The sequence below is a fragment of the Phacochoerus africanus genome, chromosome 12, assembly GCF_016906955.1.
Source record: "Phacochoerus africanus isolate WHEZ1 chromosome 12, ROS_Pafr_v1, whole genome shotgun sequence".
Classification (NCBI taxonomy): Eukaryota; Metazoa; Chordata; class Mammalia; order Artiodactyla; family Suidae; genus Phacochoerus; species Phacochoerus africanus.
In genome coordinates, this window is record NC_062555.1 from 53,679,071 (window position 1) to 53,750,523 (window position 71,453).

Genomic DNA, 71,453 nt, shown 5'->3' on the forward strand with positions numbered 1-71,453 from the left:
ATTAACATACCTAACAGGAGCTACTGACTATTACACATCTATTACTTTCTTTCTTTCTTTCTTTTTTTTTTGGTCTTTTTAAGGCCTCACCCTCAGCACACGGAGGTTCCCAGGCTAGGGATCCAATCAGAGTTGTAGCTGCCGGCCTACACCACAGCCACAGCAATGCCAGATCTGAGCCACACCTGCCACTTACACCACAGCTCACCACAACACTAGATCCTTAACCCACTGAGCAAGACCAGGGATCGAACCAGAGTCCTCATGGATGCTAGTGGGGTTCGTTAACTGCTGAGCAACAACAGGAACTCCCAGGTTTTAACATCTGATGCAGCATTAACACACCTAACAGGAGCTACTGGCCATTACACATCTATTACTTCTTTATTACTTTTTTTATTCTGATAATGTCTGATCTAAAGCAATTTCACTGTCTAATGATTGAACAGTTATAAGAGGATACCTTGAACCCATAAGGTTGCAGCTACTAGCGGCCATCAGACACTGCTTTGAGAATGACTAGTGGCATCTGACATAGCTCAGAAAACTCAAGTTCTCAACAACGCAGGAAATGCGTCTGAAATCCCTAACAGCCAGAGCACATGGACCAGGCATGGCCACTTTGGTTAGTAAAATTTAAGCCATGTATAAGCCAGAGTTGCTGCCTCATACCTCAATACATGCAAATTTTTCCTTTCATTTCCACTTTTTTTTTTGTCTTTTTGCCTTTTCTAGGGCCACTCCTGCAGCATATGGAGATTCCCAGGCTAGGGGTCAGTCGGAGCTGTAGCCTCCCAGCCTATGCCAAGGCCACAGCAACGTGGGATCCGAGCCGCATCTGCGACCTACACCACAGCTCACGGCAATGCCAGATCCTTAACCTGTTGAGCAAGGTCAGGGATTGAACCCGCAACCTCATGGTTCCTAGTCGGATTCGTTAACCACTGCGCCACGACAGGAACTCCTCATTTCCACTTTTGATTGTTAAGTCTTTCAATAGAAAGCATTGATGATCAAACTCTGTCCCTCAATGCTGAGGTGAGTCAGTTGCTTGCCCCTGGTGATAGGCCTCCTTTATAACTGTCTAGTTAATCCACGTAGGAGAGGTGGGGGGGGATGATGAAGTATCCTGAAGAAGCTCAGAGGTATGTTAATGAGCAAATGCTTTATAAGCCATACCTTTTCACCATTTATACCCAATAGTGACACAAGTATTGTACGTGTGCTTTTAGCAGGAGACCTAAAGCAAGCAGTGCTATGTCATGAGTAGCTACTCTGGGATAATTCCACTAGAAAATTTTCTTTTCCTTCTGCACATCAGGGCAAAAGTGTGGCTAACACAATAGCTTTCATAGATACAGACTTCAATAGACAGAACTAGAATTTCGCATCTACTGAAAGAAAATCTTTTTCTCTAAAATTACCCCCATCTCCACTGAACATGACCAAACCAAGTCTAATTTGTTTCCAGAATAAGTCTGCTCCACTGAACACACAGGCTCCTCCACATTAACCCTGGTGTAAGTCCTCAGGAGTCTCAGACTAAATGCGCGAAAGGCTTCTCAAGCCCAGGAAAAGCCGTGTCAAGGGTCTGCCATCAGATTCTGCCTTAGTGGGTTTCTCCTTTCCGGAAGTCCCCAAAATTGCAAGATCAACACACATGCCAGGAGGCAGCCTTTCCTATTCACCTGATACACCTGCTCAGAACCCGAGAGTCTCCAATTTCTGGAGGGACCAAGCAGAGAGAAAAGAAAAATATTTCAATTTTATTTACAGAGGTGTCATTTGCCCAATTGCTCTGGGTCATAAGTAGCTTGAGGGGAAGCCCTCCCCTATTCCTGGAAAACACAGATCAAAACCAGTAATATTCCAGATGAAATAAACCAAACATTATAGCCATAGTCACCAGTTTACTCAATAACTAAGCCTTTTACTATCTGCTTTTTGAGGCCAACAGCAGTAGGATTTTATAATTTTTTACCAAATTCAGCGGTATTGTCTAAAGTTTATCAGAAACCTGTGCTTGTACCTTCTTGAAGATGAAGCACTCTTGGAGTTCCTGTTGCAGTGCAGCGGAAATGAATCCGACTAGGAACCATGAGGTTGCAGGTTCGATCCGCGGCCTTGCTCACTCAGTGGGTTAGGGATCCAGTGTTGCCATGAGCTGTGGTGTGGGCCACAGACACGGTTCGGATCTGGCGTTGCTGTAGCTGTGGTGTAGGCCGGCGGCTGTAGCTTTGATTGAACTCCTAGCCTGGGATCCTCCATATGCCACGGATGCGGCCCTAAAAAGCAGAAAAAAAAAAAAAAAAGATGAAGCATGCTTGCAAAAGCATCAGAGTACAACAATGACAGAAAGACTTAAAAGCCACGGTTAAACATCTGATTAAAAGCAAAAAAAATAATAAAATAAAAAGAAACTTGGTTACAATAACCACAATTAGGACTGATAACGTTATATATCAGGAGCCGGGTGGGCAAAAGAATAAAAGAAAAGAAAAAAAAAATTGCGAGAGGGAGAAACCAATCAAATCCAGTCTTGTCTCAGCCCATTCCCAACAAAATCCATTTGCCCAACCAAATTTCCTTCTTTTCCACAAATCTTACGCAACTTTCTGTCTCCATATTATTTTGTCCCTTATTTCCTTTTCCATTCAGAAGCGGCTACCTCTAGCATAAAAATGACTCTTTCCTTTAAGAAAATATAATGCCATTCCTCATAACTTCTGTTTAAAATACACATCCTACTTGCCCTAAGCAAACAATGAATTGCCTTCTACACCAGCACTCTGGAGATGTAAACATAAACACCAATAATTTCTAAAAACATCTGCTTTCTTACAGAGAATATCTCAGGGTGGCACCAAACATATTCATTAACAGTCCTAAATACCTTTGGTTTCTTTGTGTAGTAACTGATGTCTCAGCTTCTTATTTTATTTGGGAACGAGCCAGATGTTCAATAAATTTCCATCACTTAACTGAGCACAACTCTAAAATTTATCAAATATCTAGAGAGAGCATCCTCAAGCAGACTTTTTTTGTCTTCTTAGGGCCACACTGGTGGCATATGGAAGTTCCCAGGCTAGGGGTTGAAATGGAGCTGTGGCTGCTGACCTACACCATAGCCACAGCAATGCCAGATCCGAGCCATGTCTGCAACCTACACTGTAGCTCACCGAAAATCCAGATCCTTCACCCGCTGAGCAAAGGCAGGAATCGAACCTTCATCCTCATGGATACTAGTCAGATTTGGTACCGTTAAGCCACAAAAGAATCTCCATACATTCTTTTTTTTTTTCTTTTTGTCATTTTATGGCTGCACCCTCAGCATATGGAGGTTCCCAGGCTAGGGGGCGAATTGGAGCTACAGCTGCCAGCCTCCACCACAGCCACAGCAATGCCAGATCTGAGCCTCATCTGCAATCTACACTTCAGCTCAGGGCAACCCCCATCCCTAACCCACTGAGCGAGGCCAGGGATCAAACTTGAATCCTTATGGATACTAGTCAGGTTTGTTACTGCTGAGCCACAATGGGAACCCCCATACATTCTTAAAACATATTATTCCTAGAGAATAATATGTTTTATGCAAAAGTTCTTATCTCATTTACATTTAATTCATTTATGAAACACTTTTACCACTCAAGTCATTCTCTTTCTGACAAAACTGCAACAGATATAATGTCTTATTTGATCTTGAGTAAACCTAGGCACAACAGAAATCTTATATTTAACATCGATGACTCTAAAAACATGTCTTTACTGATCAAACTATCATAGCTTAAGGAGGTCCTGTTGTGGCTCAGTGGGGTAAGAACCTGGACATAGTGTCCGTGAGGATGCAGGTTTGATTCCTGGCCTTGCTCAGTGGGTTAAGGATCCGCCATTGCCACAAGCTGTGGCATAGGTTATGGATGTGGCTCAGATCTGGTGTTGCTGTGGCCATGGCGTAGGCCAGCAACTATAGCTCTCATTCAACCCCTAGCCCATGCTGCAGGTGCAGCGGTAAAACTAAAAAGAAAAGAAAAGAAAATGCATTAAAAAATATTATCTTGGAGTTCCCGTTGTTCTGCAGTGGAAACGAATCCGACTAGGAACCATGAGGTTTCGGGTTTGATTCCTGACTCACTGGGTTAAGGATCAGGCGTTCCCATGAGCTGTGGTGTAGGTCACAGATGAGGCTCGGATCTGGCGTTGCTGTGGCTGTGACATAGGCCAGCGGCAACAGCTCTGATTAGACCCCTAGCCTGGGAACCTCCATATGCCGAGGGTGTGGCCCTAAAAAAAGACACACACAAAAAATTATCTAGCTTAAGTCACCTTCAAATACCAGATATTAATTTAATGTTGATTATTTCCTGGATCACATGAACTTGGAATTGACTCTGGCCAGTGACCGTCTGTATTTTTAACAATTTACATAAGTTCTTAAATTTTAATGCTAATTAAGTAGAGCTCAGTTACAAATTTTGATAATACCACCCAGAAGTAAAGATATTGTGCACATAAACATACAGACCAGAGATCTCATAGCTTCATCTTCTAAGCTTAGTTATGAATCAGATAAAATATAAATATCAATATAAACATCACCCCTTTTTTTTTAAATGTTTAGGGCCACACTCGTAGCATATGGAGTTCCCAGGCTAGGGGTCCCATCGGAGCTTCAGCATCCAGCCTACACCACAGCCACAGTAATGCGGGATCCGAGCTGCATCTGTGACCTACACCACAGCTCACAGCAATGCCGGATCCTTAACCCACTGAGTGAGGTCAGGGATCGAACCCACATCCTCACGGATACTAGTTAGGTTCTTAACCCACTGAGCCACAATGGGAACTCCCATCACTAGTTTATAAATAACAGTTGGAATAATTTTCTTTAATCATGGGCTCATAATTATAGGTTGATTTGTCGATCTTTCCTGGACAAGATTGAGAGGGGCTCGAAGTGTACGCTGGGGGACTTACTCAGATGCTGGCATTGGTGTCTCAATATCCCAGATGCTATGTTTCTTCTTCCCCAAAATGATTTCTCAGAGTAGGAGGTTTGGGCCCGTGCAAGCAGAAAAGAGAGAGGTCCTTACAAGGTGAAGATGACCTTGGCAGCTGCTAGGCCGGTCTTTCTCTTGTCTTCCACTCCAGCCTCAGAGATCCAACTGCCGAGATGGCAGGACAGGTATTTTCAGGGCACATTCCCACAGCAGGGATCCCAGGCCATCTGGCCCCTGGAGGTGTCCTGCAACCCTCTGCTCTCCTGAAGAAGGCAGGCCATCGTAGAGAGAAACTGCAAAGCATCCACCAAGCTGAGGTGCCCTTTGAGGCTGGCTGCCCATGAGTCGATCCCGGACAAGCCCCCGAAATTTGTTGCCAAAACACAGCCTCTGTCCATTTGTGTTGAATAGAAACGTGGAGGGTTCTAGGTGAAGGAGAAAAAAAAAGCTTCATTGCTTTGTCAGGCATGGAAGGCTACAGCAGGCTAATGCCCTAGACTGGGCCCTCCTTTGGGAGAAAACAGAAGTAGTTTTATAGTTTTAGCATAAAAAGTAGGGCTGCAGAAAAGGATCAGGGTAGATGCAAGCTTGTATTCTTCTTCAAAGTTGGTGTTTAGTGGCCCCGGGACTGGTTCTAGTGGTCCCAGAATTACATCTTTCATTGGTTGGGAGTGTTAGTTCTGCAGAAGAACTCGAAGATACCATTAGGTATATTCCTTAAGGACAACGAGCACTCTGTCCCCTCAACCAACCACACTCAGAGCCCTGCCTGGGGGATGCTGCAGGAAGCAGGTCTGAGGGGAGCCCCAGACTTGGTGGGAAGAGGGGAGACCCTCCTGGAGGCCTGCAAGGAGACACCTTAACCAAGGAACTTCCATCATTTAGAAATAACCAGGGAGTTCCCATTGTGGCTCAGTGGTAACGAACCCAATTAGAATCCATGAGGATGCCGGTCCGATCCCTAGACTCAATCAGCGGGTTAAGAATCCAGCATTGTCATGAGCTGTGGTGTAGGTCGCAGACGTAGCTCAGATCCTGCTGGCAGGTGAAACTCTGATTCGACCCCTGGCCTAGGAACTTTCATGTGCCACAGGTGTGGCGCTTAAAAAAAAAAAAAAAGAAATCACCAATTTACTCCTTCTGAAGTCAAACACACCATGCCAACACCATGACTTGAATTTCTTGAGACTTTTCTTTGGCTTCACCCACAGCACATGAAAGTTCCCAGGACACAGACTGAACCCATGCCACCGCAGTGACTTGCCTGTGCCACGGCAGCAGCAACACTGGATCCTTAACCCACTGTATTACTTAACCCACTGAGTCACCAGGGAACTCCTTGTGCTTGTGGCCTTTTTTCTTGCCAAAAAAGCTATGGCTTTTATCGAAGATTATAAAAGTCCACCGATGAAAATGAATGATGGTTATTCCAATGATTGTAGCATTAAGGAATTCACGGAATAATAATGTACTCCCTATATTTCCAATTTCTCCTTCCAATTCAAATTCTGTTCTCCTACAGCACTTGCCACTGTATTACTCAGTTTCAGGGTCACAGACCCTTCTGGGGAGCTGATCAAAGCTATGACGAGAAATGCACGAGTAGATACAATTTTGCACATCATTTCAGAATGTTCATAGATTTCCCTCCTCTCAAAACAAAAACAAAAACAAAAACAAAAAAAAAACACAAAGAACCTGAGACCTTGACTTAGCTCTTAGTATTACAGTAATTCTCTTTCATTGATTGGAATTTTGACCAGTTCACGGGGTCCCAATACTGAGCACAGTGCCTGCAAACTAATAGCTGCTCAGAAAGATTTATTGTTAACCTGACTTTTTTAGGCAAGAATGGTGAAATGAGAGAAACAATATTTAAAAATAGGGAGAACGCATATTTATGTTGTGTAAGAAAAAAAACTTGATTGGCCTTTAAGTAGTTTCCATTTTTACTGGGATTTGCATAACTTGAAAATTGCAGTGTGAAAAAATGAACCAGTTTTTTTTTTATATAGACATGGATCTGGAGCCTCACCTTGAGAGAGTTAGATGGATCTAAAAAAATGCGTAGTGGAGTTTCCGTTGTGGCGCAGTGGTTAACAAATCCGACTAGGAACCATGAGGTTGCGGGTTCGATCCCTGCCCTTGCTCAGTGAGTTGAGGATCCGGTGTTGCCGTGAGCTGTGGTGTAGGTCGAAGACGAGGCTTGGATCCCGTGTTGCTGTGGCTCTGGCGTAGGCTGATGGCTACAGCTCTGATTCGACCCCTAGGCTGGGAACCTCCATATGCCATGGGTGTGGCCCTAGAAATGGCAAAAAGACAAAAAAAGAAAGAAAGAAAAAGAAAAATGTGTAGTTGCATGAATAAGCCTAGATAGGGACCTAGGGGAAAACAGAGAGGGCCCCCAAAAGATCAGGATGTAGCCTAAAACCTGCCTTAGGGATCTAGCTCCTTTCTAGAATCTGCCCACCAGGATGACTCTGGCTGCAAGGGTAGCAACAACGAGTGGCTCCAGGGACAGACTCTGTTGTCCTCCCACCTGAGCTGCCAAGGCCCCATCTTTCCTTTCCAGGTTCTGAACCTATTGCCTCTGCACTCCTGGCTCTGGATCCGAATTTCTGCCCCCCAGCGTCCCCCATAGAAGCCTTCAGTAGAGGATTCTGACGTTCACCTCCGGCCCTAAGCCCTGCTAGCAGACGGTCTAGGGCCGCAAAGCCAGGCCTGCAGAAGGTGTGGAAGGAACACTCCCGTCATCTGTTGGGGAAGCAAGGGCTGGTCCAGGGACTCCTAGCTCTGGCCTGGACTGAGCAGGAGGGGGAAGGAAGATGGAGGCGTCGGAAGGTGTCATCCTAGTGGAGTGCTTTCAGTTCCTGCTGATCGGTGAAGGGGAAGGGATAATATCTCAGGCATCTTTGTGGCCTCAGCCTTGGTCCAGCAGACAGTGAACCTTCAGTCAAGCCTCATGTGTGGGAGGACAAGGCAGACAGGGATAAGACCCCACTTGGGGAGGGGCAGGGAGATGCAGGAGAGCAAGCCCATCCTATTTCCAGGGAAGCAGAAAAAGACAGCTCCGCTCTTCAGTCATTTGACAACTACTTAGTGGTGAGTGCCCACTTTTTTTTTTTTTTGGTCTTTTTGCCTTTTCTAGGGCCAATCCCATGGCATAAGGAGGTTCCCAGGTTAGGGTCCAATCGGAGCTGTAGTCGCCGGCCTATGCCAGAGTCACAGCAACGCAGGATCCGAGCCATGTCTGCGACCTACACCATAGCTCACGGCAGTGCCAGATTCTTAACCCACTGAGTGAGGCCAGGGATCAAACCTGAAACCTCATGGTCCCTAGTCAGATTTGTTAACCACTGAGCCACAATGGGAGAGTGCCCACATCTTGAATGTGGACTTAGGGGGCAAAAGGTCTGGGTTTAAATCCTAGTCCTTCACTTTCTGCCTTGGTGACTTTAGACAAGTTACTTGCCCTCTCTGTGCCTCAACTTCCTCACCTCTAAAATGGGGATGATAATAGTACCTACTTCATCAGGTCGTTATGAGGACTGAGTGAATGAATGTATGCAAAGCTTTTAGATGTGTACCTGGCACACAGGAAATGATGGGAGGTGCACCTGTCGTCACTATGGTGACCCCACGGCCATGGCCCAGGAGGAGAGCAGAAACAAAACAAACACGGTACAAACCACCAGCTAAACTCAGCTGCCAGGGCATGCGTCCCTGCTTCCTCTTCCGCCTCCATCCCTGTGCCAGAATGCCCCTCCTCTCCCACCCTCGCCCTCAGATCTTGTTCTCCTCTTCCTCATTCTCACATCTTTGTCTTCTTTGCTTTGGTTTATGCACCTGTTCCAAGCTCTTCAGGTTCTGAAAAACAAAGCCCTTCTTCCCTTCAAGTAAATGCTCTTCTTCTTTTGCCCCTTCTACAACACTCTTCTTTTTCTTCTTCTTCTTTTTGTTTTTTTTTTTTTCCTTTTTGGCCCTGCCTGTGGTTTAGGGATCAAACCCCCACCATAGCAGTGACAATGCCAGATCCTTAACCCACTGTACCACAGGGAACTCCAATACTTCTTTGTTTTTTCTTTTTTTTCTTTTTATGGCCATGCCTCTGGCTAGGGGCTGAATCAGAGCTGCAGTTGCTGGCCCACACCACAGCTATAGCAACACCAGATCCAAGCCTCATCTGCAATCTATGCTACAGCTTGTGGAAACACCAGATCCTTAACCCCCAAGCAAGTCCAGGGTTCGAATCGCATCCTCATGGATACTAGTCAGGTTCTTTTTTTTTTTTTTTTTTTGTCTTTTTGCTATTTCTTTGGGCCGCTTCCCGCGGCATATGGAGGTTCCCAGGCTAGGGGTCCAATCGGAGCTGTAGCCACCGGCCTACGCCAGAGCCACAGCAACGCGGGATCTGAGCTGCGTCTGCGACCTACACCACAGCTCACGGCAACGCCGGATCATTAACCCACTGAGCAGGGGCAGGGACCAAACCCGCAACCTCATGGTTCCTAGTGGGATTCGTTAACCACTGCGCCACGACAGGAACTCCCTAGTCAAGTTCTTAACCCCCTGAGCCACAATGGGAATTTCTCCAACACTTCTTTTTGTTTTCTTTTTTTGCTTTTTAGGGCCATATCTGCAGCATATGGAAGTTCCCAGGCTAGGGATTGAATCAGACCTGCTGCAGCTGCCAGCCTATACCACAGCCACAGCAACATAGGCTCCAAGCCTCATCTACAAATTACACCCCAGCTCTCAGCGACACTGGATCCTTAACCCACCGAGGGAGGCCAGGGATCGAACCCACATCCTCATGGATACTGGTCGGGTTCATTACCACTGAGCCACAATGGGAACTCCCTCGTCCAACACTTCTTAAAAGAAGCCTCTACACCTATTGAATCTCCACTTGCCAACCCACACTCCTTCCTCATCCCCCTACACCCTGTCTTCCACCTGTACTTAGGTACCGCCCAAGCCACCACCCAAAGCCACAAGATCTCTTAAATCCAGTGATAGATTTGCAGTCCTTATCTTACCTGTTTTCTGTAGCACTTGACAATATCAATTCCTTCAACCGTCTTACAATCCTTTGTCCCTGATTCCAGAACACCACTGTCCTGCCACTCCTACCACACTCCAGGGAAGGAGCTGGGAATGCAAAGATCCTCAGTCTCCTGGCTTTTGGGTGGGGGTGGGGGGGTTGCAGAGGAGCGGTTATGTGTATGGAGTAACTGCAACTCAGTAGCATAGGTTCCATAATAAGGACCAAAGTGGGTTGGCAGGGCTGGTTCCTTCTGGAGGCTCAGAGGAAAATCCATTTCCTTGCCTTTTCCAGCTTCTGGAAGCTGCCCGCATTCCTTGGCTTGAGGCCTCATATCACTCTGCTTTTTTTTTTCCTTTTTTTTGCCACCCCTTGGCTTATGAAGCTCCCGGGCAAGGGATCAGATCCCAACATCAGATGTGACCTACACTGCAGCTGTGACAATGCCAGATCCTTTAAACCCACTGTGCTTCCTGGCACTGCAGAGACACCTCTGATTCCATTGCACCACAGCGGGAATTTCATCTGCTTCTTTCTTTGTTACAACTCTTCAGATTCTACGGCTTCCCTCTTTTCTACACAAGGTTCCTGGTGTTACATGGGTCCATCCAGATAATCCAGGAAAATCTCATCCAAAAAGTCCTTAACATAACCAGCCTACACCACCAGATACAAAGCTGGTGTGTCAGGTAAAGTAACGTATTCACAGGTGATTAGGATGTGGACATTTTGGGGACCATTATCCCTCCTATCAAAGATGGGGTTCCCCGTGGAGTAGCCAGACACCTCTTCAGAGAGAAGACTCTTGGGGCAGCATCTTATGGGTTTAGTTCTTATTTGCCAGAAGTGGGGGAAGAGGTGGTGTAAACAAAGAAAGCGTGCCTGTCAAGAAATTAAGTGGAGAAAGGAGAGCCTGGACATCTATAAGCAGCCAGCATTGTGAGGAAGACTAGGAAAACTAGGAAAAGGGTACCTTCTTGAGATTAGAGAGGAAAAGTAGAAGCTGGATCCTGAAAAGTGTTTTTTTTTTTTTTTGGTCTTTCTGACATTTCTAGGGCTGCTCCCACAGCATATGGAGGTTCCCAGACCAGGGGTCCAATAGGAGCTGTAGCCGCCGGCCTATGCCAGAGCCACAGCAACGCGGGATCCAAGCTGCACCTGCAACCTACACTACAGCTCATGGCAACGCCGGATCCTTAACCCACTGAGCAAGGCCAGGGATCGAACCCGCAACCTCAAGGTTCCTAGTCGGATTCGTTAACCACTGAGCCACGACGGGAATTCCCTGAAAAGTGTTTTTGTTTTTAACCATGGTGAGTCTGAAATTTACCTGAAAGGTGTTTACTTGACCAATGCCATTGCTTTAGGCTGTGCTATTGCTTCTTTAAAACTTTTCTTTATGGTAGCTCCCCTTTCATCCTAAAGAATAATGCCCACAAAATGCCAGGTTTTATCCGTTAGTTCTATCTTGTCGGGGTGTGTTAAAATGAACATGTAAGTATAAGAATAAAATGTTCTCCCCCATACCCCCAACATCACCCACATACAGCCACGCAGGAGTACGGAACGCTGAGAAATAAAGCCAGAGGCCATGGAAACCACCTAAAGGGTTTGAGCAGGGAAAGAACACAATCAGGTTTGCCTTAGATCAATGTCATTTCCACAGCATTAATCAATCACTTTGGACAGAATGGAAACCAGCGAAAATCACAGCAAAAAGACCGAAAAGGAGGATATTACACAACACTTGAGGGAAGAGGTGAAAAATGAACAGAGACAGGGACCTCGGGAAGGGAGGGGAGAGTTGGATATGAGCAATATTCAAGAGGCAGAACTGACAGATAATCGCGAAGGCTGGAAAGGAAGGAGCTGGGGATAAGGGCCAGGGTTCCAGGATGTGCAACGCAGCAGATAATCCTCCATTTGTTAAGATCTTAAACACAGGGGGAGGTGATGGGAGGGTAGCAGGCAGAGTTGGAAGGAATAGAATTGCCCTGGTCTGGAACATGCTCCCTTTGAAGTGTCTGCAGAACACGCATGAAAGCACTAGAATGGCCTGTGTCTAGGGCAGCCTCTAGAGCCACACTGTCTAGGAGAAAGAGGCTGTGAACTACCTATGTCATTTTATTTTATTATTAATTTTTTTTTTTTGCTGTTTAGAGCTGTACTTGAGGCATATGGAAGTTCCCAGGCTAGGGTTGAATCCGAGCAGCAGCTGCCGGCCTACACCACAGCCACAGCAACATGGGATTCGAGCCACATTTTCGACCTACACCACAGCTCATGGCAACACCGAATCCTTAACCCACTGATCGAGGCCAGGGATCAAACCTGTGTCCTCATGGATACTAGTTGGGTTCGTTACAGCTGAGCCATGACGGGAACTCCTCTATGTCATTTTAAAAGGTCAAATGGCCACTTTTTTTAAAAAAAAGGAAAAAGAAACAGGTGGGGCATTCCCGTCATGGCTGAGTGTTAACAAATCCGACTAGGAACCATGAGGTTGCAGGTTCGATCCCTGGCCTCGCTCAGTGGATTAAGGGTCCGTCGTTGCCGTGAGCTGTGGTATAAGTCACAGACAAAGCTCGGATCCCGAGTTGCTGTGGCTCTGGTGTAGCCGGCAGCTACAGCTCTGATTAGACCCCTAGACTGGGAACCTCCATATGCCGCAGGAGCAGCCCTAGAAAAGGCAAAAAGACAAAAAGACAAAAAAAAAGAAAAAAGAAAAGAAACAGGTGAAATTATTAATATATTTTAGATAAATCAACATATCCAAAATATTCTATTTCAAGAACCATTATTAAAAAAAATCATTGCGCTATTTTACATTCTTTTTTTTTTTGGTATGTTGTTGCTGTTTTTGGTAGCATGCAAAAGTTCCCAGATCAGGAAGTGAAGCTGAGCCACAACTCTAACCAGAGCCACAGCAGTGACAGCTCGAATCCTTAACTCAATAAGCCACGAGGGAACTCCTTTTTCTGTTTTAAGCCTTCAAACTCCACAGTGCATTTTTTTGCAATGAGAGCACATCTCAGTTCACACATTCCAAGCACTCAAAAGGCACCACGGAGAATGGCTCCCCTATTTCTTGGACAGGACAGCTCTAGGAGCACTGCCAGGGGCAGGCCGGGCTGATCAGACATTACAGGGGGATGGCAGAGTAGAAGGACCCTCAGCAGATATCGAAGGAGATCAGATTTGCTACAACTGGATTTTACGAGGAAGTGCACAGATGGGTCTCGGAGAAAGTTCAGGAAGGAGCCTGACTAAAGTTGGGCCAAGCAAAGAATCTTTGTCACAATTCCACCCCTTACACCTGACAGGTATAATCTTTGGATTGGCACAGGTGCATTTTTTTTTTTTTAAGGGCTGCGTATATATGGAGGTTCCCAGGCTAAAGGTCAAATCAGAACTGTAGCCGCCAGCCTACGTCACAGCCACAGCAACGCCACCAGATCTTTTTTTTTTTGCTTTTTAGGGCCGAACTCGCTTAATATGGAGATTCCCAGACAAGGGGACAAATCGGAGCTACAGCTGCAAGCCATAACCACAGCAATGCAGGATCTGAGCCATGTCTGAGACCAACATCACAGCTCATGGCCATGTTAACACTGGATCCTTAACCCACTGAGCGAGGCCAGGGATTGAACCTGTGTCCTCCCAGATGATAGTCAAATTAATTTCTGCTGAGCCACGACAGGAACTTCAGTGCATTCTTTTTTTTTTTGGCTTTTTAGGGCCACACCCTCGGCATGTGGAGGTCCCCAGGCTAGGGGTCTAACTAGAGCTACAGCTGCCAGCCTACACCACAGCCCCAGGAACACCAGATCCGAGCTTCATCTGCAACCTACACCACAGCACACGGCAACACTGGATCCTTAACCCACTGAGCAAGGCCAGGGATTGAAAACACAACCTCAGGGTTCCTAGTCAGATTCGTTTCCACTGCGCCACGAAACTCCAAATTCATATTTTTAACAAGGTAATGAAACACAGGAGAACCAGAATTTTGGCGAGATGGTACCCCACAGGCTACCACAGGCCCCTGGGGAAGACTCATGGAGAGAGAAAGCTGATGGGGGCTACACAGAGAGAAGCTTGTGTTTTGGGCTAAGGAAGGAAGGGATGAGAGGTCTAGTGGATTACATGACCCCAAGATTGTAGCCTGGCTCCAGGCTATTCAAGGCATGAAGACTTAGACCAGAGTCTACAACCTCAGCTCAGGAGAATCTGACTCCAGTTGTCCTGGAGCTGCTGTAGAGCCCCAACCCCAGGGGTTGGGGGCGGAAGGAGTGGGTTCAGAGGATGCTCACCTCCCACACAAAGCAGGGATCAGCTTCTAGCTTGCCCAGCCCCTGTCCAATTGCCAGACCCCCTTTTACCAATGGCCTTCAGTCTAGAATATCTGGCGGGCATCTGAAATTTAACATTTCCAAAGCTGAACTCACCCTAAAACTTATCGGCCTGCTCAAAGTTCCTGTTTCAACTAGTAGCCTCACAACTAGAAGTCTGGGGGTCATCTTACACTTCTTCCTCCAACCACACATTAAAGCACCTGAAATCTCTTCCTTTGTCTGCCTTCCTGCAGCTTCAGTTCAGATACCCTCCGGGCTTGACTAGTACCGCTTCCTTCTAACTAGAGCTGTGGCCCCGCTTTCCCCTCTGGAAGAGGGGCCCCCTTAATGTGGCACACTCTTCTTTCACAAGCTAAACTTGTAAAAAAAACAAATCCGACACACTCTGCTGACTACGGCACAAACACCAGACTCCTCTGCCCGAAACACGCATCGTCACCAAGGGCCCTTACACACCTCCGTTGAGCCACCTCCCACCAGCCACCCCCCCCCCATCTTTCTTTCTAGTTGTGATATTTTTTGCCAAAAAATAAACAAACACACAATACCAAAACGCTACAGAATTGATTTTAAAAGGGAGGGGATGAGAGGAATTAAGATACCTGCAGCCTCCTTCCCCCACTCTGGAGGTCTGGGGTGTTGGCTGGGTTTGTGTATACATGCCTTTCCACAAGGCGATTCAGAGGCAAATCTAGGTTTGTCAGCCACAGGGTTGCCACTCTTACAAAAGCCCAAAGCATGACATTAAAGACTCCAGGCTATTCTGTTTTTTCCTAACTTACTATAGGGATACGCAGAAAGGACATAGAAAGAGGAGCCTGCAGCAACCCGGTCACGGCTGCATCCTCACCTAGATCAAAACCCTGGGGAACTGTTAAGCAGAAATTTCAAGAATGAAAAGGGCATCTGCGTGTCCTGCCAACCTGACAACATAACCTAAAGCACTTCTGTCCCCACACAGATTTGGAAAATGATGAACAACCTCCAGAAAAGTTTGGTCGGCATTCCTCCCCACGCCTCGGTTTTAAGGGAAGCCCTAAAAGACGTCGTAGGAAAGCACCTTGCTTTATTTTATTCAGCATTGCACTAGAAAATTGAAAATCTGAAAAAAGTAATTTCACAAGCTGAGGCGCTCCTGTGAGTGTGAATTCAAACACATCCACTATGAGGCTGCCATGTTTACGTGGACCTGCGGAGGGCAAACAATGTAACCGAGGAACCTGAAGCTGACTTCCTATCAAGCATATGAAACCTTCAAGAAACTTTGCAGGACGTGTGCATGTTCACTAAGGCTCATGTTAATTCCCTCAGCCAGGGTGAACAATAGAAGGGAGACGATGGAAGTCGTTATTAACCAAACGCGCCGTCTGAGTTTCCAAGTCCTTCATCGCAGCAGAGGGAGCCTTCCCTCTGCTCCTACTCTATTTGCAAGTTGTTTCCCAGATTACTGTCTGGCGTTGGAAAGCACTCGCTCGGGGAACAGGTACAGCGTCCGGCAGAACGCAGCGCGGTCGAGCCCGCCAGGTTTGGGGAAACATTCCCAGCCTTTCCAGCGGGTCAAGGAAAAGGAGGTGGCCCGGGCGCCAAAGGCTGCTGCCAATGCAACTCGCAACTTTTGAAATCAATCCTTTTTGCATCATGCAACGGATGCCACCGCTCCTCGGGTTTGCAACCCCCCACCCTTCCCCCGAGACCAATCATTGCCGCGCTCGGGCCTGCACATCGCCCCCGCCCCCTTCCCGGGCCGCACGCAGCCACCGAGCCGCTCAGGCCGCGGCTCACCGCCTCTTAAAGGGAGGGAGCCGGCCCTTAAAGGCCCCTCGCTCGCAGTGCACGGTGGAGCGCGGCGGCCCGGTTCCCGGCAGGGGCCCGCCGAGCCAGGCTGAGCCCCCGCGGCGCCCAGGCGCGGCCCAGGGTCCTCCCGCCCTCCGCCGCCTGGAGCGGCCTTTTTATTCAGGCGACGCTTAAGGGAGCCCGGCCGCGCCCGGTGCATTGTGGGAGCGGCGGAGTCCCGTTCGCGGGAGGAGGCGGAGGGCGCAAAGCGAACCGGTAAGCGCCTGGTTCAGGGAGGGGGGGCGAGACACCAAGCTTAAAGGGGAATATTCGTCCGCAGGCCCAGGGCGGCCGTGCGGATCCCCCCGCGGGCCGCCCGGGCGCCGCGGGAGCCGTGCACGGCCGGCGCTCTGCAGCGCTGCCTGGAGAGGGGCCGAGCCAGGGCTTGGTGGGGCCGCTTTAAAAAAGAAGCACCGCCCGCGCCGCCGCCGCCGCCGCGCGGGGCCGGGGAAGGAGGGAGGGAGGAGAGGGCGGGGGAGGAGTGGAGGGGGAGGGCGGCGGCGGCGACGCAGGGGTTAATTTTTTCGCCCGCCGACATTTTTGTGCTGCGGCGGCGGCGGCCCGCGCGCGCGGCGGGAGTGCCCAGCCCGGTCTCCCGGGCGCGGCGCGCGGCGCCTCCGGGCCCTCCCCACCCCCCACCCCCGCCCGCGGGGGCCGCCTGACCCCGGACGCCCCGACCTGGCCAGGCCGCGAGTTGGGGGACCCGCAGCGGCCGGTGGGCTGTGCGCGCCTCGCGCCCTCCCCGTGGCCTGGGCCGCACGGTTCCCGCCGCAACCACCGGGACAGAGGACGGGCGGGCATGGCCCCGCCGGCTGTCCCGCTCCGCCTCCGCCCGGCTGCGCCGCACAAAGAGCACGGGCCCGGGTTGCCTTTAAAGGCGGCAGCCGGGGATTTAAGGTGTCCCCGCGTGCTGCACTCGGCGCTCCGGCCGCCGCCTCGACGCGTGCTTCCCCGAGGGCGCCTGGCCCCTTCGTCCACCTCGCCGCGTCCCCCCCATTGCTTATTTCCTGGGCTTAGGGACCTGGGGGGAGGTAGGTACCGGGCCGCGGCTGCCCCCTCTCCCGCCCCCACTTACCCCGGCTCTGCGACCCGCCTAGCGCCCTCGTTTGAAAAAACTTAAACGTGGCCGAGAAGGAAAGGGTTAACCGTCGTCTTTAAATATTCATGGCATTGTTTTAAAGGTGTAAACTGGCGACTTTGGGGTCCGGATCGTCTGCTTATTATGCAGAACCCCCCCCACCATTAATTACTCACTTCCCCAAGTCACCCCCTCTTCTCATCCCCTCCAAAAAATGTAGAGTTTATTTTTTTAGGGTTCGGATGGGTGATGTGTGCGATTTAAGTCTCTCGTTCCATTTGGAATTTTAAAACTGCTGAGTGCCTTCTGGGCTGAAGGTGTTTTAAACTTTTTCCCCTTAAAAGTCTGGGAAGATTTAAAAGGAAGTTAGTCCTCCAAATTCCCCTCCCCGCCTTTTTTTTTTTTTGGATGGGGAGTGGAGGTAGGAAAATAACTGGATGCCTCGTGAGTTGGATTTTTTTTTTTTTTTCTTCCCCTGGTAGGAGTGAGGCATTTGGTGAGGAAAGGGCTGTTTTTGTTCCAGATCCTCCCAAGTCAAAGTGTGGCCTTTTGCTGATTCCAAAGTGGCTTCAAAATGCTCATCTCTGTACCTTGCTTAGCTCTCCTGGCACCCTCCTTTTGTACAGGTGGTTTTCTTGGAATGTGGGAAGGTTTATTCCTTTACAGTTGTAGGTTTCAAACCGAAATCATTGCTCACCCCAAACATGGTTTTGTAAGGACAGTTTGGACTACTGCCCAAACTCGGACTTTGTGAGATATATTTTAAACGAGCGATGTGCTTCCCAAGGGATCGAAAACTCTATACATGAAATTAGGTCCTTAATCACAAATTTTATAGGAGAAGCTGACCCTAAAACTTGAGGTGTCTGTAACTCTATGCCCAGTAAAGATCAGTCTGGAAGTTTGTAAGCCCTGGGAGCCCATGGAAGGTTTTCATTTAGCCCCAAAGTCTTTTTAACAGAAAGATTTGTTCCAGAAACTTCAGTGGCACCAAATGGCTACTGATTTAGTGGAGTTTATCACTTTCGGTCTGCGATGAAACAGTAATGAGCATATTTTGTCGATGATGTGTGTGTACTAGTTTGTTGGGCGGGATGTTTGCTTTCTAGGAAATAGCACTGCATTGAAACATCAGAGAAGTTTCTACTACTCTCTTGCAGAAAATGAGCTTTGCTGTGTTAAACAGCCATTCCAGTTTTCAAGTTGTGTGTAGAGAGGCTTCCTATTAGTTTTGGATCATGTCGTGTACTTCTTGCCCAGAATGAAAGCCTGTTTTTCTAAAACTGAATTTAGCATCCTAAAGAATTTCATCCAATGCATATCCATCAATGTCCTTTTCCTACAAAGTGTCTATCAGGCATTTTATTTTTCTCTGTAAGAGCAAAAGATTTTCCAGAAAAGTCACCTTAGCCAGGGTAACTAAACCATAGTGCTTCCTGGTTGATAGCTGAAGTGACTGTTTTTCTCATAATGCTGGCGGCTAGAAGAACCTTTGGGACTTTTTGCTCAAGATGGCACTGTGTCCTGTGAGCTAGTTGGCTCAGAGTTCCATCTTGCTTGCTGCCCCTCAGAGCCACAAGTATAACAGCACAGACATCGGATCTTCCGTAGGACACATCTCGCATGGTACTTTTTAAAATGACCTAGGCATCACTGTGACAAACTGTTGTTGTAGCCCCAGATCTCCATTTCCCTGCAGTCCCGGTGATTTCAGCCCTTTCCATGTTTACATTTCACTGTCTTATGTTCACTTGATTCTTGGCAAGTACTGCAGAGGACTCTTTTAATGGTGTCTTTGTGTTTCGGTGCTACCCAGGTGGATCTGTAAAGAAACCAACCTCCTAGGAGAGGGAGGGGAAGAGCCGAGCCGTCAGGTGTGTGTGCCCAAGAACCATGTCTGCACGGGAGTCCTTTAACCCGGAAAGTTATGAATTGGACAAGAGCTTCCGGTTAACTAGATTCACTGAACTGAAGGGCACCGGCTGCAAAGTGCCTCAAGATGTCCTGCAGAAATTGCTGGAATCCTTACAGGAGAACCACTTCCAAGAAGATGAGCAATTTCTTGGAGCGGTTATGCCAAGGCTTGGTATGTGAACCACTCTTTTCTTTCCTACTTCCAAAGTAGAGCATCTTGGCTGCAGTGTAGTCAATGAGTCAAAAACTGGAATTTTCTCTCTTTTTTTTGTTTTTTTTTTAGGGCTGCATCTGCAGCATATGGAGGTTCCCAGGCTAGGGGGTTGAATCTGAGCTGTAGCTGCCAGTCTACACCACAGCCACAGCAGTGTGGGATCCGAGCCATGTATTCACCCTACACCACAGTTCGTGGCAACACTAGATCCTGAACCCACTGAGTGAGGCCAGGGATCAAACCCACATCCTTATGGATACTGGTTGGGTTCATTACCACTGAGCCACGGCAGGAACTTCTTCTTTTTTTTTTTTTTTTTTCTGCAAGAAGGATTCAAAGAGCAAAGTGATGGTAACTGTTAACCTTATTGTATTGAACTTACTTGGAGGAACTCCTTGAAAAGCACCGAGAAACGTGCTCTAACCATTTTTAAACAGTTGATTATGGGATTTAGACAACTGTGCAACAGTAAAAGCATTTTGTACCGAATTGGGTTAGGAACGCTGTTGCTTATGCATTGTGGTGCAGGACTGGGGGAGCAGTGACAGGGTTGGGGGACACCTGGGGGCTCCTCTGCAGTAGGCATTGTCTGAAAGGCTCCCATGTGGTGGAGAAGAACGCTGCTCCACACAGAGAAGCCGAGAGTCATGTTTTCTCAACCCAATTTCTCTACTTTTAATCGTTTGCCTTTTCCTAAACATAGAGCTCAGAGCTCCTGGGATGTTGTCTGTTAGCTTCTGTTGTGTGCTTTGTTAAGTACATGATGCCAGATTATGGTCACTGCCTTTTGAGTGTTTGACGTGTATCCTAGGAGTCTGTGGATGTTTTGTAGTTAGGGTGGGTGACTTGATCAGCTTTCTTTCATAAGATTTTGATTTCTTTGCTTTTCTTTCATTATTTAATGGTCGTGTTCTGTCTCACAACATTAGTTTTGAAGCCAAGGTACTCCTTTTTTTTGGTTTTTTTTTGTTTGTTTCATTTTGGTGTGTGTGTGTGTGTGCGCGCGCTGTTTTAGGGCTGCAGCCTTGGCATATGGAAGTTCCCAGGCTAGGGGTCAAATCAGAGCTGTAGCCGCTGGCCTACACCATAGCCACACAGGATCTGAGCTGTGTCTGCAACCTATACCACAGATCACGGCAACACCGGATTCTCAATCCACTGAGCAAGGCTAGGGATCGAACCTGCATCCTCATGGTTCCTAGTCGGGTTTGTTAACCACTGAGCCACAAAGGGAACTGCAGGGTACTCCTTTCCTGGTGTAAAAAGTAGAGTTCCTTTGGGTAGGAGAGAAGAAAACTCACACCCTGCACTCTTGGGGCCCATGGGGCTCCCAGGAGCTCAGTTTGAAAACTGTCCTCATCCAGCTGATGTCTAAGCATGGAGAAATACCACATGAATGAGGTGGAGTTGATGTCAGCTTACTTGTCAGGAAATGAGAATATACTGAGAAAGATCTCAGATAACTTTGTCCGGAAAAATGAGCTACTGAATGGGAACAACCAAATGCAGTCAAAAGCTCCTGGATAAAGAAGTAAGTCCCCTGTGTAACTAACTCCCCCCGATGACTCACGGAGCACTTGGGCATTTGCTCCTTCCAGCAGCCCTGTGGTGCCCAGAAGGCTGGGACAAGGTTGAGGTCAGGATATGGAATCCATATTCTCTGATTCCTCTGCCCCCCATACTGCTTGTCACCTGGTTTCTAAGTCCAGACTGTCTGTGGGGAGAGGGGCTGCATGGGCTGTAACTCAGCAGTGACAAAAGGGGACAGATGTTGACAGCAAGGGGACAGGTAGGAGAAAGAGGTATAAAAACTCAAAGGTGAAGTAGTCTGGTCACAGATGGCTTTAGAGAAGTAAATAAGAGTGCCTTCCCCACAGAAGTGTGTGCTCACGGGGGACCCTGGGGTGGACAGACCCCAGCTTACCAGCAAGTGGCGGCTAAAAGGAGCATCATGAAACCTTGTACATTAAGAAGTAGGGTATCCCAGGTAGGGGTCCAATTGGAGTTACATCTGCTGGCCTGCGCCTACATCACAGCAACGTGGGATCTGAGCCACATCTGCGACCTACACCACAGCTCACGGCAGCACAGGATCCTTAACCCACTGGGTGAGGCCCAGGATTGAACCAGCAACCTCATGGTTCCTAGTCTGATTTGTTTCTACTACACCACGAGGGAAACTCCCAAGTAGGGTATATTGATGGCCAGGACTTTGCTTTAGAATCAGATCTAGTTCATCTCTTGACATAGTCGCTTACTGGTCACTAATGTAACTCTGTGCAGGTTCTTAACCTTCCTGAGCCTCAGTTTGCCCATTTGTAAAATGGGATACTAATACACACTGTTTGCAACTGTGATGAGTACCAGAAATTATCCATGTATGTATATACACTGTATTTTTCTACCCAGGTTCATAATACATATGCATGTATGTATGTATATGCACAAGTCTGGGTTTTTTTATTTTTTATTTATTATTTATTTATTTATTTTTTTTTTTTTATCTTTTTGCTATTTCTTTGGGCTGCTCCCACGGCATATGGAGGTTCCCAGGCTAGGGGTCGAATCGGAGCTGTAGCCACTGGCCTACGCCAGAGCCACAGCAACGCGGGATCCGAGCCGCGTCTGCGACCTACACCACAGCTCACAGCAACGCTGGATCCTTGACCCACTGAGCAGGGGCAGGGACCGAACCCGCAACCTCATGGTTCCTAGTCGGATTCGTTAACCACTGCGCCACGACGGGAACTCCAAGTCTGGGTTTTTTTAAAAAACATTTTCTGAAGGAATGTTGTATTTCCTAGATATTTAGGATGGGCCTTAACAGTTATTAAATATACACATCTATTAGATGTATTCTAACTAAAGAAACATTAAGATAAGTACTTTTAGGAGTTCCCGTCGTGGCTCAGTGGTTAATGAATCTGACTAGGAACCATGAGGTTGCGGGTTCAATCCCTGGCCTTGCTCAGTGGGTTAAGGATCCAGTGTTGCCATGAGCTGTGGTGTAAATTGCAGACGCAGCTCAGATCCCATGTTGCTGTGGCTCTGGCGAAGGCCAGCGGCTGTAGCTCCAATTAGACCCCTAGCCTGGGAACCTCCATATGCTGCAGGTGTGGCCCTAGAAAAAGACAAAAAAAAAAGTAGTTTTAGAACTTGGTACATGTAGTCTGATAATACTTAAAAGAGCTGTCCATACCGATGCCGTTGGCATTGGGGTTGTAGATAATTTGGGGTTTTGTTTGGTTGGTTGGTTTGGGGGTTTTCTTGCCACACTCATGGCATGCCTAAATTCCCAGGCCAGGGATCAAACACCACTGCAGTGACAGTTACGGATCCTTAATCTACTGAGCCACTGGGGAACTCCAGGAAACATTTAAAGCTAACTGTCAGCAACTCTCTTTAGAGTCTCCACTAATACTGTAGTTTATAAGAAAACAGTTTCTTTTCCAAAGTGAATGGTAATATACTTGGGATAACCAGTTGTTGGAATTAGCAATTTAGGGAGAATCACTGTGATTTAATAGTGGTTCTTGGCCTATTTCCATGAGTGCTACAGAACACGGTTAGATGTTTCCAAACACATGCACCATTGAGATGAATGAATTACCACACACTTTCTTGTCTAAAACTCCTGAAAACCGCTCACTGGTAATGTGTGTTCCATTGTCATAAATTTGTGGGGCAAGCTGAATTCTCCATTCCCTCCCTGGACCTTCCACCAAGAGTCTCTGTCTTGCCGGTCCAGTATAGTAATAGAAATCAGCCTGCCTTCACAGGGGCTGATCTTTTACTAAACTTGATTGCGTGTCTGTGTCAGTCGTAGCAGATCAGTCAGGTCTTGACAAGGTGCCTCTGGGATGGGCTGGGTTGGTTGTGCTGCTTCTCATACACAGACTCTGAAAGCCCCACGCACACTGCTGCATGTGGCTCAGGTGTGATTTACTCTTGTTCCTTTGGGAATTCTCAGTTGTGAGGTAGCATCTATCTACCTGCTTCCTTTGGAATTTCATCCTGGTTTGTCCTTGCCTTTGGCTGCTGGACTGCAAAGTTGAAATACTTGCTAAGGGCCGGAGGATACCTTCTTGAGAGGAAGCACTTTGTTCAGCTTGCCTCTGGGAGGCCAGTGTGCATTTGTAGTGTGTGTATTACAGCTAGCTTTTTTTTTTGCTTTTTTTTTTCGTCTTTTTGCCTTTTCTAGGGTCGTTCCCTCGGCATATGAAGGTTCCCAGGCTAGGGGTCCAATCAGAGCTGTAGCCACCAGCCTACACCAGAGCCACAGAAATGCCAAATCTGAGCCGCGTCTGCAGCCTACACACAGCTCACAGCAATGCCAGATCCTTAACCCACTGAGCAAGGCCAGGAATCAAACCCACAACCTCATGGTTCCTAGTTGGATTTGTTAACCACTGAGTCACGACGGGAACTCCCTACGGGTGACTTTTTAAAGAAATGTAGCCTACAACAGTCAGTCTTAACTGTTTCTCAATTGATTGCGGAAAAGAGAATTATATCTAATTAGCCCATCAGTTATCTGTATTTTTCTGTATGTTTAGAAACATTTTTTAGTAAGTTGAAATATATCCCATAGACTTATTAAGCAAACTTGTCTTTCCATGCTCCATGGTACGTTAGTAGAGGTGAGAGCCACGATGGGAATTCCGAGGTGACAAGTTTTTCACCTCGGAGTGGAATATTTGGAATTTTAAGTTTTCTTAAAATGCTTTTGGGATCCTAGCTAACAGATCACATGAGTGCCACAGAGTTTATGTACATGCTTTGTCCTTTGTTCTTTCTTCCTTTTTTTTTTGAAAAGCACTTGTTAACATTTAGTGAATTTCCCACCATGTGGTTTTAAGCCACCAGGACACAGGCCCCACCCACACCCTCTGGTGAAAAACTCGGCCTTCACGAAGACAACAGGCTGCTTTGGGAGCTTTCCCTTCCCCAGAACCCAGCAGTAGGCCGATCGTCGCACCTAGACTAGCAGCTCTAGTCTTGTTCTTCGCAGCATTTTCCTGTGTCTGCTCCCTGACCAAGGTCCACGATTTATCAAGGTTGACAGTTGGGCAGAAGCGCTGGTTCCTCTTTATTTATTTATTTTATTTATTTATTTTTGTCTTTTTGCCATTTCTTCGGCCACTCCCGTGGCATATGGAAGTTCCCAGGCTAGGGGTCTAATCCGAGCTGTAGCTGCCGGCCTACGCCAGAGCCATGGCAATGTGAGATCCGAGCAGCGTCTGTGACCTACACCACAGCTCAGGGCAACGCCAGATCCTTAACCCACTGAGCAAAGCCAGGGATTGAACCTGCAGCCTCATGGTTCCTAGTTGGATTCGTTAACCACTGTGCCATGACAGGAACTCCTGGTTCCTCTTTAAGAGGTAATGCCTCATACCAAGTTTCCCGAAGTATCTCAGGTGATATTTGTCGAAGCTGATCCTCTGGTGATGCATGCTACCCGCACTTCCCCGGCCTCCTGGGTGCTTCCGGGGTTTGTACTATTGTGGCCATGGCTCATGTGGCCCCGAAGTTTCCGGGTCTTCCTTAGTCTGGATGGCATGTCAGCAGCTGCCACAAAAAAGTTTTTTGGTTTTTTTTTTTTAATTCTCTTTTTACAAAAATGTAGAATAATAGCATTTTCTGTATAAAATATTTTACAGATTTTCTGTTGGAAAAACAATGATGGCTGAAGATACACTTATGTAACTATGGGACTTCTCGCTGTTGGGCAAGGGGATTGGTGGCGTCTCTGCAGTGCCAGGACGCAGGTTCAGTCCCCCGCCTGCACATTGGCTAAAAAATCCAACATTGCCGCAGCTGCAGCTCAGGTCTGATCCCTGGCCTAAGAACTCCATATGCCGCAGGGCAGCCCAAAGAGGAAAAGGCAACCCTAGTTCCATTTGTGCTGTTCTCATCTTTAAAGAAATTCTGTATGTGCCAGCCACATGATACAGTAACACCAAGGAAAATTTCTCTTCAAGGGCATCGTTAAAGTCTAAAACTTGTACCATGTTGAAGTTGCGTCTTCATGACTACCAAATTGTGTTCTCATTTTCTATCTTAAGCTAGTTTTGTTTCACGTTTATTTCAGTTACGCTTCTTGATAGGAAACACATTGCTTTGTTGGCAGTGAGCAGCGTTCCGTAAGTGTCCCGTGCGGAGCTCTGGAGGTGCAGAACAGCAGGGCCCTTCCTGTTGACTTTGGCTGATGACGCCTTCCATCTTTGCAGGCATCGGGATGGATACGTGTGTCATTCCTCTGAGGCATGGTGGTCTGTCCTTGGTTCAGACCACAGACTACATCTATCCCATCGTCGATGACCCTTACATGATGGTAAGTTTGACCTGATGTGTTCCCACATCTGGAACTGCTTACGAGGTGGCTTTGGGGTGGTGGCTGGTGGTTTGCATATGCGTGTGTGGGTTTTTTGCTTTTGTTCCATCCATATTGTTCTCGTCCCCCCCCTTGCCCTGACTCCCGCGGCTGGGGCTCTGATGTGATCCATCCCTTGCTCACACTTGGTACCAAGCACAAGGCAGTTTAGGCAGGCGTGGGGCTTCCCTCTGCTGCTTTCTACCCGTGCACGTGTCTGGGCCAGAACCTGTGGTCTCCTAAGTGTGTCTCTTGACTGAAATGTGTGTAGTTTTCTTCATTTCCTTGTGCTCATCTTTCTCGGATGTTTGTAAACTCTACTCTCATGTGTTTCACCACCCTCTGTATAGGCTGATCTGAGGTGTCTCTGTCCAGAAGTAAAGAGCTTAGCATCTCATCACAATTAGATTCGACCGTTTATTCTGACTCTGGTCAGGCCCTCACTGTGTTCCACTCTATGAATCCTGTGCACTACCTGCTAACACGCTCTGCTTAGACACACCCACCTGCTCATCGCAGGGGTGCTGCCAGCAGCCCCTCCATTCACCCACCTTGACCTTCCACCCTGTTAGCATCCTCCCGCGAGGAGTAGCAGAGACCCTTCTCTGTGCTGTGGGCACTGGGATGAGCCCCACACGTGGGGATGGAGGCCGGGCGGGGGGGTCATTACACGTGGGGAGGGAGCGCTCACCTCTCAGGTGCCTGTGACCAACGAAGGCCCGCAGCTGTCCTCTTCTGGAGCAGCCCTCTAAGGCCCTGAGCACGCCCTACCCCACATGTCACTCCTGACCAGGGGCCAAGGTGGCTAGAACTAGCAAAGTACCCCAGAGCGCAGAACAGAAGGGGCAGCAGATCTCTGCAGCCTGAACCTGTGGTTTGCACCTCCCAGCTGCCAGCCCCACAGCCCGTTTTACCTCAAGAAGGAGTCGTGGGTGATCCAGCCCCTGTCCACAGGCCAGGAAGTCAGAAGGAAACATGAGCAAGCGATGAGCCGGCCACGGGCAGTGATAGTAATTTGGAGTTTGATTACCCTACATCAGAAGAAAAAATTGTCACTTTCTCAGCATTTTTAAAAAATCTTCATTGGCAGTAAAAAAGCCTTTATTACCACATTTCTGTTTAATCTGTTTCACAGTTCCTCAAACCATATAGTTTACTGGGAAATGCTTCTCTTTTTCTATAGAAAACATTCTGACTTCAGGCCTAGCTGGTGTTCCTTTCTTCTGTTTTTTTTGTTTTTCAAACAAGGTGATTTTCCTTGTTTATTTCACAGAGCCTTAAAAAGAAGCTCCAAAAATTTCTCCACCCAAGTGTATAAAAACCCATCTTCACTCTGAGCAATAAAGTTCACATTTTTTAAGGATTTATTCAGGATGAGTGGCTGTTTCCACTTTTTCTTTAGTTAGGACAGTTGTTTTCCAAGTTTTTCACCCCATGGCTCTTCCAAAACCATCCGCTCCAACGTCACTGCTTCCCCCGATGTCACCCCCACTCCCTGTTCCACATCTAACTAAGTTATGGGCTCCCCCCTCTATTTTCGAGTGGAAAGAACGTGGACATCATTCTGTACGAGGAAGGAGAGGTGGTAACAGGCAGGTGTGAGGGCGGTGGTCCTGTGATCCAGGACAGGCAGCAAGTCTTTGAGTCACAGAAACTGAGGACCCGTCCCTGGAAAGTCCCCAGGCCCTGGGTGCCACGCCACACATGGGAATCCCCTGTCGTTCCTGCTCACCTCTCCCTTGTCTGTCTTCCAGGGCAGGATAGCCTGTGCCAACGTCCTCAGTGACCTCTACGCCATGGGGGTCACAGAATGTGACAATATGCTGATGCTCCTTGGAATCAGTAATAAAATGACTGACAGGGTAAGTAGGAGACGGTCCTGTCGCTTGTCCTGCTGTCCCTCCTTTCCTGGCTGTGAAGCAAGAAGCCCAGGCTGTCCACATACCATCCACTCTCTACTTTTTGGCAGTTTCGGTGAATCAAAGTAGTCTGGCCTCTTCTGCTTCAATTCCCGCCACCTGCTTCCCTGTCTCTGTCCTGGGCAGGCTGAAGCCAAGACGTTGCGTGCTTTTGTCTTAGTGAAGCTTAGTGCACAGTAATAGCACCTCTGCCCTGCCTTCCAGCCGGCAGCCCTCCTCTTTGGCCACTGGTTGGCTGGTGATGGACAGCTGCTGGCGGGGTCGGGGGTCGTGTGTGTTCATCTGCTCACCCACAGCATCTCTGGCCTTACTTCCTGTACCTATTCTTTGACTCAGATGAATTCCTATTAGATTATTTTGATAGATAATTGGTTTCATCCCCCCAAAGCTTGCCCTGTATGTAGAATTGAGCATTCTGCCCTCACCATGCGCTCTTGGGCCACAGCTTGTACACAGCCATCCTGAGGCAGGTGTGTGGGTGCCTGTTAAGCTAGTTCTTGGACAGACCATTTAAAGAGCTGGCTCTGATATAGGGCAGCCCCTGGCACCCAGCAGATTCCACTGTTTACTTTTCTGTTGTCTGGGCTTCATGCACATTGTAACCTAGAACTGCTTCCAGCTTCTGATAAAAAGGCTACAATGTGAATTATTCCCTACCCCTGTTGGTTACTCCCCACCCCTTCTGTAAATGCTCAGGACTTCCTCTAAGTGTTTGTATAGACTCTCTTCTGGGTTTTGAACTGAATTACGTGATTTTTAATTTATGTCCTTTTAAACCCTAGGAAAGGGATAAAGTGATGCCCCTAATTATACAGGGTTTCAAAGACGCAGCAGAAGAGGCAGGAACATCTGTAACGGGCGGCCAAACAGTGCTAAACCCCTGGATTGTTTTAGGAGGTGTGGCTACAACTGTCTGCCAGCCCAACGAATTTATCATGTAAGTTGATTTTTGTTTCTTGTTCCCTGGCCTGGCTCTCTTTTTAAAAAATAGATTTGAGATACTCATTCACATGCCATACAATTCACTTGAAGTATTTCCGAAGTATAAATTCCGTGGTCTTTGGCAGATTCACAGGGTTATACAACCATCACCAGAGTCAACTTTAGAACACTTACGGTCTTATGGTCTCTCTAGTGAGAAACCCCATCTCCCCTTAGCTGTCACACGCCACCCACAAACCCCATCCCGGCTTTTTGCCTTCATAGAATATGAGCATAATCTTTTTAAGGTTCATCCACCTTGCAGCATGTATCAGGACGCTGCTCCTTTTCGTGGCTGTGTAACTCTCTGTTGTGTGCACAGACCAGCTTGTTCATCCATTCACAGGTCGTGGACCGCTGGGTTATTTCTACCTGGTGTGAAGATGCTGCTGTAAACTTTCCTCTGCAAGTTTTTGTCGGATATACATTCCACTTCCCTGGGGTGAATACCTAAGAATTACTGGGTTATGTGGTAACTGGTTAGCTTGAGGAAGAGGCTGTTTTCTAAAGCATCTGCACGTTTTACATGTCCCATGGCCTGGCGAGGATATGCAGGGTCGCCATATCCTTGCCAGGACCCATTGCACTGTCTTTGATAATAGCTGTCTTAGTGGGTATGAAGTGGTATCTCACTGGGTTTTGATGTGCATTTCTCTCGTGGCTGATGCTCTGAGCCCCTTTTTATGTGCCTTCTGGTCATTTCTAGATCTTTGGAGAAGTTTCTCTTTTAATACAAGTTGTCACTTTTCACGTTTGAGGTCTTGTTAAGAAAACCCACCTTATGCTGTTCTCTGAAGGAGGTGGAAGGTGATCTGGTTTTGTGAACAAGCTCTGTGCTCACGTGGCTGAGCGTTCCGGGGTGGGGAAAGCCCTGCAGTGCAGAGTCCCTCGCTGCCCTGTAGTCACCACTGTCCCTCCTCGAGGCAAACACTTTTTAACCAGTCTTGGGTGTTTTTGACCCAAGTTACCACTGACATTGAGTTTGTCTTCAAATACGCTGACGTTACAGATAGTCCTCCAGTGCGGAGATCACCCTGACTCAGAAGTGTTTCAGAATGGAGCTGCTGGGTCCAGTGCCTGGGCACTGATTTTGATCAGTGTCTCCAGCGTGCCCTTCGGAGAGGCTCCACCAGCCACCATGCGAACGCCCGTTCCACACGCTAACCAGCACCGTGTGGCGACGGCCTCCTCAGCCTTTGCCTTACTCCTATCAGTGTAGTTTTCATGCGTTCATCACTTTTGCCTATTTTTTGATTGATGTGACCTCCTTTGAGATCCATTGTTCAGCAACTTTCACGTTAAGGGTGTTGATGTTACCTACATCCAAGTTTTATTTTCCTGTGTTTTATGTTGGTGCTTCTCAAACCTTCCACTTAGATGGGCCAAGTGAACTTCCATCTGTGTCACCCATTCCAGCTTTCCCATAGAAAAAGAACCCGGCAATAGTCCCAGAATTAGAGAGGAAAAAATAATAAAAACAAGCCTCAATGTTTGTTGTTGATAAAGAATACAACGCCTATGCAGGTGATTATGTTTTTTAAAAGATTGTGCATAAGCTTAAAAAATAACCCACCCATTTTATCACACTTAACTTGCTAATATAAATTTGTAGGTTGCACATAACCAGGGACACTTAAGAGCATATCAGCTCTAAGGTATAGCTGAGCAGAACTGAAAGACATTTATTTATGTCTTAAGATCTGGTTTTGGAAAATGAGTTTCTGGTGTATTGTCCCAGAATTAATATTTTTCAAAGGTAACAGAGGATGTAAATATTACCGAATGAGTTGGGGAGCTAGTTGCTGATTTACTTTCCTTTTATGGCTGCACCTGCTGCATATGGAAGTGCCTAGGCTGGGGCTTGCACTAGAGCTGCAGCTGCAGGCCTGTGCCACAGCCACAGCAACACTGGGTCCTTAACCACTGACCAAGGTTAGGGATAGAACCTGCATCCTCACGAGAGACAATGCTGGGTCCTTAATGCACTGAGCCACCACAGAAACTCCCAGTTGTTGGTTTTTAAGTCAGTGCCCCTGGCTTTCCAGTTGACTGGGATGAGTGAGTTGTTCGGTATGAGGACAACTGTGGATAATTCCTTGAACTTGAATAAGAAAAACTGAGTGCTAGACCTGCATCCTGGTTGTGAGGTTAGAGGTGGGGCAGGAGTTTTGTTGGGTAACGGGTGGGGGAGGGAGGGCCAGGGAGCAGTCTTTCTGTTTTTAGGGCTGCCTTTTTTAGCTTTCAGACAGCTTTTTCTGTCTTTAAGACAGAGATCGGAGTTCCTGTCGTGGCTCAGTGGTTAACGAATCCAACTAGGAACCATGAGGTTGCGGGTTCCATCCCTGGCCTTGCTCAGTGGGTTAAGGATCCCGAGTTGCCGTGAGCTGTGGTGTAGGTCAAAGACACAGCTCGGATCCTGCATTGCTTTGGCTCTGGCGTAGGCCGGCAGCTACAGCTCTGATTAGACCCCTAGCCTGGGAACCTCCGTATGTTGCAGGAGCGGCTCTAGAAAAGGCAAAAAGACAAACAAAACAAAACAAAAGACAGAGACCAACCAGGGACACTGTGTACCAAGTAGGAAACAGTGGTTTCAACTCTGAATTTGAAGCGTTGATGCTGAAATCATCAAAACATGAGATCTTCAGATTCGAGCCAAATCCCACAGGCTGAGAAATCCCACCTACATCTCTACCATATAACTGATTGTAAAAAAAACAACAACCTTTGTTTCAAAGCCCCTTGTTGCTTCAGAGTCGTGGTGGGTCTGTGTTGAAAAGCATACAAGAGCATGGCTGATTCAGGGCCCAGTAAGGCCATTGAAGGCTGAGTGATTTGTTTTGGGGGTGGGAGGAAATAGTAAATAATTGGCCTAAGGGTTGAAGCCTGTGGCCTCTTCACTTTCCTTATGCCTTTTTGTTCTGCAGTCATCTGAGTAGCAGACAGTAAAGCTCTTAACACTCGGCAGTCACTGGCTTAAACTTAAGTAGTTGGCTTAACATATGGTTTTACCAGCCTTTTGTCTTGTTTAACTGATGAACTCATCTCCTTGGTTAATTTGACGAGAACCTGCCTTGTTCTCTTCTTCAGGCCAGATAACGCAGTGCCAGGGGATGTGCTCGTGCTGACAAAGCCCTTGGGGACGCAAGTGGCCGTGGCCGTGCACCAGTGGCTGGACATTGTGAGTGATCCACACCTCCCCGTGTCAGCAGCGTGTCTTCTGAAAGGAGCCTTCTAGTTGTGTCAGTCTGGTCCTTACAGAAATCCTGGAAATTGGAGTTCTGTCGTGGCGCAGTGGTTAACGAATCTGACTAGGAACCATGAGGTTGCAGGTTCAATCCCTGGCCTAGCTCAGTGGGTTGAGGATCCGGCGTTGCCGTGAGCTGTGGTATAGGTCTCACATGCAGCTTGGATCCTGTGTAGGCCGGCAGCTACATCTCCGACTAGACCCCTAGCCTGGGAACCTCCATGTGCCATGGAAGCAGCCCTAGAAAAGACAAAAAAAAGAAAGAAAGAAATCCTGGAAATTGTCCCTGTTCTTTGATCAAATCCAGGTTTCCTGTGTTGAATGCTTCAAGTGGGCAAGCCCCTGGGGTAGTGAGTTGGGTTCATCTGTTTCCTTTGCTGCTGAGATGGCTGTATCTTTCACATCCTAAACATCATTAAAAAACTGCATGGAGGAGAGTGTGTGCTGAGTTTGCTATTTGGGATATAGATAAGGGCACACTGTTTTTGTTTGTTTTTTTTGGCCTCCCCTGTAGCATGCAGAAGTTCCTGGACCAGGGATTGAACCTGAGCCACTGCAGTGACAATGATGGACCCTTAACCCACTGAGCCACCAGGGAATTCCCAAGGCCAGGCTTACTGATGATGTAAATTACTTTATTTTTATTTATTATTATTATTTTTTGTCTTTTTAGGGCCGCACCCGCAGCAAATGGAAGTTCCCAGGCTAGGGTCAAACCAGCTGTAGTCACTGGCCTGCACCATAGCCACCGCCATGCCAGATCCAAGCCACATCTTCGACCTAGACCACAGCTCATGGCAACACCAGATCCTTCACCCACTGCATGGGGCCAAGGATTGAACCCACATCCTTATGGATACTAGTTGGGTTCCTTACTGCTGAGCCACAGTAGGAACTTCTAAATTATTTTAGTCATGAGTTTTTTGGTCATTTCTGTTTGGTCATTTGTCTTTTCCTTCCTTCCTTCCTTCCTTCCTTCCTTCCTTCCCTTCCCTTCCCTTCCCTTCCCTGCAGCATGTGGAAGTTGCCCAGCCAGGGATCGAATCTGAGCCACAGATGGACCCTTACCTGGACCTTAACTTGCTGGACCACAGCAGGGACTCCTGTTTTGTCTTTTTACACTAATTAATGGCTCAGAACATTTTGATAAGTAATTATCTCGTGCAGAGAGCATCTAGAATATGAAGATATTTATCCTGAGTCATGAATTTTCCACTGAGCTATTGTCAGTGCCCCCCCCCATCCCTGCTTTTTAGGGCTGCATCCGTAGCATATGGAAGTTCCCAGACCTAGGGGTCAAATCACAGCTGTAGCTGCCGGCCTACACCACAGCAACTCGGGACCTGAGCCACATCTGTGACCAACATCACAACAGCTCATGGCAACACCAGATCCTTAACCCACTGAGCAAGGCCAGGGATACTAGTCAGGCTCATTACTGCTGAACCACAACCGGAACTTCCTAACCAGTCATTTTTCATTTAATACTTTTTTCATTGACATAACTCAAAAATTATTATGATTGTGATATATTCCCACATATATGCATGCTTTTAATTTTTACAACTATCATCTGAAACCACCAGTCCTGAGAAACAGTTGAAGAACCAATTTGTTATTCATCAACCAGATGTATCTTAGCTTGACATAACAGAGCAGAGAAGAATCTCTAAGGAGGCCGGCCGCCTTCTTTAGTGACTCTTCCCTTCACATCCAGTGGTGATGGGAAGATTTCCGGTGAAGTGTGATCACGTCTGAGATCACAGGGCCATTACCGGGCAGAAATCCAGCGCTGCTCTCCAATACGACTGCCCAGGCCTGAGCAATTTATAAAACAAGGGAGCCAGAAGTAGGTGCGGTAGAGGGGGTCCAAGACGAGGGGCTTTGGGGTCCTTCTGTCCACCCCACCCCCAACTTGACACTGCCTTTGCTGTTTTACCACTTTCTTTAAAATGCTCAGAATTGAAAACAGCAAGTTTCAAAGACTAAGTAACAGCGCAGTGCCCTTTCATAAAGGCTGAAAGCAACCAGAGAGTATTGTTTGGGCGTATATGTGCACAAGGATACTAGTTTTTGAAAGGCAGGGAAATGGCAGGTCTAAAGTTCAGAACCATTGTCACGTCTGGGGGCAGGATAAGGGGTTCACAGAGAGAGTCTTCAGTTACTACGTTGGGCAGTGGATTGGGAGTGTTACTAAAAAATGAATAAATACACGAATTCTGGCCAGTAATGGACCATGGTGATTATACGTCATGCACCCAGCATCAGGATGCTAGAGCCTTGAAAACCAGAATGAGGGGAAAGGGGAAAGATGATCTTTCAAAGGATGTCCTGTGGTTACCCACGACTTAGCGATGCCGTTGAAGTTGTTGCCCATTCATCTGCCCCCAGAGTTCAGGGAAGTCAGTAAGCATAATTCCATGCAAAACAAAAGCCATCAGCTTAATCAGGGAGTGGAGAGAACCTGAGGACATTCAAAACCATGGTCGTGTGGCTGACACCCTGGTGCAGAGGAGAGGCTGAGGCCAGTGTTGGTGTGGCCCTCTGTCCTGCTGGTTTCAGGAGTCCAGTAAACGGCAGTGTTTGACTGCAGAAGCATGGCTAGAATGTGTCTGACAGATGCTTAAAATGATGTTACATGGGGGGAGAAGTTAGAACACTGAATGTTGTATACAAAAATTAGGTAAATAAAACTCCTCAGAAGATGACTAAGGAATAACACCAATATGCTCTTCCCGTGGTTAGAAACAAAGAGTGACCACATTTTTTTCTCTCCCTTCTCTCCCTCACCTGTGTGCCTATGATTAGCCTGAAAAATGGAATAAAATCAAGCTGGTGGTCACCCAGGAAGACGTGGAGCTGGCCTACCAGGAGGCAATGATGAACATGGCCAGGCTCAACAGGACAGGTATGGCCCGGGGGCTCAGCCTCCTGTAGGGTTGACAAGCCTGAGCAGGGCCGGGGTGGGAGGTATTTTAGGCTTTGTGGGCCACATACAGTCTCAGTTGCATTGATTTTTATTTTCCCCCTCCCACAATTCATGTATGTTTAAAATAAAAATAAAAAATAAAAACACATTCTTATCTGGAAGAACTGGAGGTGGGCCAGGTTTAGCCTGTGACTGCAGAACCCCTTCTCGGAACCTAGAGCACAGGTGGGCATCCAGCTGTGGTGTAGGTCACAGCTGTAGCTCAGATTTGATCCTTGATCCAGGAACTTCATACACTGAGGGTGCAGCACCCCCCCCAAAAAAATTAACATATTTTATAAATCTAAACAACATTTTTTAAAATGTTGTCCAACATGTTTCTAAATTAGTGGTAAAACCGCATGGGGAGGAATTATTCCTAATCACTTTGAGCCTGATATTTGCATGGCACATACTCAGGACAAAAATCCACAAAAATATTTCACTTTTGTCAGTAGATTTGCGTTTGTGTGGATGTTGGTATATTAAGATAAAGCAAATACGTTAGCATAGGAACAAAGATTTTTAAGGATAAGAGAGAAGAAATAAGAGCAAAGGAGCCATGTAAAAGCTGTAATCTTTCATTTGAATTATCAGTATGAGCTCAGGATTTTTTTTTCTCTAAAACTGTTTATTTCTGAGCCTATTGAAAAGGCCTGGAAGCAGAGATAACCAGCAGGCGTGAAGTCCTGGTGCCCAGATTCTGAACTGAAAGCTGTTTTTCACGACAAAGCACCAGGACTCCTTGGGGAAATGGCAGGTTCCAGCTCTGGGACAGGAAGTATAGAAGATAAGCCTGGACTTCCTGTGCCTGAAGACAGTGGCGCTGTGGGGGCCTGTCACCTTCCCACAACCTGAAGGGGGTCCCCCCCTCACAGAGGCCAGGTGGGGGCAGTTTGAGTGTCTAAGAGAAGAGTGCCTGCAGTTGAAGCATATCAAGGATCTAAGAAAATGATAAGTAAAACGGGGTTTTTTGGTCACCTTTGGAAGTTGCTAGGGCACGAACTTGTTCCAAAAAATAAAATAAAAATAAATAAAAGGAATCAACCTTTTTTGTATGGCGTGCCTTTCAGGGAAACCATATTTTCTAGAAAACTTTTTTTACAGAAGTCACATCTAATAAATACAGGAAGAATGACTGAATTACAAAGTTGCCGTTTTTGCCATTTGCTGTTTTTGCTCTCCCCTTGATTTCATGAACTGAAAGGTTCTGTTGAGATGATGCCACCGCCCCATGAAGTATTCTCGCCAAGAGAAAATGAACCCAAGTCTCTTCGTGCCTTGGTCCTAAACACCAGTACAGGAAACAGGGATGACAGTAGAACATGTCAGCGTCAAGGCGGCTCATCAGATCTGCAGTGTAGGAAATGTTACCCCAGATGCAGCTCAGTGCCCCAAGTAAATGGCCTGGGGTGGGGAGGAGGGGAAACAGTTAAAAATCAAGAAGTTTAAGAGATGGCAATCAGATGTATTGATTCTGTTAATATGATAGTGGTAGGTGGCTCTGTACAGGTGGGGTGTTTTAATCTTTGAGAGGTACACACAAATATCTACAGGTGAAGCCATAAGACTGGGGCTGGCTTTAAAGTTATCCATCCCACCCCCACTGACCACATTCCCTAACAGATGGGCAGGAATAGGTGAGACCTCAGCAGAAAGGTGGTGGTAGCTGGAGCTAGGTATTGGGTGGGGACGTGGGAGTTCCTTGTGGGGTACTACTCTCTCTGCTTTTGTGTCTCCTTGAAATTGCCAGCGTTAAAATTGGCAGCAGGGAAGAAGTGGTAACCAACAGCTTAAACATGGCATCCCTCTAATTGACTGTAGGAGTCATTGTGTCCTCTTGTAAACTCAGGTCCTCAAAGCTTGTCCAGGACAGTGCTGGGAAGGGCTTCTGAAGTGCAGTTTGTGGCTTTGCTAAACGTCCTTGGCTGCCCCACTGTGCTCTCTGCAGATGTGTTAGTAGAGCAGGTGGTCCAGTTGCTCAGCTACCACCAGGGACTAGGTCGGTTGTTCTTTCTGCCTATACTGTTGAGAATGCACCTGAGTAAAAGAGGTCTTTCTCTCGAGAGATGTACCCAAAAAGATGTTCACCCCAGAGTACTTATGTAAATATAGTGCATCTTTCATTCCAAGACAAAGACATTTAATTTTTAAAAATTAGTCTTTCAGGAGTTCCTGTCGTGGCTCAGTGGTTAACAAACCCAACTAGTATCCATGAGGATGCAGGTTCAATCCCTGGCCTTGCTAAGTGGGTTAAGGATCCAGTGTTGTTGTGAGCTGTAGTGTAGGTCACAGACGTGGCTCGGATCCCTTGCTGCTGTGGCTCTGATTCAGCCCCTAGCCTGGGAACCTCCACATACCGCTAGTGCAGCCCAAAAGACAAAAGACAAAAAAAAAAGGAAAGAAAAGAAATACTTAAATGTGATTCTAAAAAACGTGTATGAGCTCTATATGAGGAAAACTATAAAACCCTGATGAAAAAAATCAAAGATGGGAGTTCCTGTTGTGACTCAACAGGTTACGAACCCAGCTAAAATTCATTAGGGTGCAGGTTTGATCCCTGGCCTCTCTCAGTGCATTAAGGATCCAGTGTTGCTGTGAGCTGTGGTGTAGTTCACAGATGCGGCTCAGATCTGGTGTTGCTGTGGCTGTAGTAAAGGCCAGTGGCTGCAGCTCCAATTCAGCCCCTAGCCTAGGAACGTCCATATGCCACAGGTATGGCCCTAAATGGCAAAAAAAAAAAAAAAAAAAATCAAACATGTAAAGTGAAGAGGTATTCCATGCACAAGGATAGGAAGGTTCAGTATTGCCATGATGTCAGTTCTTCCCAAGTAATGCAACCCCACTTAAAATCTTATGAGTATCAACAGGCTGATTCTGAAGATTATGCACAGCCACACAGTGTTGAAAAGCAGGTGGAGGACCGACACCTGCCTATGTCAAGATTTTATGTAACGCTGCAGACATTAAGACAGCGTGGTGTTGAGAGGAGAGACAGATGGATCGACACACAAGAATAGAGAGCCAGAGACAGGCCCACATAAATATTGTTGAAATGATTTTGACAAAGGAGCAAAAGTAATTGAGTGGAGAAAGGATAAGCTTTGCAACAAATGGTGCTGAAACAACTGGACATCCACATGCAAAAAACATCTAGACACAAGTCTTAAACCTTTCAGGAAAATTAACTCAAAATGGATTGTAGACCTACACGTAAGATACAAAACTATTAAACACCAAGAAAGTTAACACAGAAGAAAATTTAGGTAATCTTGGGTTTAGTGGTAATTATTTAGATAGAACACCATAAGCACTGCCCATAAAAGAAGTTGACAAGTTGAACATGAAAGATCTACTCTGTGAAAGAGACTAAGAGGACACAGACTGGGAGAAAACCTTTACAAAACACATCTAATGGAGGATGGTATCCAGAGTATACAAAGGATTCTTAGGCCCTGACAGTAGGAAAACAATCCAGTTGAAAAACAGGCCAAAGATCCGAACAGACACCTCACCGAGGAAGATATGTATAGATGGCAAATAATCACGAAAAGATGTTCCCTATCATATGTCATTAGATGCAAATTAAAACAGATACTACTACTCAACTGCTAGAATGGCGAAAATCCAAAGCGCTGCCAATACCAAATGCTGGTGAGGATGCGGAGCAGTAAGAACTCATTCATTGCTGGTGGGAATGTAGAAAGGCACGGCCGCTTTCGAAGACGACTTGGGCAGTTTCTTACAAAACTAATCAACTGATAGATGTGATCCAGCAGTTGTTTGGTATTTACCCAAATGAATTGAAAAGTGTCCACCCAAAAACCTGCGCACAAGGTCTGTCATAGTTTTCTTCATAATCCTTGGAACCTAAAACTCGGAAGCAACCAAGAAGTCCTTTGGTAGGTGGTCAGTGGATGAACTGTGGTATATCCAGACAATAGAATATTCAGCACTAAAAAGAAGGGAACTATCAAGCCATGAAAAGACATGGAGAAACCTTAACTACTTATTACCAAGTGAAAGAAGCCAGTCCAAAAACACCAAATATTTCAGTTTGGTTTAATGATTCCAACTCTGACATTCTGGAAAAGGCAAAGCTATGGAGAGAATCGTAAGATCCGTGGATGCCAGAGGTTGGGAATGGGGGCAAAGGTGGAACTTCTTAATTGAAAAAAATTAAAAAGGAGTTCCCGTTGTGGTGCAGCGGAAATGAATCTGACTAGTATCCATGAGAATGTGGGTTTGATCCCTGGCCCCTCTCAGTGGGTTAAGGATTCGGCGTTGGTGTGAGCTGTGTAGGTCGCAGATGCTTTGAGATCAGGGTGTGTGTAGGATTTTGCGTCAAGGAAGGGTGTTTTCCCTCTGTTCATGACACCAGATGACACATAACCCCCTCTGTCTTGTGGCAGCGGCGGGACTCATGCACACGTTCAATGCCCACGCGGCCACTGACATCACGGGCTTCGGGATCCTGGGCCACGCGCAGAACCTGGCCAAGCAGCAGAGGAACGAGGTGTCCTTCGTGATTCACAACCTTCCAGTCCTGGCCAAGATGGCAGCTGTGAGCAAGGCCTGCGGGAACATGTTCGGCCTCATGCACGGGACCTGCCCGGAGACGTCAGGTACCAGGGCCCTGGGCCAGGTGGAGAGTCAACTACTTAGGCCTCGGGAGGAGCCCAAGGAGGAGGAAGGCAGGCCATGTGTGAGGTCTTTCGTTCCCTAGTTTCTCTTACTTCTGTTTTCTTTCCTTTATAACTCAGTGGTTTCCCTACGCTGGTAAAACAGTTGAATCATCTGAGAATTATGAAAAATGCTCAGGCTTAGTCTGGACCCCTGGAAACCTGATCAAGTCAGGTAGCATGAGCTTGTTCATGAGAAATTCTGATCACCAGCCTTGGGAAAGCTGGGGGTCTTCAGTGGGCTTCACACCCCACGAAGGGCTTGCACTTCCTATCCTCAGGAAACACAAGGCTGTTTCCTAGAAATAAGTTCCAAGAGGGCAACTGAGCTGCTGAGGACCGTGCTTGCCACCTGGTTGGGCCTGGAATCCGTGTGAATGAACTAATGAATATTCCCAACTAAGGCAGTTTGTCTCTATTCAAAATTGAGAAGTTACTCCTTTTTTTATTTAAGTCTAACATGTATCTTTTCCTAATTGTGTTCCTTCTTTTAACAAATACATAGAATATTCTGATGGGAGGGGGAGGGAGTGGGAGGGATTGGGAGCTTGGGCTTATCAGACACAATTTAGAATAGATTTACAAGGAGATCCTGCTGAATAGCATTGAGAACTTTGTCTAGATACTCATGCTGCAACAGAAGAAAGGCTGGGGGAAAAATGTAATTGTAATGTATACATGTAAGGATAACCTGACCCCCTTGCTGTACAGTGGGAAAATAAAAAAAAAAAAATTATAAAAAAACCCCCCAAAAAACGAGATAGTGGGGAAAAAAAAAGCATAAAATAAAAATCACCTATCTCACCAATTAAAAAAAAAAAAAAACAAATACATAGAATATTCTAGCCTAGCTACTCAACTAGCAATGAAGATTTGTTTTCGTGTATTTTATATATTTTTTTCTCTTTTGAAGATAATGACAGAGCCAGTGACAGGACCCAACCACAGAGGCACACTTTCATGACCTTAATTTTTAAATTAAAAGATAAATATATGAAAGAGAAGAAATATGAATACTCTTTGTGGTAAAATGTAGAGAATCCAATTGAAAAGGAGAAGTTCGTTCTTGTTTTTAAAAAATCCTTTCAGTGTAGCCTGGGAAAGATGGCCACCTCAGATGTTACTGGGCCCCGAACACCTCACCCCCACACGGCCTTAGGTGACTCACAGCTGGGGCGTTTCCACGACTGGGAGTTTGTTGTCGGGTGTGTGTTGAAACAGGATAAGCTGACCGAGCAATTGCTCAATGACTGTGTGATCTGCCGACAAGGTGAGGGCAGCCCAGCCATATCAGTGCAGAGTCTTGGAGAGAGACAGCGGCAGGGACACCACTCTCATGGCGACACAACTAAGATGATCCCTTTTTCTTGTTTCCTTTGCCAGGGGGCCTTCTAATCTGTTTACCGCGAGAGCAAGCCGCTCGGTTCTGCGCAGAGATCAAGTCCCCCAAATATGGTGAAGGTCACCAAGCGTGGATTATTGGGATCGTGGAGAAGGGGAACCGCACAGCCAGGATCATAGACAAACCCCGGATCATCGAGGTCGCGCCACAGGTGGCCACCCAGAATGTGAACCCCACACCGGGCGCCACCTCTTAATCTCGGCCGGGTCCACATGTGGTTTTGGTTTTAAATAGCTCTATTTCCTTTATCATTTCAATTAAAGACTATAAACAACAACGAAAAAAATCTCATTGTGTCTACACATCTGGTGACCTTAGGTCGATTTGTGAGTGGATGCAATTAATAAAATAAAATCCATTGCCTTTTTTTCCTGTTACATTAACTGAAGATGCACCTAATCTTGAGGCAGCTTCTGAGTTGAGAATTATATTGTTATCCAATACTGTTGATTCATTTTGAATCTTTAGACACTTATCTCTTGCCGAGTAGGCTCTTTTTAAAGGTGCTTTCACGTAGCACAGACATTATGCGTCGTAGTGTTGAATAGCAGTCTGTCTTTTCAGTTTATGTATATTTATCATTATCGGTCTGATCCTTTTTGAAGTGTCTGGAATGATATTCTGGAAGGACAGGATTGGTGACTGACACAAGGGTACCCCAGTAGTGAGAGGGTTGCATGATTCCTTCGAGTCTTCTAATGCAAGAGCATCTCTGACCCAGGCCGTTTCCCAAGAGTGCATTCAGTTAAACAAGGCAAGTGCTCAACTCTGCATGGAAAGCACTTTGAAAACAAAAAAGAAATGTTATTTCTTTTTTTGTTAGCCTTCTTAATACTTACAGTAATATCATTAACTGTTTTCTTTACAATGGACACTTTTTGCAGTGTAATTAGATGTTTGGTAGTGCAGCAAAGAATTGCCCTCTGAAAGGGGGGGGTCCATGTATGATACTCATTTACAAGCCAATATATAATTAACTACACAAATAATTTTAAATATAATCAATAATAAAGACTTCTGTGGATGGTAGTGTTTAATACATTTTATATTTTGTATAGTGATGTCAGGCCTCTTGTTTTCTTAAAATCAGCGGCTACTCAGCCTCATTCTTAGCATTATTTTGTCCTTTGCACCAGTACTTTTCCGTGCACGCTTTCTATGATCTGTGTGGAAACGCATCGCCAACTGTGCAGCTTGAAACTTCAACTTGTTATTCAAATAAATATTTAATTTTTTTTATTGCTCTTGTATAATCAGATGCCCTTTTTAGTATTATTTTAGAAGCATTGGGAGGGTTTTGGCTAAAATACAATTTATTGGGGGAAAACTAGATTTTAGTTTTATAAAACTTTTAAGTCTTTCATGGGACCTATATTTTCTTGAATTAAATTTTGTAGCTCTAGAACAAATAGGTGACCTAAAAAGGTGTTTATCTGTGTTACTTAAAAACAGAGGCTTCCTTATATTTTCACCTACTAAGCGTCTAGGAGGGACCCCGTCCTCAAGCACAAGTGCACTGACTTCTCAAGTGTCCACATTCGCTGGCATCGCCCATTCGGAACGCTTCCCGTTTGCAGGCACCAAAGTGGAGAGAACAGCCTGACTTCTTGCCAAAGGAAACCACCACTTGGGAGACCAAGGCCCTGAAGGGCTTCTGCCTTGGATGCATCCTCTTCACACGTGTAACTGGAACTCAAGCCCCAAGCTGAGTGCTCGGGACTGAGGGCTGCCGCAGAACTGAAGGTCATTGGACACTTCACAGGGATTGATACCCATGTTAGTCTCAAAAGCTGCAAACCAGTGGTCTGCAAAATAAAATGTGTTGGAAACCTCTGAGTGAGATGAACATACTGTTGAGCTTTTTTCTTTTCCTCTTCAAATACAGGAGTGATGGCTAAATGGGAACTTCCCATGTGGGTCCTGTCTTGAATGCTGATGGTTTCCTCAGCTGATCAGATGGTGCACTTGAGGAAACCATCGTGAAGATTCATGTTTAGAAAGAGAAAATTCTGGGTACTTAGAGGTCCTTGTAATGGAGAAGGAAGAACTGAGCATTAAAGGGGTGTTTCTCAGAGAGTGGTCCAGATCACACCTGTGTTAATCGCCTGGGGATGCTTGTCAAAGTCAGAATCAGGGGCCCCACCCCAAGGCCACAGAATCAGACAGAATGTTCAGGATGCCAGACTAGGGAATCTCTTACATGGGCACCCTAAGTGGCTAGCTAAGCTCATCAAAGAGAAGCTCGTATCCAAGTTCTGCCTGCCTTATGCTGAATGAGTGTGAGTGTTTTAAATGGTTCTGGTTGTCATGTGAGCCAAAAGTTTCTGGTCTGAACTGAGCATTGCCCTTAAAAGAATTACGTCTGAATTCCTAGTTTACTGTGTTACTCTGTAAGGAGAGTCCAGAATGGCTATGCTATACTATGCTTTATTTTTAGAGGTAATAAAGCAAGCATAGATATTAATGCTCCAAAGACTTAACTGTTGTCCACGTGCGTGCGTGTGTGTGTGTGTGTATTTCCCTGAGCTTCTACTTTCCACACCCACGAACCCTCTTCCTCTAGATTAGGTAACGGCTACCTAGACAATATAACTTACTTTCCATGGTAATTTTTACCTTTTCTCATTAAAGATCCACAATGAATCGTGCAATTATTAAACATGCCAGGGTCCACCAGGAAAACCAACAAAGCCCTGTAACAGTGGAGCATGGGAGTATCATTTTGCCTCTGGTTAAGTCTTGTGTCTTAAAAGAATGGGAGTGGGTGGATTGTCAAGCCTTCAATCTGTTGAAAAAATCGGTAAGGTGGGGGCACTCACAGGTCTCTAGATAACGTTCGTGAATTGCTGGAATCCAAGCTCGCAGTCAATGCCAACTGTGTTGGGTATGTCAGCAATCTGTGGGTAAACAGGGTTCCAGTGCCACAGAGTTCTTAAATATCTGATGTCCAACTCTGAGTACACAGTTGATGTTTTCAGTGGTTTTTGATGGTCTTCTTTCTGTTGCCTTTAAAGGGACTTTGTGCTTAGCAAGACTGCACAGAAGAAGCCCATCAAAGCTTCATGGAAGGATGTCGTTCCCATTGTGGCGCAGTGGTTAACGAATCTGACTAGGAATCATGAGGTTTCAGGTTCGATCTCTGGCCTTGCTCAGTGGGTTAAGGATCCAGCATTGTCGTGAGCTGTAGTGTAGGTCGCAGATGAAGCTTGGATCCCGTGTTGCTGTGGCTCTGGCATAGGCCAGCGGCTACAGCTCCGATTAGACCCCTAGCCTGGGAACCTCCATATGCCGTGGGAAGTGGCCCTAGAAAAGGCAAAAAGACAAAAAAAAAAAAGCTTCAGGGAAGGAAAGAGAAAATCCACTATACTAGTGGTCTGGATGCAGGAAAAGCCGTGGTATTGTCTGTTCTGCATTTCAAGTACATGAGCATCTGCACAGAGGTTTGTGGAGATCTACGTAGTGCTGTATTGATAATTATCAAGTCCCATATTTTGCCTGTTTTGTTTGTTTTGGCTGCCCCTCAGCACATGGAGTTCCCTGGTAGCCAGGGACCCGATCTGAGCCGCAGCTGCAACCTATGCTGCAGCTGCAGCAACATCAGTTCCTTTAACCCTCTGTGCTGATCAAACTTACATCCTGGTGCTGCAGAGACACTGCTGATCCCCTTGTGCCACAGCAAGAATTCCTATTTTGCCTGGTTCTTAAAGCAGACTTGTATAAAACTGGTGTCTGAAACATAGCCCTGCTTTGGTCCCTTTTGGAAAATGAAGAAAATTATAATAGCTGAACATGACTATCTTTTTTAAATAAAAAGCTACATTTTGGAGTTCCCTTGTGGCTCAGCAGGATAAAGTCCCAGCATTGCCACTGCAGCAGCTAGATTTTATTTCTAGCACATTAATAAAATATAAAAAGGAATCAGAAAGACATGGCTACAAATAATTTATCAAATATTAGAAGAAGACAACCTGGACAATTTTAAAAGTTACAAAGGCAAGTAGTCTCCTTCCACCTAATGCTAGTAAAATTAGTCTAGTAAGTCTGCTTATAGTAAGGAGCTTTGGGGTGCTTCGAGTCCAGTGAACATTTTTTTTCTTTTCCCCAACTTTTTTTTTTTTTTTTTGCTGCACTCGAGGCATGCAGAAGCTCCTGGGCCAGGGATCGAGCCTGTGCCACAGCTCCAACAAGAATCACAGCAGTGACAATGTCAGATCCTAAACCTACTGTGCTGCCAGGGAACCCCTTCAACTTTTTATTTTGAAAAAAAAAAATGAAACATGGAAAAATGGAAGAAATAGTAGGATGGACACCCAGCAGAAATGTGAAGTTGATCTTTTGCCACACTTGCTTTCTCTCCATATATAACCTAAGCAGCCACACGTTTGTACACATGCATATACACATTCTTTGGTTTTCTTTGTTTTCAGCCACACCTGAAGCATGGGGAAGCCAGGGGTCAAACCCATGCACAGCTCAAATGAGAGCCACACCTGTGACAATGACGGATCCTTAACCCAGTGACCCACACAGGACTCCTTTTTGGTTGGTTTTTTTTTTTTTTTCGGTCTTTTTAGTTCTGCACCTGTGGGATATAGCAGTTCCTAGGCTACGAGTCCAATCAGAGCTGCAGCTGCCAGCCTACACCACAGCCACAGCCACAGCCACAGCCACACTGGATCCTTAACCCACACAGCGAGGCCAGGGATCAAACCCGAGTCCTTATGGACACTAGTCAGGTTCATTACCGCTGAGCCACAATGGGAACTCCCTGGTTTGGTTTTTGGCAGAGTCACTCATATAGGAAGACTGCAAACATGGTGACATTGTAATGGCAGATACTTTTCTTGGCTGATCAGATGGCCTTGCATCTGGCCATAGTGGTTTCATGGCAGTTTTTATAGTTTTAAGGAAAGAATGAAAGGAAATTTGCAGGGTATGAAATAACTGAGGCAAACAAAACTAAGAGAAATACCAAGTGAGTGATGGAGCTTTTAAAAAAATTGGTATACATGATCTATATTGTTGTGCAACTTGTTTCTTTTCACATAATATATCCTGGACCTAATTTCCTATCATATTTAAGGATAGATACATCTGCATTTCTAATGTAGTATTCCATTGTGTGGCTGGCTGGAGGATATGCAGGACAGAAATATAAATATTTAAGATGTCTCCAGTCCACTCCTTTTCAGTTTTGTGAAATGCTAATCATTGAAACATTGAAAAGCTAAATGTTGTACTTCTTACTCAAGTTAATAAGACGGGAAGCTAATGTAGCTGTTTCCACGGTGTTCACTCCTAGAGTTAACTCCTGTCCAAAGCAACAAGTAAGTGTTGGCCCAAACACAGTACTTTTATTTATTTATTTATTTATTGTCTTTTTAGGGCCGTACCCATGGCATATAGAATTCCCAGGCTAGGAGTCCCCTGGTGGCTCAGTGGGTTAAGGAACTGGTGTTGTCACTGCTGTGGCTCAGGTGACCACTGTGGGGCAGGTTCAATCCCTGGCCCCGGAATTTCCACATGCCATGGGCATGACTGGAAAAAATAAATAAATAAATAAATAAATAAATAATAAAAAAAACAGAAACTAAAAAAAAAAAAGTTCCCAGGCTAGGGGTTGAATCAGAGCTACAGCTGCCGGCCTACACCACAGCCACGGCAATGCCAGCTCTGAGCCTCGTCTGAGAACTAAACCACAGCTCACGGCAACACTGGATCGTTAACCCACTAAGCGAGGCCAGGGCTCAAACCTCCGTCCTCATGGATACCAGACAGATTTGTTTCTGCTGTGCCACGATGGGATCTCCTTCCACAGTACTTTTAAATCAGTTAACAAGAGTTGCTTATGCAGCTCTGCCAAGTGGAGCCGGCCGAGAGGGAGACTTCTCCCCCACTTGCTGCCCAGGCCTGGACACCTGGCAGGCCTGGGCACCCGGGTGCACATGGCACAATCTGCTTTTCTGAACAATAAGGATAAACTAGTAGATTGTGAGCGGTATTTTAGAGAAGCATCCAACGCCCAAATCCTTGAATCATAAAACGGCGGGGAAAGTCTGGACTTGACTCATCTTCTAAGGATCTTCCCCTCCCCCGTTTCTCATGTTTCATTCCAACCCACCAGCTTCCAGAGTCTCCCTGTTTTATCCTAAATGCAATGCTCAGTTCTCAGAAGTCAAGAGGTTGCACTGTCAGCCTCCTGAATTCTGTCTGGGGTCACGGTTACTGTCACTTCCCTTTCACTGGTGTCCTGAAGGCTCACGGCTCTAGGATGGCAGCATCACAAACAAATCAGACGGTGGACCCTGAATTGCTGCGTGGAGAGTAGCCCAACTCACAATGACTACCACATGCTTGAGAAGTAAATTTTCTTTTGGTTGAGACATTAAGATTTCAGGACTTATTTGTTACTACGAATAGATTTCCCTACCCTAATTTAGAAATCAAGAGGCAATTCACAGAAACACAGATACCAGTGCATATACAAAACCCACTCAGTCTCACCGGACAGGCCAACTGCTATTTTTTTTAGCCATCATAACTGGCAAGATTTTCATTTTCTTTTTTTCTTTTTAGGGCCACACCTGCGGCATAGGGAAGTTCCCGGACTAAGAGTCAAACCGGTCAGCCTATGCCACAGCCACGGCAATGACCTACACTGAAGTTTGCAGCAATTTGGGATCCTTTGACCACTGAGCAAAGCCAGGGATCAAAGCCACATCCTCACCGATACTAGCCGGATTCTTAATCCACTGAGCCACAATAGGAACTCCAGGTTTTCTTTTTCTTAATCAATGCTTAATCATGTCAAATGGTTGAAAAAACACTATACAAAATTTGAAATCATCTGTTTAGAGTAGAATGGTGGTTGCCAGGGGCTGAGTGGGTAGAGGAAACGGGCAGATGTTGGTTAAAGGGCACAGACTTTGATTTATAAAATGAGTACGTTTTAGGGATCTTATGTACAACATCATGACTATAGTTAATAATAACGTATCCTTGAATTCACAGACATAGAGAACAGACTTGTGGTTGCGGGGGGAGGGGGGAGAGCGGGAGAGGAGGACTGGGAGTTTGGCAAACTGTTATATATAGAAAAGATAAACAGCAGGTCCTACCGTTTAGCATAGGGAACTATATTCAATATCCTATGATAAACCATAATGGAAAAGAATACAAAAAAAAGAATATAGGAGCTCCTGCTGTGGCGCAATGGGATTGGCAGCAACTTGGGAGCGCTGGAATGCATGTTTGATCCCCAGTCCAGCACAGTGGGTTAAGGACCTGGCCTTGTTGCAGCTTCAGCTTAGGTCTCGACTGTGGTTTGGATATGATCCCTGCCCCAGAAGCTCCATGTGCCAAGGGGTGGCCAAAAATGGAAATAAGCAAAAAGAATACATATATATATATATATATATATATATATATATATATACATATATGTATGTATGTATAACTGAATCACTTCACTGTACAGCAGATACTGACATGAAAGTATAAATCAACTATACTTCAATAAAACAAACTTTAAAAAAATAATGTACACCTGGAATTTACTGAGGGAGTAGATTTTTTTTTTGCTTTTCAGGCATAAAAAGCCCACAACATATGGAGATTCCCAGGTTAGGGCTCGAACTGGAGCTGCAGCTATCGGCCTATGCCACAGCCACAGCAACACCAGATCCAAGCCGCATCTGTGACCTACACCACAGCTACACCACAGCTTACAGCAATGCCAGATCCTTAACCCCCTGAGCGATACCAGGGATTGAACCTGCAACCTCATGGTTCCTAGTGGATTTCGTTTCTGCTGCACCATGATGGGAACTCCTGAGAGAGTAAATTTTTTTTTTTTTTTGGTCTTTTTGCCTTTTTTACGGCCACTCCCGCGGCATATGGAGGTTCCCGGGCTAGGGGTCGAATCAGAGCTGTAGCTGCCGGCCTACGCCAGAGCCACAGCAACACAGGATCCGAGCCACGTCTGCGACCTACACCACAGCTCATGGCAACGCCGGATCACTAACCCAGTGAGCAAGGGCAGGGACCGAACCCGCAACCTCATGGTTCCTAGTCGGATTCGTTAACCACTGAGCCACGAAGGGAACTCCCAGAGAGTAAATCTTAAGCGCTCATTACACACACAGATAACTGAGATGATGATATGTTAATGAACTTGACTGCAGTCATCATTTTACAATGTAGACATAGATCATCCTGTTGTACACTTTAAATATACATGAGTTTGTCAATTATAGCTCACCAAAGCTGAGGAGAAAAATAATCTGTAACTCTACATCCCAGGAAATCATGTTGTGGGAGAATATTTATTAATGGTAAAATGCTTATGCTATAATATAAATTTTAAAAATATTAATTTTGTAAAATATATTTATGTGTATATTCCAACTGTATACAGATGGAATTTTAACAATGGTTTTCTTCCGGAGATCAGGAGCATGAATGAATTTTAGTTTCTTAAAGTTCTGTGTTTTCTGGAGTTCCTGTTGTGGTGCAGGGGCAACGAACCCAACTAGTATCATCCATAAGGACACAAGTTTGATCCCTGGCCTCGCTCAGTGGGTTAACAATCTAGCATTGCTATGAGCTCTGGTGTAGGTTGAAGACTCAGTTCGGATCTGGTGTTGCTGTGGCTGTGGTGTAGGCTGGCAGCTGCAGTTCTGATTCAACCCCTGGCCTGGGAACTTCCATATGCCATGGGTATGGCCCTAAAAAGACAAAAAAGAAAAAAATTCTGTATTTTCTATTTTTTCTACAATATTATATGCATTACATTCGAGCACAAAACATTAGACCATTTAAATATATAGAAATATTCATTATATATAAAAACATAGGAGTTCCTGCTTTAGTGCAGCAGGTTAAGAATCCAACTGCAGCAGCTCAGGTTTGATCCCTGGCCTGGCACAGTGGGTGAAAGGATCCAGCTTACTGAATCTGCGGCTCTGGCCCTGGGGAACTTCCATATGCCCTGGTGCAGCCATTAAAAAAAAAATCTATATATAAGTGTATACACACGCACACACACACATACACACACACATGATTAATGCCAAGATAAAATATGCATAAAAGGCCATGGAAGCACAAAAATTTTCTACAGAGACTGAGGTCTTTTTCTTTCTTCAATCTTGGGCCGTTTAGTATCACAACAGAAACACTTTCCCAGTCGTGTCTCTGGTTCCAGCCTCCCAGCTGCTCTCCTCCGGCTGCACTATTCCCTGGCGCTGAGCCTTAAGCTCTTGCCAGGTTCTTACTCTTTCTCTTTAACTAGAGTGGGACCCCTCTGCTACCAGGAAAGGTTGCTTATATCCCCCTCTATTTCCCTGTGTACTTGTAGACAGCTCTGCACAGATTCATTACTCAAGAAGTGTGTGAAGTTGTGTTGGTTGATTTATCTTCATTTTGTGTTGGATGATTCATTCCAGTCTTCTTGACATTTTTCAATCCAAACAATTCCATGAGTGATAATTTTATCCTTTCATCTTCTGTCGGATGTATACATATATATCTTTCAGTTTCTAGTTGATACTGAAAGATTAAAAACCTCTCTGCGCCACACATTGTCTTGATTCTTCAGACTTGTTTTAATAATTATTGCTGACATTGCAAACGGGCTTGGAGAAAATTAGCTTGCATCTCTTTGTCTGGAAATGATTTATAAGAAGTTTGTTTTATAACTACAGCACACAGCTTAATTATATTTGTGCCCTTAGAAATATCTTGATCCTTTTGTCTTAAATCATTTTCATAAGAGAAGACCATGATCTTTACGGGACAGATGCTGAAATTGTAATTCAGAGGTACAGGAATGGAAATGAGTGGTGTGTATATGTGTGTGAATTTTTTCCTTGTTTCTTTCTTTCCTACCCCATCTTCATTACAAAATGCCAGAGAGGAGTGATTCTCAATAGATTGGGGACAGGGATAGTGATAGGTCAAAGAGATTTTTCCTTGGGTTTAGGGCTCACCCAGGTAATCTAGGATAAGCTTATCTGGAGATCCTTAACTTGTATCTGTGCGGGCAAAAAATGTCACCTGCCCCATCAGTAAACAAAGGATGTTGTAACCATCAAGCCAGCAGCCACTGCAGCCGTGCAGGGTGTGGACTATGCAACTGAGGGAATTCAGGATGGAGAAAAACAGGATAGCCCAATAGTTAAGGTGCCGCATCAAAGGAACGATTTCAAGGAGCCCAGACTCCTTGCATCTCCCCATACAAAAGCACTACATTAACTTGAGATGTCCGGTTTTTCCTTAATTAACAGTAATCTTTTGATGTTGTGACTGCCTGGAGGGTTTTGTTTTTTTAAAAAACAAACAAACAAAAAAACCACTTCTATATATCCTGAATCCTCTCTTAACTCTTTGGAGCTATCTGAGAGGCTGCCTCCTGAGCTAAAGTTCTCAGCAAGTCCACCGAACAAAACATAATTTACCACTTTTAGGTTTTGCTTTGTTTTTTTTTCATTCAGCATCTGCAAAGACCCTTTTCCCAAACAAGGTCACTTTTACCCTTTCCAGGTGTCAGAACACAGACATATCTTTTGGGGGGCATGATCTTTTGTGGGAGAAGATGAGACATTCTGTTCTGAGACGTATGTTAGAAGTCCTAACGATGCTGGCAGTTGGATATACAGGGTCTGGAATTTATTGGAGAGTCCAGGCCAGAGATATAAACTTGGGGGTCACCAGTTTACAGAAGGGACTTAATGTTATCCAGCCAAAGGAGGTCACCAAGGGAACTAGTGTTTACAGAAAAGAGATGTCAAAGGACTGAACAGGGAGCCCAGGGAATAAAGAAGAACCAGCCAAGGAGGCTGAGAAGGAGCAGGAAGTGAAGTCATATCAGCGTTTCACTGGGACCAAAGCTGCTCAGGGGCCCTAAGTTTCAAAATGAGAATTGACCATTGGATGCCCGGGCTTGGGATTACAGGTGAACCTGACAAAAGCAGTTTCAGTGAAATGATGGGCTGGCTTCCAAAGAAAAGGAGAGGAGAAAAGTTGGAGAGAATGAGTTCAAACAGTTTTCTCTTATTTGGCCGCCAAAAGATGGAGAAATGTGCGAGTGATTGTGGGGTGGGGGATGGGGCGTCCAACAAGGAGCTTTTATGAAATGGGGGAAATAGCATGTTGTACGCTGATGGGGGAAAAACCCGATAAAGATGAAAAGACTCTGGAATAGTCAAGACAAGGGATGCACAAGGGGAGGGCTGGCTTTTGCCAGGAGCACAGAATAGCCCCTTGATAGCAGATGAGAAAGCCGAGTACAGGAAGAGCTCCAGGTAGATGGCAGAAGGGCTGGCTTCTGTTTGACGTGTGAATGAATTACATGAACTCGAAAACTTGCCACCTATAGTCATAGCTATTCTCAAAAAAGGAATGGATTTTTTTTTTTTTTGCTTTTTTGGGGCCACACTTGGGGCGTATGGAGGTTCCCAGGCTAGGGGTCATATCGGAGCTGTGGCAGCCAGCCTATACCACAGCCACAGCAACGCAGGATCTGAGCCTCATCTACAACCTACACCACAGCTCACAGCAACGCCAGATCCTTAACCCACTGAGCAAGGCCAGGGATCGAACCTGTATCCTCATGGATACAAGGCAGATTCTTAACCCTCTGAGCCATAAAGGGAAATCCTTTTTAATTTTTTTTCCTTTTGCTTATTTATTTATTTATGTCTTTTCAGGGCTGGACCCGCGGCATATGGAGGTTCCCAGGCTAGGGGTCCAATCGGAGCTGTCGCCGCCGGCCTACGCCACAGCTACAGCAATGGGGGACCAAGACACATCTTCGACCTACACCACAGCTCACAGCACCGCCAGATCCTTAACCCACTGAGTGAGGCCAGGGATCGAACCCACAACCTCATGGTTCCTAGTCAGATTTGCTAACCACTGAGCCATGACAGGAACTCCATATTTTCTTTTTTAAATTTTATTTTTCTTTTGCTTTTTAGGGCCACACCTGTGGTGTATAGAGGTTCCCAGGCTAGGGGGGTGAACTGGAGCTGCAGCTGCCAGCCTACACAACAGCTACAGCAACATGTGATCCGAGCTGCATCTGCGACCTACACTACAGCTCACAGCATTGCCTGATCCCTGACCTACTGTGCGTGGCCAGGGATCAAACCTGAAACCTCATGGTTCCTAGTTGGATTCGTTTCTGCTGTGCCACAACGGGAACTCCTCCTTTTTTCATTAAAAAAAATTTTTTTTAACTTCTTACACATTTGGTAAAAACTATTTCTTAGATGATTTTGAAAACTGCTGTATTTCAATATCTGTTTTCAGGTTACTTTCAATATTTCAGTAAAATAAGTACATTGCTCGGAGGGGGAAAATGTTTTATTTAATAAAAAAATGAATAAATATCAAATGCTGAAGAATAAATTGTCATTCCTATGATGTTTACATTCCATTAATGTTATGTTTCAATAGTTTGATTTTTATTTTAATAACACAATTACTAGATATGCCTATGTAGATAACTTCCAAATAATCCAAACTGCTACTTTAAAAAACTAGTAACACTCATCAAATTATCTCTTTACCTAAGGACAAATTACCGTTTTAATTCCCCATCAGATCTTCAATAGAAAAATTTAAACCCAGTGTCCATCTAATTCTAAGAATGTAGAGAACAACTGGAAGCACTCAAGGATTTCATCATCTCTTCTAACAATCATAAACTTATACACATCCTTGGTACAAGGGGCAGGGATTTTTCACACACTTATAAAAGTGTAGGAGTTGCTGCTGTTGTGGCCCAGTGGTAACGAACCTGACTAGTATCCATGAGGATGCGGGTTTGATCCCTTGCCACGCTCAGTGGGTTAAGGGCCCGGCGTTGCCATGAGTTGTGGTGTAGGTTGCAGACACAGCTTGGATCTCGCATTGCTGTGGCTGTGGTATAGGCTGGCTGCTGCACCTCTGATTCGACCTGGGAACTTCCATATGTCATGTGTGCAGCACTAATATATATCTTAATTTCATTCCTATTTCTCCTTTGTCAATAAAGCCAAGGCTTCTCTTAAGGTCTGTGAGGATAAATTTTTAAATTTACCCTCTGTGAGGTCTTGATCTTTAAATAATTCTAACAGAAGACCTAATAGACATTTCCCCTAAAGAAAACATACAGATGGCCAGCAGGCTCAAGAAAAGATGCTCAACACCACTAATTATTAGAGAAATGCAAATCAAAACCACAATGAGGTATCACCTCATACCAGTCAGAATAGTCATCATCAAAAACTCTACCATGTGTAGGAGAGGGTGTGGAGAAAGGGAACCCTCCTAACACAGTTGATGGGAATGTAAATTGGTGCAGCCACTATGGAAAACAGATGGAGGTTCTTTAAAGAACTAAAAGTAGAACTACCATATAATCCAGCAATCCCACTTCTGGGTATTTATTCAGAAAAGGGAAAAACTCTAATTTGAAAAGATACATGCAGACCAATGTTCACTGCAGTTCTAGTTACAATAACCAAGACATGGAAGCAACCTAAGCGTCCATCAACATAGGAATGGATAAAGAAGATGTGGTGTGTAGATATATATATATATATATATATATATATATTTGACGATTACTCAGCCATAAGAGAAGGAAATATTGCCATTTGCAGCCATATGGATGGACTTAGTCAATTGGTGTCTCCTTACTGCCCTCGCCTGGTGAAAAGTGGGGACTGCTGGGAAGGGGAAAAAAAATAGCCTCTACCCAAATTATTTTTTGGTTGGTTGGTTGGTTTTTACTGAACTAAAGTTGACTTACAATATCATGTTAGTTTCAGGGATACAGCAAAGTGATTCAGGTATACATATATATATATATATATATACATGTATATATATTCTTTTCAGATTCTTTTCCTTTATAGGTTGTTGTAAGATTGAATATAGTTCTGTGTGATACAGTATATTCTTGTTGTTTATTCCATATACAGTGATGTGCATCTATTAATCCCATGCTTCTAATTTATCCTCATCTACCCCTTTGATAACCATTAATTTAATTTCTCTGTTGTGAGTCTTTCTGTTTTGTAAATAAGTTCATTTGTATTATTTTTTAGATTCCATGTATAAGTGACAGCATATAATATTTGTCTTTCTCTGTCTGGCTTACTTCTTTTAGTATGATAATCACTAAGTCCATCCCATTCTTGTAGCGGTTTTTCTCAGAAAGATAATCTACCAGAGGCCAGATACTTCATTTCAAACTATGATTAAGTGCGTCTCCTGAAAATCTTTGGCAATCCAATTGACAAGTTCAAGGTCAGGTTCCAGGCATGGGATGAGCAGTTTGAGGGGAATAAGAGCTAATGAAGGAAGGCCTTCTTAATTCTTAAGAGAATTAAGAAGAAGAAACTAGGAGTCTGGGAAAGGAGGAATCGTGGACAAAGAATAAAGAATCCATCGAAGGAAGCCAAAAAGCAGTCCCTTTTCCTTTCTGCCTTGGAGAAAATAGGCAGCAGCTAGTAATTCTGAGTCCCGGCCTGCTTCTCTTCTTGACTATAGCAGTTTCACATTATATAAAGGCATCATGAAGAAATGAAAACATGTTTATGAGCTGAGACATTCTGACAGTAACTCTTTAAAAGAAACAAGAAATGAGAGAGGGAAAAAAAACGATGAGATACAAAGTCAGCCATCTGTAGATATTGGATGGAAAAGAGATCTTACAGAAATAATTTCTAGTTCTTGTTTTGTTTTGTTTTTGTCTTTTTGCCATTTCTTAGGCCGCTCCTGTGGCACATGGAGATTCCCAGGCTAGGGGTCGAATCGGAGCTGTAGCCACCGGCCTATGCCAAAGCCACAGCTACACGGTATCCGAGCCTCGTCTGCAACCTACACCACAGCTCACGTCAACCCCAGATCCTTAACCCACTGAGCAAGGTCAGGGATCGAACCCACAATCTCATGGTTCCTAGTCGGATTCATTAACCACTGAGCCACAACGGGAACTCCAGAATTTCTAGTTCTTACAGACACTATGGAAAACAGTACAAAGGTACCTCAAAAAATTAAAAATATAACTACCCTATGATCCAGCAATCCCAATTTGAGGTACTTATGCAAATAAACTGAAATCTGGATTTTTGAAGAGATACCTGCACACCCATTTCACTGCAGCATTATTACAATAGCCAAGATATGGAAACAACCTATATGTCCAGGATGGATGAATGGACAAGGAAGATGGGGTATATACATACAAAGAAATGTTATTCAACCTTAAGAAAGAAGAAAATCCTGCCATCTGCAACAACATGCCAAAACCCTGAAGGCATTCTGCTGAGTGGAATAAGCTAATCCCAGAAGGACAAATACCACCTGATACCACTTGTACGTGGTATCTAAGAGTCCAACTTGGAGTTCCCATTGTGGCACAGCAGAAATAAATCTGAATGGGAACCGTGAGGTTGCGGGTTCGAATCCTGGCCTTGCTCAGTGGGTTAAGTATCTGCTGTTGCCGTGAGCTGTGGTGTAGGTTGCAGACGAGGCTCAGATCCTGTGTTGCTGTGGCTGTGGTGTGGGCCCGCGGCTATAGCTCCGATTTGACCCCTAGCCTGGGAACCTCCATATGCTGTGGGTGTGGCCCTAAAAAGCAAAAAAGTATAAAAGAGTCAAACTTGGAGTTCCCTCATGGTGCAGCAGGTTAAGGATCTGGTGGTGTCACTGCAGCAGCTTAGGTCCTGCTGGGGCACAGGTTCCATCCCTGGTCTGGGAACTTTGACATGCCACCAGCGCCTCCTAATAATAATAATAATAATAATAATAAAGAGAGTCAAACTCATGGAAGCATGGAGGAGAATGATGGCTGCTGGAGGCTGAGTGGGAATGGGAGAGGTGGGGAGTGGAGAGATGAGTCCAAGGGTACAAAGTTTCAGATATGCAGGATAAACATAGCTCTAGAAATACACAACACAGCAGAGTGCCTGTAGCTGACACTGCTTCATTGCATATTAAAAATTTGCTAAGGGGGTGGATCTTCTGTCCTGTCCTTATTTCCCTGCCCCACCTTCTTCCCGCCCAGGCCTCAAAGAGATAGAGTATGGGAGAAAATTGAGAGGTGATGGTTTCCCATTACACATCTCCAAACCCATCAAATTGTTAAAAAAAAACAAAAAACAAAACAAACAAAAAACTAGCTTCTTTAGAATATTTATTTATTTATTTGTCTTTTTCAGGCCATGCCCAAGGCACATGGAATTTCCCAGGCTAGGGGTCGAATCAGAGCTTCAGCTGCCTACAGCACAGCTCACAGCAACACCAGATCCTTAATCCACTCAGCAAGGCCAGGGATCAAACTTGCATCCTCATGGATACTAGTCAGGCTTGTTACCTCTAAGCCATGATGAGGGGGGTTCCCAGAAATTTAAAATTATACTAGACCATGGTTTAGACATTTCATGGAGTCATTTACTTCCTACACTTTTTAAAAAATGACCAGCCAAACTGAAACTGACAGCAGTTATGACTTGAACTGGATTGGGACTTAAACCCACAGTTTTTAAATTAGAATCACTCACCTGGTGCCTGGATTTACTGAGGTTCATGAACTTTGCGCATCAGCACAGAAGGAATTTAGCAAGTGACAAAGTGACAGGCAAGAAATAGATTTGTTGGAGTTCCCGTCGTGGCACAGTGGTTAACGAATCCGACTAGGAACCATGAGGTTGCGGGTTCGGTCCCTGCCCTTGCTCAGTGGGTTAACGATCCGGCATTGCCGTGAGCTGTGGTGTAGGTTGCAGACGCGGCTCGGATCCCGAGTTGCTGTGGCTCTGGCGTAGGCCGGTGGCTACAGCTCCGATTCAACCCCTAGCCTGGGAACCTCCATATGCTGCGGGAGCGGCCCAAGAAATAGCAACAACAACAACAACAAAAAAAAAAAAAAAAAGAAAAGAAAAGAAATAGATTTGTTAAGATAGGATGCTTGTGAGAGATGCAAGCAGGTGGCCAAGGAGGTTCTGCCCCGAGGATTATGTGGGCTAAGTTTTATGATCCAAGGGGAGGGGCGGCTGGGTGGAAGGGGTGGGGAGACATCTCTTTTCTTTCTTAAAGAGTAATAACTTCTCCTTGTTATCCGGTAAGAGAGTATTTGACCCTATAAGGTCAAACTAGGACTCAGTGCTTCATGGTGCTTATTCAAATCAGCGGTAGGGTGGTCTTTAAACTCCTGCCCTTGGTCTAAACCTGAATGTGGGTCTCACCCCATCCCATGCACAATAAATAACCTGAGGCAAATCTTGTGCCTCCACTAGTCAAGCAAGCCTGCCTCATTCTGATGGCTCTCTTGAGCAATTATTAATTTACAGTGATCTCCCAAAGTTCCAGAAGTCTCCCTCTCCATCTGTGGTCCCTTACTGGGACCTCCACAATCACCTGTGTAAATTTCCTACTCCATCCCTATCAAAACTCTAATATTTCACACTGGATTCCCACTAAATTAAATGCTCCTTTTGGAAAGCACATGTTATCTCAAGGGCTGAACATTTTGAATGTCTATTCCTTTAGCAGCTCAGTGGAAAGATCAGTCATATATAACTAAGCAGGGCCTTGTGGGGCTCCTGGGCACAAAGGCCTTTCTATGTCCCCATTTCTTTGTCTTTTTTTTTTTTTTTGCTTTTTAGGGCCTCACCTGCAGCATATGAAAATTCCCAGGCTAGGGGTTGAATCGGAGCTACAGCTGCTGGCCTATGCCACAGCCACAGGAACACAGGATCCAAGCTGCACCTGCGGCTACACCACAGCTCATGGCAATGCTGGACCCCACTGACGAGGCCAAGGATTGAACCCGCAACTTCACGGTTACTAGCCAGATACATTTCCGCTGTGCCACAACGGGAACTCCCCCTATTTCTTGTTCTTAGGAAATGGGCCTCATTCAGCCTCCATAACCTTCCCTGAGTTCCTAGCGACAGGTTCAGACAATTGCTGATTAAGGAAGGAAGGAGATGCAAAGACAAGGGAGGAACAGTCAAGAAACAATAGTACAGACTTGAGGCAGAATCCTGGTTCCCTCTCAAGGAATACGCAATAATATAGGCATCTTATACACCTAAGAGAAAAGTCATATTCCTTATGCTTCTTTGAGAAATGAATACTTTGGTTTTTTTATTTTTTAGCTTTTTAGGGCTTCACCCACAGCATAAGGAGGTTGCCAGGCTAGGGGTCCAATCAGAGCTATAGCTGCCAGCCAACACCAGAGCCACATCAGATCCGAGCCAGGACCACAGCTCACCCAACACCAGATGTTTAACCCACTGAGCGAGGTCAGGGATCAAACCTGCAACCTCATGATTCCTAGTCAGATTCCTTTCCGCTGAGCCACAAGAGGAACTCCAAGAAATGAATATGTTACAATTGAACAGCTTAGAGTCCTTCCTGGTCCTTATCCCTGGCTTAATAGCACCCTAAACACAATCACCCACAATGTAAAGATTAGGTATCTGGAGCACAACTGCCTGTGGGTTAAAGATCATTATTAGCACATGATGTTTTTCAGGAACTTGCCAGCTTTGTTCCAGTCTTTGCTCAACATGCCCTTTCGGCAAGTACTGTTATTCCAGGCAATAACCCAGGACACCACCATCATGATCATGCCAAGATCACCTGACTCCAGCTTTGATGACTAAGATCCCTCTCCAAAGAAAGATGAATGCATGTGTGTCCCAAACCTGATGACTGTCTGAAAACCTCTTTTTCTCCTTTTGACAGTAAAACTCCTCGCAATTCTTTCCAAGGGGGAGCACAATCTTTAAGGCATTAGCCTGCTGTGATCCCCGCCCCCGCGCCCCCTTTGCTTGGAAAAACAATAACGCTATCTTTGCCTCCTCTACCCAAAACTCTTGTCTCTGTGTTTCAATTCGGCACCGTAGACAGAGGCCAAATTTCAGCAGCGCGTAGAATAAAATACATCGAAACTATGCAGTTAAGCATGTGAGTTATGTTCTGGCTCGATTTCTTCTTGAGTGATCTTAACCCAGTGACTGAGCCCTTGAGGACCAGTTTCCTGCTCTGTGCGATTGGGATGATATTTGGGATCTTCTAGAAACAGGGCGCTCCGGATGGAAGTGGCACTGCGCCTGGCCGCGGAGGCGGAGCACTGGGATCCGGGTCCGCTCCAAGCCCCTCCTGCCACGCCACGCGGAGGCGGGGTCGCCAGCAGAGTTAAATGGGGCGGCGGCCTGGCCGCCTGGGGTCCCCACCGAGGCCATGGAGAGAGGCCGCGCGTACACCCGTCTGAACACCTTGCTGCAACACCTCGGCGGCAGCTCCGCTGGGACCGTCGTATCCTTTGGGTGCGAGTGGTTCGAGCTGCAAGGGTGGTGGCTTTCAGGGAGAGTCTCATAGCCTCCGCACAGGCTCTTCTGGTGCCGTGCCCCGCACCCCAAACCAGCCCGGTGACGCTTGCATCTCTTCCTGGCTCTGGGGGAGGGCTGCTGCGTCCCCAGGAGCCGAGGCGGGAAGGCCTTAGAGGGGAACCTGCCCGGCCGGGGGCCTGTTAACTCCTGGCCCCAGCGACCGAAGGCCTCTCAGGGCCTCTGTTCCCCAGCTTGGGGAGGGGTGGGTGAGAAGCCGTCACCCATTGGGCCTGCCCTTGCTGCCCAGGCGCTTTCTCTTTTTTTCTTTTCTTTCTTTCTTTTTTGTTTTGCTTTTTAGGGCTGCATTTGAGGCATGTGGAAGTTCCTAAGCTGGCGTTCTAATTTGAGCTATGGGGCCTTTGCCACAGCCACAGCCGCGTAGGACACCTGATCCTCCTCTGTGACCTTCACCACAGCTCTTGGCGGTGTTGGATCCCTGACTGAGTGAGGCCAGGGATCTGACCAGAGTCCTCATGTATAGTAGTCAGGCTCATGACCACTGAGCCACAACAGGAACTCCCTGCCTTGTCACTTTCTGCACTGGGCCCTGTCTAATTGCCACAGAGGAGAGACCAAGACAGTTAAACAGGGGGGCAGAGCTACAGGAAGAAGCTGTGGCAGGATAGCAGGGCGGTTGCCCCCAGCTCTTCCTTCTCCAGGGGAGCACTCAGGAGCTTATACTGTCTCCTGAAGAAGGGCCAGGTATGCAGTGTCCACCCCAAGTCAATCCCCGGAGAATGTGTGCGCTACAGGTAGTGGATCCAGAGAGATGTCACTGTGAGACACATAAATCAAGATGCTTTATAGGATTGGTTATATTTGGCCTGCTCAAATTAAATGTTCTTATTCAGGGCAAACTTTGGGAAGCTTCACAGAAAACTGGGCCTGGGATTTTTTTCCTTAAGTAAGCGGATTAGCCTCTGTTCTTCGGTATTTAGTATTCTGAAATCTCTCCTAAGATGATTTTACTGGCTGTCTCCTTCCCTTTTTTATTGTTGCTCTCTCTGCTGAGTTCCAAGGCTTGATGTATCAGAACGGTTGTAAATGTTGTCCTGTCCACAAACATAAAGGGAAACCAAGTAATAATGTAATTTCATTTTACAGGGGACAAAACCTTCCTACAGAGGCTAGGACAGATTTACACTGCTGACTAAGGTCACTGAACGAAAAGCAGTGGTGGTCCAAGTGCAGTGCCCAGACCAGCAGCATTAAAATCATCTGGGTACTTGTTCGAAAAGCAGATATTCAGGCTCCTCTCAGACCTGTGGAATCAAAGTATTTGGAGGGGAAGCCCAGCAATCTGTTTTCACTTGTTTCTGATTCAAGTTCAATTGTGAGAACCACACTAGGTCCTGGGATTAGATATAACTGGAATTAGACTGTTTTCTGGGTTCTGTTTGTTACTACTTTTCAAATTTAATATTCTGATCCCACTGGACCTGTAATAGCGTTTCCAAGTCACAGTGTGGTTTTTTTCATCTATTTCCTAGAGCAGCACCGTCCAGTACAACTTTCTGCCAGGGGGGAAGGGTTCTCCACCAGCACTGCCCAATACGGTAGCCACTTGTGGCTGTGAGCACCTGAAATATGACCAGTGCAGTTGAGGAACTGCAGTTTTCATTTTAACTCATTTTCATGGACATAGCCAGATGTGGTGAGTGGCTCTGGGTATTGGACAATTCTGTCTAGATTTTCAGTGAGTGTGTGGCTTAAGCAGACTACTAGAAATTTTGTGGCAATTTCTTCCCAATCTTAACTGGTTCTAAAGAAAGGTGGTTTTGGGGATAAGGAATCATTTTTTTTTCTTTTTCTTTTTGGTCTTTTCAGGGCCACACCTGCAGCATATGGAAGTTCCCAGACTAGGGGTTGAACTGGAGCTACAGCTGCCGGCCTTCACCACAGCCACAGCAACGCAGGATCCGAGCTAAGCCGCATTTTAGACCTACACCACAGCTCATGGCAACGCCAGATTGTTAACCCACTGAGTGAGTCCAGGAATTGAACCCTCGTCCTCATGGATACTAGTCGGGTTTGTTAACCACTGAGCCACGATGGGAACTCCAGGAATAATTTTTGAAGCATCAAACATAGTGCAGGTTTTTTTTTCTTTCTTTCTTTTTACGGCCTCACCCATAGCATATGGAATCAGAGCTGCAGCTGGAGGCCTACACCACAGCCATATCAACTCAGTATCCAAGCTGCATCTGCGACCTACACCACAGCTCCACGGCAACACCAGATCCTTAACCCACTGAGCGAGGCCAGGAATGGAACCCAAATCCTCATGGATACTAGCTGGGTTTGTAACCTGCTGAGCCACAACGGGAATTCCAGTTTTTTTTTTTTTTTTGTCTTTTTTTTGCTATTTCTTGGGCCGCTCCTGCGGCATATGGAGGTTCCCAGGCTAGGGGTTGAATCGGAGCTGTGGTCGCCAGCCTACGCCAGAGCCACAGCAACGCAGGATCCGAGCCGCGTCTGCAACCTACACCACAGCTCACGGCAACGCCGGATCGTTAACCCACTGAGCAAGGGCAGGGACCGAACCTGCAACCTCATGGTTCCTAGTCGGATTCGTTAACCACTGAGCCACGACGGGAACTCCTGTTTTTTTGTTTGTTTGTTTGTTTTTTTAATGACCAGCCAAACTGTTTCCAGTATTTTATTTTTCTTTGTCTTTTTGTCTTTTGAGGGTCACACCCGCGGCATATGGAGGGTCCCAATCTAGGAGTCTAATCGGAGCTACAGCTGCCGGCCTACACCTCAGCTCACGGCAATGCCAGATCCTTAGCCCACTGAGCGAGGCCAGGGATGGAACCCACAACCTCATGGTTCCTAGTTGGATTCGTTTCTGCTGCACCATGACAGAAACTCCATTCCCAGTATTTTAGACTGGATTCCCACTAGGTTAAATGCCTCTTTTGAATAGCACGTTTCTCCCTATTTCTAGAATAGAGCCTTTCCACTTTCATTCATTTAGTAGTGGAGTGGAAAGAACAGACGTATGGAATACAATAGACAGAAGCTATGAGGTATAGGATGGGCCAGGTCTTGGCTCAGCAGTTTTCTGCTGGGTGACCTTGGACCAGGTACTGAGCGCACTCCCCCAGTTTAGGGTTCCTGCCCTGTGCAGCAGGAAGATAACCTTGGGCTAACCTCCGTCAGGTTAATGAAAATGAAACAAAGGAAAATGAAACTAAGTACGCAGTTGTGCATCAGAGCTTATGTGTGTAATTAGTTTACACCACCACTATTTAGGTCTAGCCTTCCCTTGGGAAAACCAGTCTAGGGTGGACTTTCTAGAAAAGGCTGACTCCTAAATTTTACTTTAGTTGCCTTAATTCACATCCTAGACAGCTCATCCCACTTCAGGGGCTGTTTCTTCTGCCAAGTTCCAACCTCAACAATTCCAGTAAGTAGATCTAATTTTAATTTTTAACCATATAATGTATATAAAGGTTTTTTTTCCTAGTGGTAACTAGGACATAATCTACATGTTGCCTGATGAGAGTTTATTATACAAATCCTCCATTTCCAGGACTTATTCTAATTAGAATGATTGTGGAAGTTTTGAAGACCCTGTTTTGTTTTTTTTTTTTTTTGCTTTTTTTATTGGGGGAGAGGGGGCTGCAACCGCAGCATATGGAAGTTCCTGGGCTAGGGGTTGAATCGGAGCCACAGCTGCCAGCCTACACCACAGCTCGTGGCAACACCGGATACTTAACCCACTGAGCAAGGCCAGGGATCAAACCCTGTGTCGTCATGGATACTAATCTGGTTCTTAACCAGCTGAGCCACAACGGGAACTCAAAGGAGGAAACATGTCAGAAACTATATAATGTTATTTTTTAAAATTCAGGCATGGTATATCTCATTTAAATTAGCCTACAGTTTGGTCATTCTGATGTACTGGTTAGCATCTTTGGTTTATCTTAAATTACCTTTGACATAGAAGACACTACTCTCCATGGAATAGTCCGATAGAGCCATAACTCCAGTCTGGAGGAATGGACTGGGTGATGTGAAGATGTGTGTGTGCTATATACACTTACTTAGGTTTTTGTTACTTTGATTCCTCCTGTGAATGCATGAACTAAACAATTAAAAACATAAAATGCATTAAACTTGTTTCCCATCTGAAAAACTTTACATATTCATTATAGAACCAAATTTAAAATCAGGAGGAATTTAAAAAAAATCATCCATAATTCCATTAGATGTCATGGTGGGAACTCCAAAATTTATTTTTTATTTTATTTATTTTTGGTCTTTTTAGGGCCACAACCTGCGGCATATGGAGGTTCCCAGGCGAGGGGCCGAGTCGTAGCTGTAGCCACTGGCCTTACCACAGCCACAGTCATGCCAGATCTGAGCCGTATCTGCAACCTACACCACAGCTCACGGCAACGCTGGGTCCTTAACCCACTGAGCAAGGCCAGTGATCGAACCTGCGTCCTCACAGATGATAGTCAGATAGTCAGATTCATTTCCGCTGAGCCATGATGGGAAATCCTATTTTTTATTTTTTTAATTTATTTTTTCACCACACCTGTGTTATGTGGAAGTTCTTGAGCCATGGAATCAAACCCACACCACAGCAATGACAACCCCACATCCTTAACCACTAGGCCACCAAGGAACTCCTGCCCTTCATTTTTTTTTTTTTTTCAATGCCTGAGTCAGATTCCATTGAGTGGATACAGTATAATTAGTTATCTAACTTCAACTTCCATTAATTATATAACTGAATTATATAACTTCCATCTTTTGGCAATAGTTAGTAATGCTTGGGATTTAAAGTTTTGAAAATTTTTTCAGATTATATGCTTAAAGTTGTAGAAACAAATGTTGAGGGGAAGGGTATAAACATCTCTCACGTTCTTGAAACATATTGTTAGGTTGCGATTTTTATTTTTATTTATTTATTTATGTCCTTTTAGAGCCACACTCCCAGCATATGGAGGTTCCAAGGCTAGGTAGGGGTTGAATCAGAGCTCCAGCTGCCAGGCCTTGCCACAGCCACAGCAACGTAGAATCCAAGCCTCGTCTGTGACCTATACCACAGCTCATGGCAATGCTAGATCCTTAACCCACTGAGCAAGGCCAGGGATTGAACCGGCAACCTAATGGTTCCTAGTCGGATTCATTTTCACTGCGCCACAACGGGAACTCCTAGGTTGTGATTTTTTTTTTTAATCACTCAAATGAATTTATCACATCTGTAGTTGTATAATAATCATAACAACCCCATTTCACAGGATTTCCATCCCACAGCCCAAGCACATCCCCCCACTCCCCAAAATTTTATTTATTTATTTATTTAGGTCTTTTTAGGGCTGCACCCGAGACATATGGAGGCTCCCAGGCTAGGGGTCCAGTTGGAGCTACAGCTGCCAGCCTACGCTACAGCCACAGCAACTCGGGATCTGGGCCGAGTCTGTGACCTACACCACAGCTCCTGGCAACGCCGGTTCATTAACCCACTGACTGAGGCCAGGGATTGAACTGGCATCCTCATGGATGCTAGTCGGGTTCGTTAACCACTGAACCACAATGGGAACTCCTAGGCTGTGATTTTTAAATTGTACTTATGTGAGATTTCTTTTCTCCTTTAGGTATACTCGCGATAATAATGTTCTAAGCCTAGAACAGAGACAATTTTATGAAGAAAATGGGTTTCTTGTCATTAAAAATTTGGTATCTGATGCTGATATTGAACGCTTTAGGTACAGTAACTCTGTTTGGTGTTTTACAGAAATATGTGTTAGGCGTATATAATGGGACTATGAATAAGATTAGCTCGTGTGTGTTCAGATATTTTTCAGGAATTGGGTTTGTTGGGAAGTGGTGTCAGAACCTGGGTTCAACCCAGAGTGGCTGGCTTTAATCTTAATCCTATTACTTAACACTCTATGCCCTGGGCGGTTTACTGCACCTTCCCCTGACTGTTTTCTATCTGCAAAATGAGGGAAATAATGTACTCATGTCATATTTTTTTAGGACTAAATAGGTAAAAGAGAGAGTACTTTGAACAGGGCTGGACACTTAGTAGTGCTATGGAAGTGTGTGCTGTTTTATTCAGATAAAACCAAATCACCAGTATTTTCCCACTGGTTTGCTAAGCTCAGGAATAGCTGAATTCCAGCCTTGCAATCCAGAGGCAGGCCCTTCCAAGTTGGCCATTTTCTCCTTCCTTTCATCAGAACTATTCAGTCTGGGGCTGGAGGCCAACTTAATGCAGAGAAACCACCCCCAAACCTTCGAGTCCTTCCACAAAACAAGATCATGCAGGTGCTTGGGGCCAGCGGTGATGACATCATTTGCCAATTTAATTTTCTAGGGTTCAGTTTGAAAGAATCTGCAGAGAGGAGGTGAAACCACTGGGATTGATGCTGATGAGAGATGTGTCCGTCGGCAAATCTGAATATGTTCCAAGTGAGAAAACGGTCTCCAAGGTCCAAAATTTCCAAGAAGATAAGGAACTCTTCAGATACTGCACCCTTCCTGAGGTTCAAGAACTTCTCATGTTTTCTTTCTCTTTAACAGCCCACCTGCACCCCTGCCTCTGCAATCTTCTAATTTTATTTTTTACTTTATCTAGCCCCTTTCTCCTAGGGCCCTAGAGCTGTGGTGGATACTTGGCACTGTCTGGAGATATGTCTGGTTGTCATGCAGGAGGATATGTGCTGCTGGCTTCTAATGGGTAGAGGTCAGGGATGCATTCCTGAGGCCCAGGGATGCGCTAAGGCACAGAGTCACCCCTTCCCCCAAACAAAGAATTATCCATCCCAAAATATCAGTCGTGCCAAGATTGAGAAATCCTGCTCATAATTTTGCAAATTATTTTTGGTTAAGAAGAGCAGGAATTCTGTGGCGTTTCCACTGTGACGCAGCAGAAACGAATCTGACTAGTAGCCATGAGGACTGGGGTTCAATCCCTGGCCTCACTCAGTGGGTCGGGGACCTGGCCTTGGCTGTGAGCTGTGGTGCAGGTCACAGAAGAGGCCCGAGTCCCACGTTGCTGTGGCTGTGGTGTAGCCTGGTGCCTGCAGCTTCAATTTGACCCCTAGCCTGGGAACTTCCATATGCCAGGGGTGAGGTCCTTAAAAAAAAAGAGCAGAAATTCTGTAGTAAGGAGAGAGAGCAAGCAAGAGGGTGTCTTTTTCACATTTGAAAATGGGGTGAAAGTGCTGAAGCTATTTATTATAAATCCTTTTTCTTTTTGTTTTACTAATCTGGTAGGTAGAGGTGTGAGTTTGTTTTGAAATTTAAACTTTTTTTTTTTTTTTTTTTTAATGATTAATCATGGAGTTCCCACTGTGGTGCAACAGGATTGCCCTGTCTTTGCAGCACCAGGATGCAGGTTCGATCCCTGGCTTGGGATAGTAAGTAGGTTAAAGGATCCTGCGTTACCACAGTTCCGGCTTAGGTTGCAACTGCAGCCTGGATCTGATCCCTGGCCCAGGAACTCCATATGCCATGGGTCGCCAAAAAAGAAAAAAAAAAAAAAAAGATTATTCTTTAAGAGTCATTCATATTTATAAAAATATCCAAATAGTATGGAAGGGCATGACATGAAAAGTGAATTAAGCTAGTTATCTCAGGTATCACCAAGCATATTTGTATAACCCCACCTATTGCATAACATGGGAACATACTGGTTGTCACCTTGTTTTGCCACCTGGAGATCTGAGCCATCTTTGCATATTAGTATCTGAGGATTTACTTTATACTTTGTAAACTACAGCAGAGTATTCCATTGCATACATGTACTACAGTTTATAACCACTTACTGAGAATGGTTTTAAAGGATACTTTGTATAAAGTACTTATTAGAAATTGTAACCCCAAGTGTTGTTAGAAAATCTGACTCATGAAGAAAGAAGGTACAGGTGAACCACCTGTGACATCGGGCCCCTTAGGGTGGCGATGGGGAGGGAATCAACCCCTCTGAACCATGCACTCTTCCTAACCTCAGGTCCTGATATGGAAGTGGAGGTCGTGTGGGTAGATCAAGGATAAAAAGCTTGAAATCACAGGCGGCTTGTAGTGGATTAAGCTCTATCAGGACTTTCATATTGCCTACCTCTCTAATGTTTGAGTCACCTAGCTGGTGGTTCATGCAATGATTTTTAGGAGCTAGGCATTATTTTAATAGCTAGGTACTTATTTTGATGTGTGTTAGAAAATGAACCAACACCTCAAACCTATGATTCCAAGAATATATTCCTTGAATATATTTCAGGATAAGATTAAGTAAAAGAAGTGAGTTAAGGTAATTGAGGGAAGATATTGGCTAAATATTTTGGGAAGCACTGCAAAGTAGTACAGAAACAGTAAGGATGGTTCTTAAATGAATGACTAGGGTTTAGAAAATACCAGCCTAAATGAATACCAAAAAAAAAAAAAAAAAACCCAAAACAAACTTATTAAAAAGGCATGCGGCCTGACTCCTAGGATTTTTGTAACATTTCAAATGTTTCATACTCAAATTGCCAATACTCCTTACACATGAGAGATCAAATAGTGAGAAAGCAGTATAATGTGCTTCATTTTTGGAGTCAGACAGTATTGGAGTTTGAATGCCATCTTTTTCACTTAACTGGCTTTGCCAATTTGGGCATCTTATTCATGTGGGATGTTCATTTCAAAAGATTATTATTATTATTACTATTATTATTTTGCTTTTTAGGGCTATACCTACGGCCTATGGAAGTTCCCAGGCTAGGGGTCTAATTGGAGTTGCAGCTGCCAGCCTACACCACAGCCACAGCCACACCAGATCCTTAATCCACTGCGCGAGGCCAGGGATTGAACCTGCATCCTCATGGATACTAGTCGGGGTTTGTTACTGCTGAGCCACAAAGGGCACTTTCAAAGGTTTGTTAACGGGTGGGAACATGAACTCTGGAAGTTTATGGTAAGGCTTAAGAGAGTTGATGGGTATATAAAGCCCCTGGCAGGTAGTAGGCGTACACTGTTGAGTCCTTTCTGCCTGTTATCCCCTCCAGGTGGGTCTGATGTAGGAGGTGGCCCTCCCTGTCACATGCTCCCCCTGCAGCTTATTCCTCATAGTAGGGGTCTCAGCCACAAAGGCCATGTCATTGTGTTTAACATCTTTCTTTCCACCAGAATATAAACTCCATGGGGGCAGGGGCCTGCTTATCTTGTTCACTTTTATGTCCCCGTTTCCAGTCACTCTGCCTGGTTCACAGACCTAAGGAAAGAGTTATTGAATTAACGGCGCTGCCGACTATGAAGCAGTCTCTGAGCCTCTGCTCTCTCTCCCTTGGCCTTACTCATGACCCTGCAAAACTGTTGGGTCTTTTCATGGTTCCTTCAGTTTTTTTTTTTTTTTTTTAGGACTGCACCCTAAAAGGAGGTTCCCAGGGGTTGAATCAGAGCCATAGCCACTGGCCTACATCACAACCACAGCAACGCCAGATCCGAGCTGTGACCTACACCACAACTCACAGCCATCCCGGATCCTTAACCCACTGAAGGGAGGCCAGGGTCAAACTCGTGTCCTCATGGATACTAGTTGGGTTCGTTAACCGGTAAGCCACAACGGGAATGCTTTTTTTTTTTCTTCTTCTTCTTCTTTCTTTTTGAGGCCGCATCTGTGGCATATGGAAGTTCCCAGGCTGGTGTCGAATCACAGCTGCAGCTGTGACTTATGCCACAGCCATGGCAATGCCAGATCCGAGCCACATCTATGACCTATGCTGCAGCTCATGGCAACGCCAGATCCTTAGCCCAATGAGAGAGGCCAGGGATTGAACCCGAATCCTCCCAGAGACTATGTAGAGTTCTTAACCCACTGAGCCACAATGGGAACTCCTTATGGCCCCCTCTTACTAAGAATGTTTGTGAAGAAAAAGGAAGCTGCCTTCTCACTGGGCAACTTCCAACAGCATTGTTTAAAAGAAGAGTATTCCTGTCCTTTGCAGTTGATGTCCCATAGAAACTCATGTCTTTCTTGTAGAAGGAGCAAGAAGTAATTATTGCTTCCCAGCTGGCTCCACAAAGCCATTTAATTCAGAGTATTATAAACTTCTAATGATTTCCCAGTTGCTGACTTTTCCATGGTTTGTTTACAAGGTTATAAAATACTGATTAACTGTTTTAAGCTATTGCTCTCTGGGTTCTTGTATAGACAGGTGTACTTTGTGCCACGTGCCTGTGCCTCTGATTTCCCATGAAATTTTTCCCCCTCTTCCCTTAGATTCTGAAGTATGTGGAGTGCTTCACTGGACCCAATATTATGGCCATGCATACAATGCTGATAAACAAACCTCCAGATACTGGTAAAGGGTTCTTATTTGTTAACAAGAAGCAAAAACAAAAGAAAAAATGTTTCATTTACAAGTACATAAGGTTGATGTTCGGGTTATAGCAAAGCTACGAAGTCTTAAAATAGATTACATTACAACATGATTACATTATATTATTGAAGTATAATAGTGACTCTGATATTACCTGTAGAGTTATTCCTGGGTTTTCAGACAGCTGGCTCCTGGATGCAGTTTAATAAACATGACCAAGTCTACACTCCAGACTCCTGTTATTCAAAATCTCTAAGCTTTGTTACCCACTCTTACCCATGCCTGAGTGTGTGGATTCTGCCTTCCTGCTCTGAAGCCTTTGTTATTACTAACAAATTAAAACTTCTTATACATCAGATACCAGAGTAATTCCTAACATTTCCTGGGCTTGCTAAAATGCAGCTGCTAAGACCTCCCTCATGGAGAGACTGGTTCAGAAAATAGCACCCAGGAATCTGCATCTTACTACCCATACCCAGAGGTTCTAAGGCAGACGGCTTCTGGTTCACACTGAGAAATTCTGCTATTCCAGCAGCAGTAAATCAGCCTGCTTTGTGACCTTCATTTTGTACTTCGTCTTCCTCCCAGTGGCTGGGGGAGGTTTACCCGACAGGCCTGTAGCTTATCATCAAGGATTTGCCTCCATGGATGTCTTGCCTGGAGGGACCCAGTGGCCCCAGGGAGCCATGTTCTGAGGGCAAAACTACGGAAACGTGTAAATGTGGTCATAGTA

The 71,453-nt window shown here is 45.6% G+C and overlaps 2 protein-coding genes and 1 pseudogene across 5 annotated transcripts in view; 2 read left to right on the plus strand and 1 right to left on the minus strand.

Moving 5' to 3' along the window:
* Positions 1–16,150: 16,150 nt before the first annotated feature.
* SEPHS1 (selenophosphate synthetase 1) lies at positions 16,151–42,843 on the plus strand. 4 transcript variants are annotated; one of them, XM_047754826.1, is made up of 9 exons: positions 16,151–16,445; positions 19,124–19,393; positions 25,669–25,772; positions 27,566–27,673; positions 28,546–28,667; positions 31,799–31,889; positions 34,764–34,863; positions 39,336–39,548; positions 40,989–42,843. In XM_047754826.1, exons 2-9 carry the CDS (start codon positions 19,201–19,203, stop codon positions 41,201–41,203), a joined length of 1,146 nt encoding a protein of 381 aa, XP_047610782.1. In that variant the 5' UTR covers positions 16,151–16,445; positions 19,124–19,200; the 3' UTR covers positions 41,204–42,843. The 4 variants fall into 4 exon arrangements, with proteins under 4 accessions (XP_047610782.1, XP_047610779.1, XP_047610780.1 ...); XM_047754823.1 differs by having other exon boundaries at positions 16,154–16,445; positions 28,513–28,667; XM_047754824.1 differs by lacking the exon at positions 16,151–16,445 and adding an exon at positions 16,924–17,260 and having other exon boundaries at positions 28,513–28,667.
* On the minus strand, positions 24,290–24,998 carry LOC125112573 (60S ribosomal protein L27a-like; annotated as a pseudogene).
* Positions 42,844–60,144: 17,301 nt separating the features above from the next.
* Positions 60,145–71,453, plus strand: part of PHYH (phytanoyl-CoA 2-hydroxylase) — a 20,243-nt gene continuing 8,934 nt past the window's right edge. Inside the window, exons 1-5 of the mRNA XM_047755048.1 lie at positions 60,145–60,324; positions 63,749–63,807; positions 66,011–66,121; positions 66,736–66,904; positions 70,621–70,702. Coding sequence (XP_047611004.1) covers positions 60,250–60,324; positions 63,749–63,807; positions 66,011–66,121; positions 66,736–66,904; positions 70,621–70,702 — 496 coding nt within the window. The 5' untranslated portion in view covers positions 60,145–60,249. The remainder of the gene's footprint in view (positions 60,325–63,748; positions 63,808–66,010; positions 66,122–66,735; positions 66,905–70,620; positions 70,703–71,453) is intronic.

Excerpts from the sequence above, each read along its gene's own strand:
- SEPHS1 (XM_047754823.1), top strand. The coding sequence starts at position 19,201 with ATGTCTGCACGGGAGTCCTTTAACCCGGAAAGTTATGAATTGGACAAG. Across the intron at positions 19,394-25,668 it reads AGCGGTTATGCCAAGGCTTG|GCATCGGGATGGATACGTGT; the intron begins GTATGTGAACCA and ends CCATCTTTGCAG. Across the intron at positions 39,549-40,988 it reads GACCTGCCCGGAGACGTCAG|GGGGCCTTCTAATCTGTTTA; the intron begins GTACCAGGGCCC and ends TTCCTTTGCCAG.